The following is a 60,948-nucleotide window of genomic DNA, read 5'->3' on the forward strand; positions in this document are numbered from 1 at the left end:
TCCGATAGCTCCTCCGGAGAGACTATCCAGAAAGGGGAGGGAGTTCTAAGCAATGTGGAGGAGGCAGCTCCCACCAGTTCAAGGACGCTCTGGAACGGTAACAACTCTCTGGCTGGAGCTGCACACCCTTAGCACCTGCTGAGAGGGCACTGCTGTGTGGCGAGCTATGGGGACACTGGCAGCAGCTACGCATTCGAAGAACTGACCCAGCACCAAATGCTGATTGGTCTTATTGGCAACAATGCGGAACCTATTCATAGGAGGTCTCACTACAGACCCAGCCCCGATTCTAAGCTAAAATCTGTTATCCTGGACAGTTCAGTTTGCCCTCGTTAGCATAGAAGACATATCTGTATGACAACCATAACGAGAAAAGCTCCTCAAGTCACCAGGAAAGGGGTATTGAATCCTTGAAACAGGGCAGGGGGCACAGAGCTAACAATTGAGGCAAAGCCAGGCCCATGTAGGGCTGGAACGGGGCCAGTAAACAATACAGGAGGGACGTGCAGTGAGCTGCAGAAGACCGTCAGGCTCCCACTGACTGGCTTTTCTGTCAGTATATTTCTCTTAGTGCAATATTTTAGACCAAGCAAGCCAAGTAACTTTTATATTGCTTCTTTAAATTATTATCTGCTTATTTGGTTTGCAACCCTGGCCTTATCAAAGGGGAGAGAGAAAGAATTCCAGTTATTGTGGTTTATGTCCATAATCCCAGCACTTTGGAGGCTGAGGATTGGTGTGATTTTTAAAATCAGCTGTGCTGAGATTTTTGTTTGTACTTAAACAAATAAAGTTAGCCTGAAGATCAGAGCGTCGAGCTAAATAAACCACTAGTTAGCCATAGAGGCCAAGTGGTGGTAGCACACACCTTTGATCCCAGTACTCGGGAGATAAAGGCAGGCAGATCTCTGTGGGTTCAAGGCCAACCTGGGCTACTTGAGATTCAAATCTGTCTAAAAGAGAAACAGAGCCAAGTGGTAGCTCACACTTTAATCCCAACTCTAGGGAGGTGGAGACAGGAAGGGATTTGCCTGGGCAGAGAGAAGAATATTAGGCTGTTGGAGACAGGAGCTCAGGATTCAGTCTGAGGATTCATAGAGACAGGTTCTTGTCCACTTTGGTTTGAGCCTTCAGAGAGGTAAGAACTGTCTGACTGGCTGCTCTGCTTCTCTGATCATTCAGCTTTCACCCCAAATATCTGACTCTATGTTTTCATTTCATAAGACTAATTAGGATTGTGGTATAGTCAGCCTAGACTATGTAGTGAGTTCTAGGCCAACTAAACTGTCTCAAAATGCTCCCCACTACCCCGCTCCACCCCGTCAACCTCTCTGTGTCCTAGCCACGTCCGTCAACTCTCAAGTCATCCTTTACTAGGAGAAAATCAGTCACTGTTACTAAACTGAGTCATCTCCGCATCTCACCAAGTTTGGAAACAGTGTTTCTGTCCAAACAAGCACAGACTTCCTAACATAGAATACGGCTACAAAGCCAGACCACAGAGAAAATTTCTCGGACTCAGGGACACTCAAGGCTGTCAGGGTTGCCTACAGAGAGCCCTTGTTGGCGCTATTTGCTAGAGTTACTCACCCTAGGCCCACGTCCAAGTGGTTAGGAGCTCATATCAGTCTTCCTTATTGTAATTTGAAGAAAAAAAAAAAGTCTAAACTGCTCATCCTCTTTCAGGCTTCTACTTGCTGCGTACTTCCTTTGCCATCCCTCCCCAGCCCCAGGGCCTTCCCCAGGCCTTCCCTTCTCTTCTGTATTCTTGATATTATAATCCTCTGCCTTGCCCTAGAAGAACCACACTAAAATTCCTTTGGGGCACATCATTGAAAATAACATCACAGTGCTGGGTGGTGGTGGCACACGCCTTTAAGCCCAGCACTCTGGAGTCAGGGGAGGTTGGATCTCCATGAGTTGGAGGCTAGGCTGGTCTACGAGAGCAAGTTTCAAAACAGGCTCCAAAGCTACACAGAGAAAACCTGTCTTGAAAAACTCCCAAAAAAGGAAGGAAGGAAAAGAAAGAGAGAGAGAGAGAGAAAGAAAGAAAGAAAGAAAGAAAGAAAGAAAGAAAGAAAGAAAGAAAATAGCACCACAGTAAGGCTCATGGAGGCACAGACAGGAGGGTCATGATGAATTAAAAGCCTTCCAGAATACACAGCAACACTGTATCTTGAAAAATTAATCTTAAAAACAAACTAAAACAGGCCAGGTGTAGTGGTGCACACCTTTAATCTCTTTAAGTGCTCAGGAGGCAAAGGGAGGAGGATCTCTTGTGATTTTGAGGTTAACCTGATCTACAAAGCAAGTTCCAGGACAGCTATAACAGAGAGAAACAAAAATTAAAAAAGAAAGAAAGAAAGAAAGAAAGAAAGAAAGAAAGAAAGAAAGAAAGAAAGAAAGAAAGAAAATATAGAAAAAGGCAATAGTGAACGCTGGAAAGTAACCCTGTGCCTGGAAAATAATTCAGACCAACAGGATAAGAGCTTGTCTCGGGGAGGTCACTGTCGAATTGGTAAACACAAGGTCATATTGACGTGCATAGCTCGAAAGTCAGCTGGAAAAGATGAGGAGGTCAGGCCAAATGTAAAGAGCTTAGTCTAAATCATTCCTTCAACATGTGCATGATATTTCAGAGAGCTGGCACTGTGCCAAGCATGAATCCACTAGTAATTCCCTCACTCCTGCACCACACCACAGGTCAAGTCCACAGAAGACGGAGTCAATGCCCAGGTCGTGTTAATGACTTGGGCAAAGTCCCATGCTGTGGCCATTAGCTGAGAAGGTAGAGAAATTGTCAGGTTCTCTCTCTCTCTCTCTCTCTCTCTCTCTCTCTCTCTCTCTCTCTCTCTGTTTACACAGAAGTGGACAAGTTTAGGAGCAGTGTTAGGAGCCTAACTTTAGACTTTTTAAAGTCTGGAGACTAGAAATTACCCACCATGGCAGGCTCACCCCTGCTCTTAGTATTAGTTCATAGAGACACCAACCACACAGGGATGATACCGGGCTGGCATTTAGGACATTATAACTTAGTCCTCCACCAGAACTAGTGAAAGACCCCCGGTGTGGGGAGACTCTCACTCAAGTCTCGGGATAACATGACACCCCCCCCCCCAGTAACTCACGAGAGACCATCCTTGCTGCAATCACATGGGGTTTATTGTCAGGAGCCAGTGCACTGGGGTCGAGACTCATAACCCATGCAGGGGAGGAGTTCGATCCCAAGTCACTGGGAGAGGGGGTTTTTAAGGGAAGAAACCACAACCCAGTAATCCGAAGGGGGTAGGGAAGGTGTCATAGATAATTCCGAAAATACCAGTGATGATCACAAGGGGCAACTCCCTGTTTCAAGATTATTCTCAAGATTATAATCAGCTAGTTCCTGAAACAGAGTATTCCAAAAATACCAATGATAATCACAAGGGGGCAACTCCCTGTTTCTCAAGATTATTCTCAAGATTACAATCTGACTTTATCTTCAGCTAGTTCCTGAAACAGAGTCACTGAGCCAGCTAATCCTAGATTTCTGATTCTTCCCTCCCTGCTTAGATTTTTGGCTCTATTTTTTCCTGCTAGGGGGATCTGGATTTATCCAGGTCTTTCACTAGGATTACATGAAAAGAAAAAAATGTGCCACTTGCTAAGTCTTTTCCGATTTCTGTGGTGTAAATACCATTACCAATTTCAAAGCACCAATGTGCATTTGTTCGGTGTGGGGATTGCTACACTCCCCGCCCTGTACAGTACTGCTGACTCGGGCATTTAGAATGACTGCAAAGTGCCAGGAAATACCCAGCAATGGAAACTCAAGGCTGCCAAGTGGGAAGGAGAATTTATGGCTGTCGATGTGGCCAAAGTAGTTATGAAAATAATTTAGGCTTGGGTTGGAGATTGCATTACAGATGATAAACAGATTAAATCGAAGGATGTGAGCTAACAGGAGCTGTCTAGCTGCAGATTCTAGGCGCTGGCAGAGGTGGAGCTGGACAGAACTGTGTCATACTCCTCAAGAATTCAAAGACAGGCCCCAGAAGTAGGTGGAGGAAGATGTCCAGCCCATGATGAGAAGAAGCACCGGATGTCTCCAGCGTGAGGCAGCGGCAGGCTCCACACACTGCCTTTGTTAGATGAATTCTCTGAAAGCTACCAGCTGCAGAGTCTCTGAGAGGCGATTAAAATAACTGTCTCAGACAAAAGCTGCCCAGTGCCAGGTGTGGGACCCTCCCCTTCCTAGTGTTGGCCAGGAAGGCTCCAGGCTTACTAAAAACAACACAGACTCTTGCCATTGTTCTTGGTTGGTCCCCAGAACTCGATGTACAATCCTATTACTGAAGACACCACATTGGTGAAACACAATGGTACTAACCTACATGCTTCCTCCCTGTTGACTGGCTTTCCCAATACAGACAGATGCCATGGGGGTTTCTGGGGAAGAAAAATCATCAACAGTCTTATACTGCTGTGAACCCTGAGAAGTCCAATAACAACCAACCTGGCAGGATATGCCTACTGGAGTAACAGTGTCATGGATGTCACTGGGGTAACCAGATACTTTCTGATTGTATCAAGGCCTGCTCCATAGGAGGGAATGAAAATTTCTCCTGCAAAGCTTGCCAAGAACCCTTTGCTGGGGAGGTTATAAAGATTATATAAGTTGTGGAGATTATATGCAAAGAGAGAACCTACTACTATTATTTTCTAAAAGGACATGGTATCAGACTACCTTTAAATTCTTAGTCTTATACCCTAGTATGGGGGCCCACGCCTATGTCGCCTATGTCTGACTTACGGAGTGGCTACAAACAAGATATCCTGACCTAAACCTGGTTGGTGTTCCCGACCCACAAAGATAGGCTCACAAACAGAAGACTCTAAGAAAGCTCCCAAAGATAGAGCCGCTTCCATCTTGACCAAAGGTCAGAGAATTCAAGCCTATTCCTGCTCCTCAAGGACATGACAGAGGTGTGAGCCAGGAAGTGGCTACCTACAGGATGTTTAGTCTAAGGTGTGGTCATAACTTGTCTTGCTAAAAAACAGAATACTTAACCAAAGGTTATTTCAGATATTGAACTGAATAATTGAACTGAATAAAACTTGATATTTCTAAAATTGAAGCAAGTAATTATTCTGTTTGTACCTTTTGTCCTGTTAAAGCAGTCTTTGCCTTCTCCCTCCCCCTGAGGTATATAAGCATATGGAGACTAAATACAAGCATATTCAGTATTCACTGGCTTGCCCTCCTGGTTCTATCCTGTGTCTCTGTATTTCTTTCACATCTCTATTCCTCCAACCTAATTTCCCTAATCCACCTTGGAATTTTGCAAACAACATTGAGGATTGACCTTGACAGATCACACCAATGTGTGACTATGACACCCTAGGATTGGTGTAGCTCTCAGCCTCAACAGAGAGTTTGTTTGTTTGCAGTAGACAACAGTTAACACAAAGACTCATAACTGGTCAAAGAACAATGAATAAGTGATTACAGAGTATCCAACCTTCAAGGAAACATCTGTATCATATCCTGCCTCTGACCCAAGGCTTAGGAGCATTGTAAAGGGGGCAGGGATATTTTAAGAGCCAGAGGTAGGAGAGGCCTGCCATGACATAATGTCTTCTGGACATGACAGAAGAGTTGCACTCATGAATTTGCAGGAGCTATGACTACCTGCACTAATCTACTGACATGATCAAGCTGTCAGTGTTCCCTCATAGATGAGAGGGGTATTTAGAAGGACCCACCCCTAACTATAGATATATTGGCAGTCTTGGGTTACCCATGTTCCAGTGGATGGTCCTATATCCATGCGCATTTAGGCAGCACTAACTGGACTCAGTATTCAAGAAGAGGAGAAGAAAGAGAACATGAAGTTAGAAGGGGATGAGGGGATGTGAGAGGTGTTCCGGGAAGAATTAGAGATGGGAAGTAAGAGGGGGACTTAATCAAAATACATTGTATATGTATGAGAAATTCTCAAGGAATAGCTTTTCAAACCTGTTTCTAGTATGTATGTATGGGTATCTATAGAAAACAGATTCTCCTTGAATCTCCATCCATAGTGTGTGCATCATGCCTAAAGATCAAAGGAAGACAAAGTATCAATGTGTCTTAAGAATAAGTCGAGGGTGCATGAGTGAAAGAAGGAGTCTAATGTCAAGATGGCCGTGGATGGCATGGCACTAGACAACGGGTGCACAGGTGACAACTGATCCTGAGACCTGAGCACCCAGAGACAAGTTGGATGTCCTCAACAAACACTCAGAAAAGGGAGATGGATTGAAAGGCTAGTTCTGAATAAGGGTTGAGCACAGACAGGGCTGAAGAAGGCAGCCCTTTCTGCTCTTGTACTTACTTTGATTTTCTTCAGCATCACATGGGGAAGCAAGCTAACTTCCCTCATAGATCAGTCATCAACGGGTCCCCAAAACACAAGGCACAAAATTCTGAGCTAATGCTTGCTGGATGGCAGCCCATGAACAAACTAGACAAAGAGACTGGGCTGTCATTCACTGGCTGGTCCTCTGTTTCATTTATAACTCCGGCTCCAGCTCCACTCTCTCAGGGGCTTTCCCTTGCACCGTTGGAAATGCAGCTGCTGCTCGCTCCTTGCTTTCACTTCCCATCTTTTATCCAAAAGGAACTATCCTTATCCAGCTCGGTCTAACAAAGGGCTGGAATTGACCCACTTTGTACAACAGAATAATCAATTACTTTAAACATGCTTTTTGAAGTAATTGGCTGAGCTTGGGCCAAGTCGATATCCTCAAACCAATCAAAATGGCTCCTGTAAGAAGTGACAATGCTGGGAAAAGATCTTCACCAACCCCACATCAGACCTCTGTCTGATCTCCAAATTATACAAAGAACTCAAGAAATTGGACACCAAAAGAACACATAATCCAATAAAAAAAAATGGAGTACAGACCTAAATAGAGAACTCTCGACAGAGGAATCTAAAATGGCTGAAAGACACTTCAGGAAATGTTCAACATCCTTAGTCATCAGAGAAATGCAAATCAAAGCAACTCTGGGATTCCATCTTACACCTGTAAGAATGGCCAAGATCAAAAACACTGATGACAACTTATGCTGGAGAGGTTGTGGGGTAAAGGGAACACTCCTGAATTGCTGGTGGGATTGCAAACTGGTATAGCCCCTTTGGATGTCAATGTGGCAATTTCTCAGAAAATTAGGAAACAACCTTCCTCAAGACCCAATAATACCACTTTTGGGTATATATCCAAAGGATGCTTAATTGTGCCACAAGGACATGTGTTCAACTATGTTCATAGCAGCTTTGTTTATCATAGCCAGAACCTGGAAACAACCTAAATGCCCCATGACCAAAGAATGGATAAAGAAAATGTGGTACATTTACACAATGGAGTACTATATAACAGAAAAAAAAACGACATCTTGAATTTCGCAGGAAAATGATGGAGCTAGAAAACATTATTTTGAGTAATGTAACCCAGACCCAGAGAGACAATTATCACATGTACTCACTCATAGGTGGTTTTTAAACATAAAGCAAAGAAAACTAGCCTACAAACCACAATCCCAGAGAATTTAGACAACAATGAGGACACTAAGAGAGACATGCATAGATCTAATCTACATGGGAAGTAGAAAGTAGAAAAAGACAAGATCTCCTGAGTAAATTGGGAACATGGGGATCTTGGGGGAGGATTGAAGAGGAAGGGGAGAGACAGGGAGGGGAGCAGAGAAAAATGTAGAGCTCAATAAAAATCAATAAAAAAAATAAAGGAAGTGACACTACTCAGTCACAACTAAAGAATAGAAAGCAGAGTGCTGTGCTGAGAATTATCCACGCCCTGTTTCGGGGTGGGCGATCCCAACAAGACATGTCACTGAGGAAAAGATGGTGTATTTAAAGATGCTGAATTTGAGATCCTGTGGAGGCTCAAAAGACATTAAGGAAAATGTGGTCCATTGAAATTATTGCTCCAACCCATAAAAGACATGTATGCATTTGATTTTGATGAAACCGGTTGTCTTGACAACTGTCCTAGTTACAGTCACTATTGCTGTGATAAAACAATATAATCAAATGCAACCTGGGGAGGAATGGAGTTGGGGAGGGGTTATTTAGCTTACCCAGCCACATCACTGTTTATCATCAAAGGAAGTCAGAACAGGAACTGAAACAGGGCAGGAACTTGGTGGCAGGAACTGATGCACAGGCCGTGGAGGAGTGGTGCTTACTGGCTTCCTCCTTGTAGTTTGCTAAACCCACCTTCCCACAAAACCAAGGCCCCCCCAACAATAGTCTGGGCCCTCCCCCATTCCATACTAATTAAGAAAATGCCATACAGGCTTGCCTACAGCCCAATCCTAAAAAGGCATTTTAATTGATGTTCCCTCAGAGCTGACTTTAGCTTATGTCAAGTTGACATAAAACTCTCCAGCACAATGATAAACTTTCAATTCCTCTATAATGTACTCCAAAATTACCTAGCTCTATAATTTGCTGAACAACTGCAAACCTTTACATTGTTGCATGCTATGGCAGAATAGACAGTGTGAATTAAGAAAAATTGTTGGGTGTGGAAATGAAAATTCAGTTTCCTTCAAGGGAATCTCACTGGGAAACAAGCTAGCCAAGAGTAGGCTATGTGCCCAGTCATAGATGGCCAACAGAAAATGGAAGCTCCTTGACTCATAATGTCCTGGCAGGGCTCTTCCTTTTTAAAATGTATCTAATTTTTAGTTTTTATTTTATTTGCAAATTTCCTTCTTCTCTTTTTACCCTAGAAGTCCTTTGTGTATATATTATAGCTTCCAGTTTAGTGGTTTTATGGAATTCCTGGGTGTCAAAATGAGTGGATCTGATTTTTGTAGCTTCTCTTCAGCTCTTTCCCTTCTGTTTGCTTGTCCAATTCCGATGTGTTCGTTTTTGCTTTATCTTTTATTCATTTTATTTTATTTTATTATCTCATAGAGGCCTGTTTGAGAGACAGAAATGGGATGGATCTAGATGTCTGGGGAGTTAGGGAGGAGCTGAGGGGAATAGAGAGTGGGGAAACCATAATCCGGATGTTCTATGAGAAAACAGTCTATTCTCAATAAATGAAAAACAGTCGAGAACATGTGAGTTGGCGATGCCTTTAATGTCCAGCACTTGGGAGGTAGAAGTCGGTGGATTTCTATGAGTTTGAGGCTAGCCTTGTTTACATATGGGGTTCTAGGCCAGCCAAGGCTACACAGAGAGACCCTGTCTCAAAAAGGAAAGCTAGGATGGGAGGTCAAGAAGAGGGAGCAGGGAGGGAGGGAGGGAGGAAAGGAGGGGGAGGGGGAAATGGCTGAGAATCATGGAGACAAGACCTTATAAGCAAGCATTCCTGATAAATGTTCTCTGTTCTGCCCAAGAGACAAGGCTATGGACAGTTTGGAAATTATATCAGATTGTATGTAGGATGGGTACAGGTAAATTTGAGGAACCTATTAGAACTATGGGCTGGATTTCAGAAAAGCAATCTGGACACCCTATGATTAAGAGGTCAGGAATAAGAGGCAAAAGCTCCAGGAAGATCATGGCAGGAGCTTTCAGAGCCTTTGAGGAAAATGCAGGCCGCGGTGCTCTCTGGGCCTGTGAATGAAAAACTGTGCAGAGGGAGAGAAATCAATGGTGGCCCGCACTGCTTGAGGGCCACGGGGAAACACAGCTGCCACAGGTGGTTTGACAGGGTCCATGTTGTGACCGTGCAGAAGGCAAGTCCTAAGACTTGGTTATTGAGCCTTGAATGCCAAGAGTCAGAAAAAGCTTTCGATCCAAGTGGACAATTTTCCTTGTGGCCAGCAGGTGTAGAGAAAGAACTCCTGACAAAGGAACTGCATTTTATTTTCACAGTGGATTTCCCTCTGGGTAAATTTTTGGTCTTCACCAATGAGCACAGCCAGTGTATATCTCAAGCATATCTGCGCTCTCTCGTTCTCTCTCTCTCTCTCTCTCTCTCTCTCTCTCTCTCCCTTTACAGATATGTGGCAGCTCTAAAACCGTTTCTTCCTGGTGTCACCAGTTTGAGAAACAGAACTCCCAGGTGAGAGCCTAGAGAGAGAAATCAATGCGTTCAGCAGGAAACGGGACATTTACTGGAGAAATAAAAGGATTGTGGGGACAGAGTCAACATGAGAAGACTTAGACTTCAGAAATTAAAATCCACCAGGCACAGTTGACCAGCGTGGGTTTGCAGGAGAACTTCTGAATGTTCACTTAAAGACACGGGTACTACTCCAAATCTGTGCTCCACTGTGCGCTTGGTGTCCAGTTAAGGGACCAAATGAGACACACAACCTCACAAAACACTTTGGAAAATGAGTTAAGAATCGATAACACAGTCACCAGAATCAGAAAGACTTTGGCTTAAGAACTAACATTTTATACAGACTGAATATTTTATACTTAGAAATATTTGTGTATATATTGTGTACGCACACACACACACATATACACACATGCATGCAATAACTCTGGAAAAGGTCATGAATTTGGAGGAGAGTGAGCAGGGGTATTGGTAGGATTTGGAGGAAGGAAAAAGAAAAAGGAAATGTAATTATACTATAATCTCAGAAACTTTATAAAGATAAACCAAAAACTGATAATATTAAGGAAATAAGACATTATTCATATAAGTATTTTTAGCTTCAATATAATTAAGGCCTAATAAATGTTTATTATTGTGGAATTCGAGATCAAGTGATATCATTATATATGTCTATATTTTTTAAAAAGGAACTTGCAGTGTAATTAGAGTAAGTTTATTCCTAGAGTCAAGGACCCTCATCCGTAAGATCAGTAATGATACAGAAAAGGCAAAGAAGTTCTAGGACCTGGACAAGACAACGGCAGAGAAACATCTTCCGGCCTTACTCGCAAGGAAGATACTCTGTCATTATTGATCCCTGATTAGTATGGGTAGTGACGGCTTGTTCCTAGACTTTGCCATTGAATCCTTTCCTTTTCCTCTCTGTGTTGACCCCTCTCCGATCCCCTGCTGTATCATGTCAAGGATGCACCCGCTCAGACGGACTAAGCGTCCTCCTTTCCCCATCAGAGACAACTCCTCCCTGTGTCTAGGGGACACAGCTGATGTTGCACGGGGGCAGGCCAGCTAGGGAGGTCCCTGGGGGAGTCTAAAGTTGTTTCCGCAATGTTATGCTCCATTTCCGATTGAAATCAAGAGTTCTAGATTTTTGAACATGCGCAGTTGACCGTTTCTGGTCTCGAGGTCAGTGCTGAACGACACAGACTGTTCTCACCTTAGAAAACCATTGAGTTCTTTGTTCACATAGAAGGCAGGTTTTATTCCGACCGAAGAGCTGCGGGCTGAAGTTAGGTCTCATTTGACCTTCATACGAAGCAGAAACGAGCTAGACCTCTGAGAATCTTTACCTGTTCTGTTTTTTCATGTTTTTTCCCCCACTCGGTTGTTTTTTTGTTGTCTTATTTTTTTTTTCTAGTGTAACACTTGGTTTTGTTGTGTTACAAAGTAAGTTTTGAGTAGTGTTTGCCAGAGAGAAGACACAGAAGATGGGGGCAATATTTCTCCGAGTGTGGACAAACTGCCTCAGGGAAACACTGACCTGGTTCTAACAGAATCCCCAAGGCCGATTCCTGTCCGGAGTTGCAGCCATGAACACGTGGGAATAGCACCCTCTCGTGGGAGATCCTGAGTATAGCAGCAGTAGGTGTCTCCAGACAACTGCAGGATGGGCAGATTAAGAACTAGAAAATGCAGCCTTTAATCCCAGCACTTGCCGCTGAGGAACCCCCTTAGGGACCAGCAAGCCCCACTGCAAGCCTTGGGTGTGAGAATGTCTCAACACGCTTCGAGAGACATTCTAATTGGGATGCTAATATCAAAATGCTCTAATTTGGTATACAAAGAACTTGTTCCCACCTCTGAACCGCATACAGGAAAAAATAGGACACAGTGTTTCTCTCGGACTAGGGTGACCCAGGAGAGGACAGTGATTTGTGCTTGATGTGTTGAACTCTAGTCTTGGACCAAGCAATTAATGCTGCAGGCAAGCTGCTCAAGTTCTTGGAATAATAGTTTCTTACTGAGCAGTTCTGTTCTCTAAAATCATGGACCATCAGGAACAGTGCTGATGAAAGTGTCCCAGTAATCATGAAATGTCCAAGTCTTGTGCAAAAGAGTAAAATCCCTAACGGCAAAGCAGTGTTGATGCGTGTTCCAGCTGGGAGCTTCAGACGAGGGTATGGTGTGTGAGCACATTTGACACCATAGTTTCCAAGGAAACCGGTCTGCTTCATTGTCCAGGAGTGATGCTGGCTCCTTCCACCCACTAAAACACTACATTTGATTGCTCCTAAAACCTGCCCTTTCAGGATGGTCTCACCTTTCCTCTTTTCCAGAGAGACACTCTACAGTTCTTCTGACAGAGCTCTCCTTTCCTCCCCTCCTGCACACTGCAGTGAGTCGGTTAATCTAACTCAGTCACTTGGAAGTCTTGAATTGACTGGGCAAGGACAAGACTTGGTTTGGGTGTGTGAGTGTGTGTGTGTGTGTGTGTATGTGTGTGTGTATGTGTGTGTATGTGTGTGTATGTGTGTGTGTATGTGTGTGTATGTGTGTGTGTGTATGTGTGTGTATGTGTGTGTATGTGTGTATGTGTGTGTGTATGTGTGTGTATGTGTGTGTATGTGTGTGTATGTGTGTGTGTATGTGTGTGTGTGTGTATGTGTGTGTGTGTGTGTGTATGTGTGTGTGTGTGTGCTCCTGCACAGCGAGCGTTTATTCTACGGAGCCATAGCCACAGCCTGGTGGTTGCAACCCGTGTAATTATCTTCATACTGTTCCTTTCCATATGCAGAAATAATAAAGTCATCTAAACCAAAGAACAATCTAGTAATTTTCATACCATCATATAAGAAGCCCCTGAAGCCAGAAAATAACTGCTTATAATAATAATATATATCACATATATGTGCGTGTATACTATGATAAAGTATATATATGTGTGTGTATACTATGATAAAGTATATATATATTTTATAAATAAAAGTGTGTGTGTATATACTATGATAAAGTATATATACATATATATTTATATAAATAAAAGTATGTGTAGACTATGATAAAGTATATATATACATATATATTTATATAAATAAATAACACACACACACTTTTCTTTGACGTAACAAAAACTCAGGTTGTGCCTCTGAGAACAGTGGTCCAAAGGATGAAGGTTGAAATTTTCTCTCCTTTCAGATGTAGCTAAGCAAGATTAGTGACAATAAGCCCTGAATCACCTGTAAGTACTGCGACGTGTAAAACACTTGCCAAGCGCCATCATCTCCTTAGTCCTCCTTAGTGGTCCGTCCTGACAACAGATGGACACCCATATTTCCCACTGCACTGAGCAGAAGGAAAAGCCTTCCACCGCATCTTCCCTCCCTGGCCTCACTACACAGGGCATAGTGACCAGCGCCTCTGGGGTCCCCGACCGCGCTATTTCCTAGACCTCTGCACTGCGTTACTTCCACGTGTATCCGTGAGGAACACTGGTCCCAGAAGTCTCTTGCTTTTCTCCCCTGGGTGTCACCCTCCACACTGCCCTGAGTGATGCTGCCCTCTAGGTGTCCAGGCCATCCCAAGGTCTCTCCTCCCCCGCACGGAATCAGAGACTGGACGACCAAGGAAGCGCAGGAGACTGACAGCATATGACGTCAGAGGCTATGCCACAAAGCACAATGGGCACGCTCAAATTCGTGCAAAGCCAGCGCCACGTCAGAATACTCCAGCAGCCCGCGTGAAGAGAACTGAGGTCTCTCCAGCCAGCGACGAGAGCATTCCCGAGTAATGCGAGTGAGCCACCGTCGCCAAACCCAACCACACCTCAGGTACTGAGAGCCCAGCCTTCTGCCCGAAGCCCAGGGTCCGCCAAAGACTGTGGGAGATAACAAAGCATATATAATATATATATATAAATAATAATAAATTTATATTTATTTAATATATAATTTAATATATTATTTAATATATACTATAAATAAATAATATATATACTAATGTTATACACCTGGGTGTCTGTGAAAGATGACTCTCATATATCCTGTGTTTGGAATACTCTTGGCGGCACTCCGTTTGTCTCAGAATAGCCAGTGGTTCAGCAGGCCTCTCACCCTGCCCAGAACCTCGACCTTTCTGGCCTGTTCTCTTCTGCCTTCCTGGCTACCCCAGCTTCAGCTGTAGCCACACCCTGTCATTCCTCAGGCGGCCTCTGGAACTCTTTACAGGCCACTCCTCCCCTATCTCTCTTTCCCCTTACTGCTGGTTAACATACCACAGATACCATTCCTTATCTGGTGCCTCTTATCTGGTTGTCAACTAAATCGGTACAGAGATTTTTTTTTTTTATCTGTTCCCAATGTCCTGAAGCATGCCTGGTTTATAACAGGTACTTCATAGAAATTTCATTAAATTCAAATAAATTCATGAAGATTTAGAACATAAGAGCCCCCAGTTACGTAAAGTGGCACAGCCTATATGTAACTTACTACTTATAAAGCTGAGGCAGGAGGATCCTGAGTCTGGAACCAGCCTTAGCAGCAGAAAAACAAACAAGCAAATAAATACATTAAGGGTTTGGGATAGGGAGAAGATTGCTGTCATAATGTTTGCCTAGCACGCCCTAGGCTCTGGACTCTATCCCTAGAGCAATACAGACTCAGCACACAGCTGCCTGGAACCTCACTTCCAAAGGCTACTCAGCAGCAGGCCTCAGTAGACACCTGTGCCAATATACAAAGAATCCCAGCCCCCTCCCCCCCGACACACACAGATAATTTAAATTCTAAAGAAAATAAAAGGTTTGGAAACACATCTAAGTAAGTAGTGTTAATGTTAATGCTTTCTTTAAGTTTTTTTTTTTTTGTATGTTTGTGTGAAGGTATAAAATCCCTGTATGTAGCTGGGAGATGTCTGTCCTGTGGGTGCTAGGAATTGAACCCAGGTCCTCTGGAAGAGCAGTCAGTGTTCTTAACCACTGATTCATCTCTCCAGTCCCCGAGTTAATGCTTTCTTAAACTCAAAGTAGGGGATTAAAAGTATACTTGGTTTATTTCTAGAACTGTTAACATTATAGGGGGTATAGCTTTAATTCCTGGTGAACCCTGTCTTGAAACTTTAGTAGAGATAACAATTTAATTCCTTATTGAGGTAACTTTTATTGTAAAACACTTTGTGTGGAAAACATGCCCCAGGAAGGGCAGAAATACTTATTACAAACTAGCACCATCAATCTTCAATAACTTATTCCTTCTGATTTTACATTGTTCTTGAAAATGTTTCGATTTTGTGATAAACTCCTCTTGAGAAGAGTATCTTCAAGATGATAGAGTTAGTTGATTTTTGATTAGTGGCTTTAAATGATCAATTCCCGACATCAATAAGGTGACAAGGCCGTATTAGCAAACAATCAATTCAGTGAGGAATGAAAGACCTCAGTGGTGGTGACAGGGAGCATCTCATTACCCCATCTAGAAGGTAGATATTGAGAAAGTCAGGCCCTGGATAGGTGGGTGGTGGCAGAGCCACATGAAGAGACCTGGTATATCTCCCTGTTCAGTTTTCCTCTTCAAGTTACTGACATGGAACAATTCAGGGGACACTCAGAAAACCCACGCACGCCCGGTGCTCGGACCATCCAGGAAGGCAGATGTGTCTCTGCCCACTCCCTTCACCTGGGTACGTTTGGACACCTGACCTAAGGCAGGTTTCTCAGTCCTTCCTCATGTCCAGGTGTCCAGGTGTCCCCTGTCCCATGGCCTCCAGAACAACAAGAATCCAAATGCAGCTCAAAGAAAGCATGGGGTGGCGCTGTATATTCTTCAAGAAAAATGCTGTCCTTGAGAGCAAGATCCAACTCCTGGGTGCCTTCAGCGGTCATGCCACAAGAGGAAGGGTGACATGCTGAGCCCTGTGTAAAGAAAAGGAAAAGATGAAGCCTCCCAGAGATCTACCGACGCCACAGACAGCCAGGAAAAGCAAGTAGTCACTGTTGTGAGGAGATTTATGCTCGCAACGTCAGCCTAGAAATCATTCAGTGGTGGTGCATGCCTTTAATACCAGCGCTCCAGAGGTAGAGGCCGACAGAGCGAGTTCCAGGACAGCCAGAGCCACACAGAGAAACTGTGTCTCGGGAGAAGGGGGGACCCACAAAGAAATACAAACAAAGAAAGAAAAGGAAGGAAATGGGCCTGAGTGCTGGGGTGAGATCAACGTGGATCATGGTTTTAGTTACTTTAACAGTCAGGGGCTTTCTCTATCTTCTAAGTCTTCTAGGAAAAAATTGACAGGATACTGTTGAGGCAGGGAGGGGGAGGGAAGGGAAGAAGAGGGAGGGGAGAAAGAAAGCAAGCTAAGGGTTTCACTTCTTCTAAAGCAGGAAAAAGCGGGATTGCATAATGCAATGAGATCAGCAGATCTGGCTGTGCCTCCACACCGTTCTTAATGTCTCATTATATGTGGAAATCATCCAAGCGGGAAGAAAGTGGAATGCCCAGTTTGAAATCGTTTAGAAAAGAGAGGACATAAGTAAACAGTTGACTGAAAGAAAGAAAGAAAGGAAGGAAGGAAGGAAGGAAGGAAGGAAGGAAGGAAGGAAGAAAGAAAGAAAGAAAGAAAGAAAGAAAGAAGAAAGAAGAAAGAAAAAGAACCTCACACACACTCCCACACTGCAAGAGGTCCTGACAGTGCAGAAATTTTTGGAGATTCAACTTGGAAAACTGAACAGATAACACAAAGTTCCCATTTAACCCTCTCCTCTCCTCTTAGCTGCCTTAGCATTGTGCCTTCGTGGGTTAAATTTGTTGAAGTTATGCAGCATTATTGAAGCATCAACACTACTATGAAAAACTAAATAAAAGCATAAACCTTAGAGTTAATCTTTGGCATGTGTTGTACAAGATGGAGTCTATTTAACTTGCTGGTCCAAGTTAGTTTAGGAAGAAAATAGATTCTCTGGTTCCTGAATGAAATATCATGCGACTATTCCACTGGGTCCAGTTTAGCTATGTCCTTCCTGGATGGTTCCCAATATCTGCTATTAAAGGAGAGCAGTGACGACCTAGTTAATTTCCCTCGTTACAATTTACTCGTTAGCCCCATGTATGTGGACACTACTGTAAGGCACATAGGCAAGGTCCTCATGTTTTATTAGGAAACTGACTTCTCTATCATTATTCAATGCTCCTCTTTATCTCTGGTTAATCCTCTGGTCTGCTCTACTAGGAAGATAAAATTGGTATCCCAGCTTCCTCTGGATCTTTGTCCATCTTTCTAAATCTATACAATTACACTGAAGTGAGTTTCTCACCAAAAACACATGCGTAGGGCCTGAATTCTAGTCTTTGTTACTCTTTCTCTTTTCATTGATCCCTCTTTTTTCTGTCTCCCCTAGTTTTAATTCCCTATTTGTAAGATTCTATTTTCTTCCTTTTCTTCCTATATCAATATACATCTTTCAGGAAACTTCTTAGGGGTGACTCTAATTGTTTTTCTTTTTTGATCTCACAGTAGACATTTTCAACTACGCTTAGTGTATCAAATAACACTGTGACTACAGAATCTAATGGAACCAGCGGAGTGTTTTCTGCTGGAGTGCAGAGCCCTAGGTGGTGACCCACACCCGCAAGGCCAGCACTCAGTAGACTGGCGCGGGATGATTAGGATTTTGACATCAGCCTGAGCTGTATGGGGGAGAACTTAAGGCTGGGATACAGTTCAGTGGTCGAGCATTTGCTTAATACACATAAGGCCATGGGTTCAATCTAGAATTATTTAAAAGAATTAAAAGTAACCTATTTTGCTTCCCAGGCAGGTCAGGTGCTGACTTGTGGACAGCTCCCAGGGCTTCCTCCTGCCCCTTAGACACTGCCATTCACAAATAACAATCATTTTTGAAAGCAAAAGATTTGGTTTCACCTTTATACCCTTTCTAAAGTTTTCCCTTCATGGAAGTCTGAGTTTCTGATCTATATTTCTTCTCTCTGAAGAATTTTAATATTTCTTCCAATGCTAGTCTACTGAAAGGTTAAGGGCTTTGTTTGTCTTAGGAAAGTCTTCATTTCTTCACTGAAGAAAGAAATCTCCAATCTTCACCTTCAAAACCCAGTGGGGCTTATAAAAGGAAGACTCACTGACCTATGGGTGCTGCCCAGTTCTCCTCCACTCCCAGCATCCCCAGCTATAGCCGCTGCACCCTGGTCCAGATTTGCTGATGACTCATGAAGCACCCACAGCCTGTCCCTAGCTCTGGGGACTCTTGTTCCTCTGGAGAGATGTGACTCTGGGTCCTCAACTGAGCTCCTCGGTTGTCAGGCAAGTACTTCAGCTGCGATCTAAACTCTCTAAAGAAGAGTGTTGGCTTTTGGTTTGCTCCATATTTTTCTTGTCATAAAGAGAAGACTTCCAAGTCATTGAGTGGCACGGCAAACCCAGAAACTGCAAGTCCTGGTGTTTTATACAGTTTGTAACTTGGACCACAGTAAAGGATGAAGAAAAATGGAGGCTTCAAATTAAATGACTTTCCTAATTTTATTTGAAAGGAAATGGATGAACCAGACAGAGGTCATAATGTAAAATGGTACATACTCTATTTTCTCTGATATGCAGAATCTAGATTTAAACATGAATGTACATGTGCATGATTGTCAAAGGGGGAAGAGGAAGAGGCTTAAGAGGATGGGAGAAGAGAGAATGAGAGAAGGTGATAAGGGGAAAACAAAGACTGCATTGTGTCTTCTCTATAAGTAGAGTCTACATTTACATGTGTGTACCTGTAAGAGAGAGGCAGACATAGAGGAGAGAGCAAGAGATAGGGTGTAAATGAGAGGAGAGAGACAGAGAGAGAGAGAGAGAGAGAGAGAGAGAGAGAGAGAGAGAGAGAGAGCAGGACTAATTGGGGGGAAGAAGACCAGTGGGGAGATTTGGAGCTGTGAATGGAAACCCTAAGGGGTCTCACCAGTGTGCCACATGTTAACAATGAGTTTGTGGGTCGCCCTTTTGGGTTCTCTGGCTTATTAATAAAATAATTCACCAACTGGCCCAGAAGAACACTCTTGAGGAAAGAGTTAGAAAAAAAAAAAAAAAAAGCTTAGAACGAGCAAGCTGAGAAGCGGGCAGCTCCCCAGAGGAGGAAGATGGAGAAGGGGGAACCCAGCCGTGTGAAGGCAGTCACACTGTGGATGACGGAGGGTGGCTTCTCAGAAACAGAGTGAAAATCTCAAGGTACCAGGGAAAGCGTATGTATTTCCTGTCCAAGACCTTAAAGAAAGAGGAAAGAATACAAAGGAAAAGTTATAGCTTTCTGAGATCAGATTCAAAAACACAGTTGAGCCCCCAGGGAGGCCCATGCTATAAAAACCACACTGGAGGTGTGAGGAAGACATATTATCTCAACAAAGCAATAATTGTTCTTCCCACCTCTTTAACATCCCTCAAGGTAAATCAGCCTTTCTCAGGTGTTTTCTCTGAGTCTGGTGACTGACCAGCCCAACTGGATTAGCTCTCATGGTTTGGGTGTCTTGGACTTCTCAGTCTCCACCCAAGCCATTAAAATCTGTTCCGCTTGAGACTCAGCAGAGCACCAAACCACACTACTGCAGCCTCCCCTGTAGTCAGACTCTCTCTGGACTGCCAGCTCCCTAATAATGACATGGAGACTTCCTATTGAGTATGAAAGCTTGGCCTTAGCTTAGGCTTATTCTCAACTAGCTCTTAAAACTTAAATTAACTGGTTTCTATTAATCTACATTCTGCTACCTCTGGTTACCTCTCCTCATTATTGTACATCTGACTTCTTCCAAATCTTGTTGTCGAATTCTCCCATGAAAGATTCTTTCCCCCAAATTTTTCTCACTCCTGTCTATCCTCTCCTGTCTAGCTATTGACTGTTCAGCTCTTTATTAAACCACTCAGAAGGAGCCTTAGGTAGGCAAGGAAGGACAGAGACATATCTTCCCACAGTGTGATCAAATATCCCTGTGAAGAGATAATTATAAAATCGTTTAGGAGATGCACTGGGGTTGAGGAATAAATAAATATATAAACCATTTTTACCACTAAAATCAAGATTCACAATTCTAAAGCTTCATCAGAAGGGACTAATGCCTGGTTTGGAGCTTCAGTCCAGCTCTCAGGTATAGCTTCCAGGTTGGGTGCTGGTTCACAAGGAGATAACTCCCTTTCAGAGGTTTTCAACCTGTGGGTCGCAAATCCGTTCGGAGGTCAAATGACCCTTTCACAGGGTTGCCTAAAACCATCAGAAAACACAGATGTTTACATTGCGATTCATAACAGTAGCAATCTTACAGTGAGGAATAGCAACAAAAATAGTTTAGTGGTTGGGGGGGGGGGCGGTCACCGCAACATGAGGAACTGTATTAAAGGGTCACAGCCTTAGGAAGTTGGAGAACCACTGCCTTAGACATTCCCGGAGAGAGAATCAAGGACTTTGCTGGAACTACTCATAAACTGCCTAGCCAGTCCCTATCTCCCGTTCTTAGCAGATGGACACTAAAGAGGAGTGGGGAGGGTGAATATAATTAGTATACAATGACATAAATGAATGAAAATGTCGTCACAAAAATCCATTGTTTTGTATGCTAACTAAAAAGTAAAAGGGACTGGAGGTGAACTCTGCTAAAGAAACACTGCTAACAGATGAAGCTAAAGCCAGAACGCAGATCTTTGTAAACTCTTGCCTTATAGACCTTTATATCTGGTCATTAGGGCAAAAGGCATAATTTGTTAAAAAAAAAAATCCATAGCGGAGTCCTGCAGGTTTCGGTTTTCCCTTGGGTGGGATGCACAAAGCGCTAGCTGGTGACGTCCGTAGAAAGAACTCTCAGGCCCAAAACAGACCTGAACACACTTCAGGGAATTATCAACAGAGGAGCCCCACATCAATATAAAACAACAGTGAAGGACATAAATGCAGAGTCTCTTGGTCATAAAATCAAAAAGACGGATAACTGAACTTCATGGAGGTCCACTCTAAACTAAACACACACAGACACACACACACACACACACACACACACACACACACACACACACCAGAGGTATGAGAAAGGCATAATATCACAATAAAGGAATGGTTGGTTACTCTTCCCATATCTTTAACATCCTAGATTCTATTTATGCTTTGTATTTTTGGAAGAGAGTTTGAGTCTGTGTACTGTAGGCTTAACTTGGAAACACTGTAGGCTCAGCTCCAGACCAACCACTGTAAAAAAAAAAAAAAAAAAAAGCAAAAGTAGTGGCCAAGAATCATGAATCATGGGATGATTTGCTTTCCCAGTGCACATAAAGTTCTTCCTATGGGGTAGTCTATTGAGTGTTCAATAGATTACATCTAAAAGTGTACATAGCCACCTCAAAGTATTCAATTGTTTAAGAAAAAAATGTGTGGATCAGTCAGGCATGGTGGTGCATGCCTTTAATTCCAGCACTCTGAGGCAGAAGCAGAAAGATCTCTGTGATTTCCAGGCCAACCTGGTCTACACAGAGGGTTCTAGGACAGTCAGTGTTACAGTGAGACCCCATTCTCAAACAAGTATGGATCATACTTAAGCTTTGAGGGAGTGGTGGTCTTGTGCGTGCTACTAACCCACCGGAGTGGTGACTGCACCAGCTGACTGTTCCTACAATGAAGAGTTTTCTGTTTAACATGCAATATTTGATAGCATGACGGCCGCAGAAGAACCTCATTCGAAACCGGAATCAGTCCTCTCAATGCTACCACTACTGGGTCAACTATCGTTTTTGCTGTCATCTCAAGAATGTTACAGCATCTTCACCAGGTGCTGAAGCCATCTCAAGACACCACTATCCTCACAAGTAAATCCTTATCCATTTAAGTTTTGTCATGAGATTTATATAATATTCTGGTAGCATCTTCAGGCCATATCACTATTGTAATTCTCTTACCTCTTTGGTCCTATGTGTTTTCCTCTTCCACTAAAGTCTCAAGACCATAACTGTTCTCCCTCAAAGGCTAGAATCAATTTCTTTCAAATTTCTTGTTGATATTTTGACATTTTCACACACATCGCAATTGGCCTTACCACCAACCGGAATGTTAAAGCCTTTCTAGACAGTTTTCAACTTACACTGCTTAAGAAAAAATACACCTGTGGCAACTATAGAACTATGAAATCTTTTCCTTAAATAATGAGACCTGAAACTCAAATTATTCCTTGACCTGTGGGCCACATTATGGATGCTGTGTTGCAGGCATCTTGTTCATTTCCAAGAGAGTGCCTGAGAGTTTAAGTGTAAAGTTTTTTTTCCCCCTATAACTAAGAGTTTAAAATATTTGGTAAATTACATAGCAAACGGATTGTCAACATCCAGACTTTGGTTGCTCCATTCTTAGGGCGCAGGCCAGGTAGGTTTAGTTCCCTTCCTAATAGGCGTCACTAAAATCACCTGCAGTCATTAGCCCTTAGGAGGTAGCCAGTCTCTTCCTCAAACCTTTGAAACCAGGTGTTGACGGCATCATCTTCCAAGAGAAGATGGCTTGCTCTCCACTGAAAACCTGTTGGGTGGGATATTGACCCTCATTTTTCTCCGCAAGGCCTTCTGGGTAACTTACTGCCGTGTTGGCATCAGCCCCTGCTGCTTTGTGTTGTATGTTGTTATGGAAACCATATCTTAATTGTATGCACCGACCTGGCTACCATAAAATGTGTCTTTTCATCATCTTCTCAAGATCTTCCTTCAGATGAAGAGAGCTAGAGCTTCTCTCCGAAGCGAACTCCTCCCTAGAGGAATGCTGTGGCCACCTAGATTGTATGTCTAAATAGCTAAAGTTTCTCCATGTTAGCAGTAAGGCTCCTTCATCGAATCATTGGTTCATCAACTGGAAAAGTGGTTCCTATATTTATATTTTGCTAATGTGTAATCGATTGTACCTGCTAACGAGGTTCCACCTACCTATATACACCCACGTGATGAGCACAGATCAAATCCACCTTCCCCGCACCCTTCCAGGTCCTAGAACTCACTGTTGCACTAGAGAGACAACGCTTTGCAGTCTCCGTGGGAGCGAGAACGTCCGGTGCCTGTCTAGCTTATTTCACTTGATGGAATATCCTCCAGCTCCGTACACTGCGCTGCAAACAGAAGGGCTTCGTTCTTCTTTATGAGTGAATCTGGTGGTAGACACGCCTGTTTTCGTTCCCGGTGTGAAGGGCCGCAGTGAACTCAAGCACGCAGGCCTGTCTTCGCCGTGCTCATTTCCGCTTTCTGCACCCGGAAGACGATTCGGTTTATTACAATTATTTCCTCGTTCCTGGTGCTCATGATGTTTCCTTGGGACTTGAGCATGCTAGGAAAGTACTCAACCTATGAGTAAAACCAGAGTCCTATTTTTTATGGTTTTGTTTTGTTTTGTTGCTGAACCCCCTTACTGCTGTACGCGGAGAACTAGTTTACATTCCCAACAGCTTAGAAGAGTTTCTTTTGCCACATCAACTTGCCAATAACTGTTTATAAGTCATATGTACATATGCACACATAGATGATTGCTAGATAAATAGATATTTAAGCTAAAAACAACCAAAGACCTAAATGTAAAACCCCATACTCCGAAATCACTAGAAAAACATTATGGGGACAGCATTTTCAAACACTGGCTGCAGGCAATGATTTTCTGACTAGGAACCCCCCAAACTCGGGAAAGAATAGCAAGAACTGACAGATAAGATTTTTATCAAACTGATAAATTCTGCACAGCGGAGAACAGCGGGGTGCAGACATCCCACAGAATGGGACATGACATTTACCAACTTTTTGTCTGAAAGCTCATATCCAGAACATATAAAGATGTCAAGGACTGGAGACGTTGCTCAGTAGTAAGCAATTGCTTAGTGTGTATAAAGATTCTGGGTTCCATCTCTAACACTAGGAAGAGAAAGCTTTGTCTTCCTTGGTGGGAGTTCATGGTACCCAAAATCAATTTTGAAAGTAAAATAAAAGATCGCTGGTCAACATAGCGGGTACGATAATTATAATGAAGATCACCGAACTAGTATGTGAGCGACTAGAACTAGCCACCGAAATGTGGCATATATGTAGTGAGCATATATTCTTGGGACTCAATGACACTGATAGTCTTGATCAACGTAAGTTTGCTTAAACTCTTTAATTTAATGTGAAAACTTAAAGAAATTAATTAATAGTAAAGTGCAGAAAAAAAAACGGAGCACAATAAGCAAGTCTCTGCCTAACGTGTGCCAGGAGTTGCTTCTCAATTGCTAAATTAATCATTCCGCTTAAGATGAGGCTTCACTTCTCTCATTCGTTAAGTGATGTCCTGCCTCCCAGTGTAGTGATCTGATAAATGCCGCGTTAGAAACAAGGCTTCCTTTTCGGGAACATCCTTTAACGTTTCTTCTCTTTCCTGTGAACCTCACATGACCAGTTAACAGATGATATCAGCTCAATGCTACCCTAAGAGGCCAGGGTTAAACTCAGACTAGGGCGGAACCTGGCACTTCCTCATCTCCAAGTCCGTGTCTGTGTCCTCTGCTGCATCAGTACCTGGTCTAGAGGGACAGCATTGCAGTCCAGGAGAGGTCACACACACACACACACACACACACACACACACACACACACATACATACACACACACACGCATATACACACACACACACCCCTCAACTGCTAGAGAGGGTCCAATGCAAACAAATCTACACTGCCCCCTAGTGGCTGCTTTTTTCTCAGCCTCTCTATCGGGTGTCAGGAACCTGCATTCTTACTCATGGCCCTGCTGATTCCTATCGCTGATGTGGAAGAACCAGTATGGACCTGGAACTCGATTCACAGCTGCTCTGGCACCCAAGTTTCCTGGAGAACATATTCATAGAAATTGACTCCTGGATCAAGCTTTATTTTAGCAACTCCAGTGTGGTTTTGTATACAGCCACTTTCCTTGATTATTGCAATGTGCCAGTGAGCCATGAAGATGACAATCCTACAGGACACTTAGTACACATGAGAGAGAGAGAGAGAGAGAGAGAGAGAGAGAGAGAGAGAGAGAGAGAGAGAGAGAGAGAGAGAGAGAGCGGAGAGAGGTTTAGATGCCTTTCTCCAGCCCAGGATCCAGCTAAGAGAGAGGTTGAGTCAGGAGGATCCCAAGATCCCAAGTTCAAAGCCCACTTGGGCTATGGAGTTGAGCGAAAGCCAATCTAGGCTTTTCTCGTGAGAAGCAGTCCCAAAATTTAAAAAGGAAAAAGAAGGGGAGTACAGGTGAGTAGAACATTTGCCTAGCAAGGAAGAACAAAATGGGGTGACCCGGTGGTTTTATAACAAAATGCCTCTGTTTTTGTCTTATGCACAAACAGCACAAATAAAGGCTACTCCCAGAGGAATCTTGTTTAAGGGCAAAAGAACCTGTCTGGTTAACTTGCTGACTGACAGAAGGCCTGGCGACTCCTTAGTCACCTGACTGAGCTCCAGCCCTCCCCTGGGAGGGTGTAAGGAGCCTCTGCCTGGGAGGGGACTCTGATCCTCCCTCCCAGACACCGGCAGGAAATCGGCACTCATCCTAGGACGAGCCTGGGCTCCGCAGCCGGCGCAGTGAGTACCAGGTCACCCGGGTCTGAGGACTGCCCTGTAGCTCGCTCTTTAGGAAAACTCTTAGGACAAGTGCGTGCCAGCCCTGGTGACGTCAGCCCCGAGGCAGCCGAAACTGCCCTCAGATTGGAGGAAATGAAAGGAAACCAGAAATGAAATATTTGAACTAGAGCAGGCAGTATTGATCTGAGCACGCCAGTTTATCTTAAAGGGAAGGGAAGGGGCTGCACAAAACTTTAAATCAGTAGGAAAGACAGACGTACCAGTAATGAATGAAAGAATTAACGTGGCTTAATAATATATCGGTGGTCACTTAACAAGTAAACCGTAAGATACTTGAACTTGAGACTTTTTTTTTTAATCGAAGCGTGGTGAAAGCTTTTACCCCGCCCCCTCCTCCACTCCCCCCCCACCCCCGCGCGCCGGAGAAACGGGAAACTACCGCCTGGTTGCCACCCTGCCCAAGGTAAACAGGTAAAGGCAGTTCACGGACTATCTGCCCCATGTGATGTTGACAGTTCCATTGTCCAGCTAAACACTGGAACATTTTTAAATGAATGTGGGGGATAAATCACAAGTTGAAGGCCTCGCTGGGTTGTGGAGGGAGTTTAAAGTCCGCCGAGAAAAGCCTGTGCAATTGTCTCAAATCAAGAAAAGATAAGGACGGGGTGGGGGGTAGTAGGGTACAGCTGAGCAGAGAGCTTGCCTAGCACGCGGCGTCATGAACTTAAGACACGAATAAATAGTGATAATGAAAATCAGGGTCTCACTAGTGTCGTCCTGGAACTAGCTATGTAAACCAGGCGAGCGCTGATCTCAGAGATCTGCCTGCTTCTGCCTCCTGAGGGCTTTGCTTCTCACTTGAGCTGAAAAGGTTTTTAAAGGAGCAGTTTGAGAAACGCTTGTGCCTAAAGGGAATCGGGGATAAAGCTTGGTAAAGAACTGATGCTTCTCTTTCCCACAGGAACGCCACTGGTTTAGCACGAGGTGGATGGGATTGTCGGTACACACAGAAATAGATCGCAAGCTTTTTGAAATGCGCGGTAGCTGTGTACGGTGACAGAACATCGTTTATATAAACTAATAACTGAGACTCATTCAACAGTCAAATGGGGTCATGGCTCTGATACGCACGACCAGTTATTCTTTCAGTCCAGGCTTGCTACCTGCTGCTACCCATCAACACTCCTTAGCGGAGCTTCTTTCAGTAAAATAATCCTCAGCGGTAGCCCTTGTAAGCCACTTCCCAGCATGAGCTTTCTCCGCACCTACAGGCAGTATAGTCTTCATAGTGAGGAGCAGAGCGGTCACCGCGCTGCTTTTTAAATAGGTCTCAGTCTTCTCGTCCCTAGCTGCATCTCAATACAGAAAACATTTTTCGGCCCACCACGTTTTTACACATGTATTTCAAATAGGCATTTTCTGTGTTATAGCATATTATGTATTGAAGTAGTTTCTGTTCTCTGTTAAATCTCCCATAACAATGTCAAGACATTTTATACTCTCTACCAGACCACATAAACAGCAATGTATGAACTTGAATATTTTTTCCTTGAAGTTGCAAAGGAGGGTGGCTTCAGGGGTGCCTTCCTCAACATATACCCACAGGTTGTCATCACTTTATTGAGTTTGGAGAGAGAAAAAAAAACTGTTTTATACTGAACTACAATTCAGAGAGGTCAATATATAAAATATAAATCTGAAGTAGCATCGTGCACACGGCAATGAAGGGCCTGGTGAGATTTCTCGATCAGCTTCTGCCGCTAACAAAGTAACTCATTCTGCGGGCTTTTCCTATTGCCACTAAGAAATGTCTGACTTTTGGTCACTGGTGGGTGAGATCCTTTTCTTCCTGTGTATGTGTATGGGATGAATCATGAGTGTTACTGTTTAACTGAGAAAATTAGAAAACGTTGTAAAACATGAAATGTTCCACAGACTTGTCTGTCATGTTTGTGCAAGGGCCAGACTAATTTCCCCTGCATCTTTTTTAAAGTTTACTTACTTTTGTTTTAGGTGCCCTGGTGTGTTTTGCCTGCATATATGCTTGTGTGAGGGTGCCAGGTCCCCTGAAACTGGCATTACAGGCATTTGTGAGCTGCCATGTGGGGGCTGGAAATTGAACCTGGGTCCTCGGAAAGAACAGCCTGTGCTCTTTTATTTATTTTATTTTAGTATTTATTATTTATTTATTTTTGTTTTTTCAAGACGGGGTTTCTCTGTAGCTTTGGAGCCTGTCCTGGAACTAGCTCTTGTAGACCAGGCTGGCCTCGAACTCACAGAGACCCGCCTGCCTCTGCCTCCGAGTGCTGGGATTAAAGGCATGTATCAACACCACCTGGCCTTTTTCCTTTTCTTAACCTGGTTAATTTTACTGGAAACCTAATTATCTCTAAGTGACTTGGTACTCCTAGACTGTACAGCCAGGACGGCTAACAAGCTGTACTCCTAGACTATACAGCCATGATGACTGACTAACCTGGCTGTACTCCCAGACTGCACAGCTGGGATAACTAGCTAGCCATCTCATACTGTTGTGCAGGCTTCTGCTGTGCAGCACGTCACTGCTGGTCTCAGACGTCACAAGACTCGGGAAGCAATTTCTTCTATCTTGACTTTAAAATATTAATTAATAATACAGATTCTTGGTTTATCTATACATGCTAATGGCATGCATGTGCACGTGTGAGCTATGCTAAGGACTGAACCCAGGGCCCAGGGTATATTAAGCGCAAGCTATACCTCAGACAAAGCTCTTCGGCTACAAACTTAGCACCCACTATAAGTATACCAACAAAAAGATCCTGAACCTGTACACTTATGCTTATAAAATGCTTGATTGTTCTGAAAGTCTTCTCGGGTGCTTTTGAGTTTGATTGACACAGTAACTAGTTGAAATAAGAGTCCAAGCCCAGAAATTTGTTCAACATGTCAGTCAACTTAACAGGGAAATAATCTTTGTAATGTAAGAGAAAACAGGATCCGGGTCTTGTAAAAAGTTAGGTTTTCAAACTCTGAAGGAAAATAACTTGGTTTATCTTAGCATACATCGGTGATAGAGCATTATTGGTTGGACAAATGAAAAACATGAATTGTGAGTGTTGTGTGTAAAGGATAGATTTTTGCATATTGACCTGAATATCTGCAAAAATAAGCCTTAGCCTGCTTCTCATCAATAGACTTCATGTCCTGATCACAGCTGCTCCACAGGCTCACAGCTTCTCGCCTTCATTCTTCTTCTTCTGTTCCAGGAACTCTAGAAAAACACAGGCCACAGTTCGCTGTCTGCACCCCTACCAGCATGAGCGGCAACGGCACGGACTTCACCACCGGCTACCTCTCCTCTGCGGTAGCGATTCTCTTGTTTGGCTCCAACTTCGTACCACTTAAAAAATACGACACGGGTGATGGTAATTGTTTTTTAATCTCAACTTTCTTTTAAGGGTCTTGGCCACTTGTTTTGTTTTTGTTTTGCCTTTTAAAAATAACAGCTAAAAAATATTTAAGTTGTATTGATCATAGCATCTAGGGACTAGAACTCTGATAAGCCATCTCACAGGGCCCATTGTGGTACTCTGAGGGAGACCGGACTGTGCTTCATGAAGAAGCAGGGTGGGTACCGCTGGAATGGCTCCTTGGCCGCGTCTGCTGTGTTTATAGACTGGGTAAGTTACGGCCGGTTTCACTCACAGCATTCATTCGAAAACCAACTTTCAACACAGCTGATGCGTGAGAGACCAAGCTGAACACAACACACACCTGCTCACTGCGAGCAAGTTCTCCTCTTGCATCCCACCTCCCACGGCTGATGTCAGACCCCCTTCAGCAGCCCTGCTGGGATCCACAGACTTTGTTCTTTGCTCCCTCCCCAGAAACCTCCGATCGATTTCCAATTAAAGGGCTGTGTTCAGAGTATTATTACTGTACTTAACCATTTGATTCGTTAAAACTGATAGCTGCGTTTATTAGTTACTGTTTTTGGGGTTTTGGTCTTTTGTTTGTTTTGGTTTGGTTTTTTTGAGACAGGGTTTCACTGTAGCTTTGGAGCCTGTCCTGGAACTTGCTCTGTAAACCAGCCTCGGACTCACAGAGCTCTACCTGCCTCTGTCTTCTGAGCACAGGAATTAAAGGCGTGCATCACCACTGCCCGGCTGTTAGTTACTGGTGTTGTTGTTGTTGTTGTTGTTGTTGTTGTTGTTGTTGTTGTTGTTTTAATACATTGCTAGTGCAGGTTTTCAGTGTCATTCCCCAAACAGGACTTGGTTCTGTTTTGAGGGTTTTGATGCCTGGTTTTGCACACAGCTATAAAACCCATGTCACAGTGTAGCAACACAGTACAGCTGTTCAGTGAAGGAAACCAAGAGGTGCTTTTGCCTCCCTGACCTCCCTTCGGAAGCCAGGAGAAGGGGCTGGAGGTTCTCAGTGAACACCTGCTGGGAGGTAACTTCCCAGTTATTCTTACTTGTTGTTTGTTTACTTTGGGTTTTGGGTTTCTTGGAACTCTCTTTGTAGACAAGGCTGTCCTTGAACTCAAAAATCTGCCTGGCTCTGCCTCCCAAGTGCTGGGAATAAAGGTATGTACCACCACACACAACACAGTTATTTTTAAATCTCCCTAATTCCTTAGTCTTCATACTACTTAGATAACAGGATTACAAATCTTTCCTCCTTGCTTGGAGTTTGATAGGCATAGAAACTAGTAGAAAAATTACCAGAAGGGGCAACTGGCCTAGCTTTGATATTTATAATCCAGGAGAATAGTCCCATGTATGTTTGTTTCTGAAACCTAAACCCACGGCCTCCTTTTCTCTGCACATATTAGAATATTCTGGTCTGAGGGAACCCAACCCAGCGAGTCTCACCAGCTTTTTGTTTCTAATTTCTTACTTGTAACATAAAGTTTCTTTTCTTCTCCATTACTGTTTTGTTGTCTTGGAGGTTAATAGGCCTGTTGTTTTGTTTTTTTTTTCCTCTGTTCTATTGTGAGAATGCAGAGACAAAAATCTTACAAGTTAGAACCAAAAGTGGCAGGTCAGCTTGCAGCTTCCCTCACCCTTCATTTGGGGTAAGAAACCTACGTTTTCCATCCCTATACCTTGATGGTACGGGAGTCCTGGATGTCCACTGCTGTGTTCTTCTTCAGGTCAATGGCCAGAAGTGCCTTATATCATAGGAAGCAGAGAAGCCCTGGCCTGGAAAATTAAATCTCAGGCTTGTAAAAATCAGTCTCATCACAGAAGTTAAACTCCATCTGCATGAGCCACAAATGGCCACCTGCATCCCAAGATTTAAGTTACACGCTGCACTGTTTGGAAGGTCTCGGTGCACGTTTTACAATGGTATTGAGACTGGCATCAGAATGAAAACACAGCTTCCATCTTCTCTAAACCCTTTGGTAGAAATGTCTTGATCTGTCTACAGGTGAAAGAATAGGATGTTAAGCAAGAGCCCTCTGTGGACTTTGGTGTCAAGCATCTAGGGTTTACGGTCCAGTTAGAAATGAACCTGCCAGCTTTTGGACCAAGTTATTGAAGTTCAAATTTGCTCTCTTGGTGTCTGAGATTGGGTCATTTACAACAATGAGTAGTTGTCAGAGGAAATGTGCCACATGCCCATTGTGCGGGCATTTCATGATTTGTGGCTGCTCTTCTAAGAATATCTCACTGATATTCTTAATTGTGGAGGGCCGCAACCACATTCTCCATTGCTTCAAGGAACAAAGGTAGAGATTGACCTCTGTGACCTCAAGGCGTGGTAGTACACGCCTTTGGTCCCAATGCCTGGGAGGCAGAGACAGGCAGATCTCTGTGAGTTCAAGGTGATAGCACAGGCCTTTAATCCCAGCGCACGTGCTTGGTAACTCTCTACTGCTGCGTCCCTGCCTACTTCCGAGGCATCATCTGGGATAATGGGCAGTGGACCAATCCAAGAGTGACACGTCAGAAGCGAGGACTGTTTCCTTTATAAGGGCTGGGTTCCCCTCACTCTGGGTCTCCGCTTTGGAAGCTGATGCTCTCCCTCTCAAGACGCATTAAAGCTTTACTGCAGAAGAATCCTAAGTGTCCCGCGTCGTTCTTGCTGGCGAGATGGTAGCGCGGGACACTTAATCATATGTATCCTCAAATCTTCCTACCAAATAATGCCAGGTTGTCTTGTTTCTAGGGATGTTTCTTCAGTGGGTGCTCTGTGCTGCCATTTGGTTGGTCGCCTTGGTGGTCAACTTGATACTCCGCTGTCCCAAATTCTGGCCTTTTGCGATGCTCGGCGGCTGCATTTGGGCAACAGGTAATGTGTGTGTTCCCCTAACCCAGTGGTCTCACGGTCACATTCACAACAAGGAGAAGAAAAAGCGTAGTGGTCTTCTGGTCCTTAGATGCAGATCACAGATATGGGCTGTGCATTGTCTTCCTTTCAGATATTCCTGGAAGTTTCCTGATTTTTTTCCCCTTTAAATATTGTAAGTTCCTGGTAGAAAACTCTTCTAGTAAAGATATTTGATCCATTTAAAGTATAACTAGGATGCCATTTCATACATTTGTCCTTTCTCCAACTTGTTTATCAGAACATGTGTATTAAAGAGTAATCCTTTGCTAATCCATTTGCTTTGAGTAATCCATTTTCAGAGCTTATCCTTAAAAGCTGTCGAATAGAGGCGTGTACTCATTTTGAGTAACATTTAACAAAGAAAACAGACAATCAAAAATCTCCTTGTTGCTTTCTCAATTCCTTAAAGTCTAGAGTGGAATTTATACTGCCAGTTAACCAATCAGAAACAGTGTATGATTCATATATGATTCTTTCAGACATGAACTCACCCTGGAACATTCATCAAGAAAATTACTAAAAATCTTGTCAGGACAAAATAGACTTTAAAATGTTGGACTCCTACTGGTTGCGTCCTTGAGCCTTTGAGGGACTTAGTTAGGGTTGTTATTGCTGTGAAGAGACACCATGACCACTGCAGCTCTTAGAAAGAAAACATGTAATTAGGATGGTTCACGTACAGTTTCAGAGGGTCAGTCCATTATCATCATGGTAGGGAGCATGACAGCATGCAGGTAGACATGGTGCTGTAGGGGTAGCTACATGACATGTAGAGAGTCCTACATCTTGTAGGCAACAGGAGGTCAATTAAGACACTGGAGGTATCCTGAATATAGGAAACCAAAGCCCACCCCCACAGTGACACACTTCCTCCAGCAAGGCCATACCTACTCCTACAAAGTTACACCTCCTCATAGTGACGCTCCCTATGAGATTATGGGGGCCAATTACATTCAAACTGCCACAGGGACTAAATGGTTTAATACAATTTATTAGTCTGAGATCAAAATAAGCATAACCTTACATTTCCACTAGAGTTTACATTACCATACCTGTTCCATAAAGAGCAGCAGTGAGCTGGGTGTGGCAGGGCACCCACTGTCTCGGCTCCTGGGGAGAGCAGCCTAAGAGGATCTCTTGAGCCAAGAGTGGGGAACTAGCCTGTGCAACTTGACAAGACCTTGTCTCGGTAACAACCACGCTAATGACAACTTTCAGCACCATAACAGATTTGGCCCTGGGTGACCCTCAAGAGCAGAAAGCAATGGTTGTGGGGCTCTGGAAAACAGCCAGTGGGTACAGAGCACACTCAGAAGTTGAGTTGGGGCAGAAGTTGAAGTTAGAAAAACAAAAAACACTAATTTAACATGGAAATATATCTGGTGTACTGGAAGTAAGCTCTTTTTCCTGCGTTTTGTATCCACAGGGAACATTGCTGTCGTCCCAATTATCAAAACCATCGGTTTAGGTCTTGGCCTCCTCATCTGGGGATCGTTTAATACCTTAACTGGCTGGGCAAGTTCAAGGTAACACAATTCAAATGATCTCAACTAAGATTCCGGCACCCTGCATTCAGTGTAACCTGGGGTTTCACCATAAGGGGAGAAATAACATGGTTCCTAGTCTCCGGTTATGGCTGGTACACACAGCCGTGTCTAACGATTGTGTCTGCAGCTCTTTGCAAGTGACCCAGATATTCGATGCAGATCTAGCAAAGGAAATCAAAACAAAAAGAGCTGTATCTATCTGGGACACAAGCCGAGAGAGACAGTCAGCTGATGTCTCCCTCCCCGTTGTCCTGCACAGTGGTTTGATGGACATGTGAGCGTGTATCGTTCTCACCTCATTTTCACAGTTCTGTGAGGTCAGCACTGTCAGAGAGCTGACACCCAAAGAGGCTGAAATGCTCAAGGTCAGGTTCTAGCCAAGGTACCAGTTCTAAAGCAGATGTTCTTCCTTAGAATAGAGCAGCCATCTGTGGCTCCATCTCCCTGGCATTTTGTAAAGATTTGAGATGTAGCCATATCCAAGCATTTAGGCATCATCCTCTGTGACTGTTTTTACAGTACAATGGTTGAGAGAAGAGAGACAGTCACACCTAAACCACACTGGATCCATAAGGAGAACTCTTTCCACCCTAGCTAGAAGGTTGTGCTGTCTAGAAGGCTAGTCACAAGCCTCCAGCGGCCTTTGTATAGAAACTTAAGCTAATTAAAATGACAGATTTGAACCTTCTGTGCCCCAGTCCCATTTCACACAGGGCATGGATGGGAACACAATACTATCATGGAAGTTCTGTGAACATTGTGTGCTACCCATGGTTAGTACCACATGTGCTTCTCACACGTGGGGAAATGAGAACAAAGAACGTCATTCTTGCCTCACTTTAAGGCTCTCCCTGTACTCAAAACCATTCTAACTGCCCCAAAACAACAAGGTAAATCAAGCTAGTAACTTACACTATATTGATCCTTTCCCATCCTTTTGCTCCTACCACCGTAGAGTTGCATTTATTTTTGTGCAATACTTTTTCTGCTTGCCTCACTCTCTTACCCTTGGATGGCTGTTCACAATGAATACTAATGACTGCAATAAAGTCAAGCCCTGATGAAAAGAAAAGAATGTAAATTGATGCCAAAGAATATGAATTTTTAAACCAAGAAGTCATTTTAAATACCTCAAATATTATAGAGGGGCTTGAGATGTAGCTTAGTGGGAGAGCATTGTCTATCTAGCATGAGCAGGGACTGGGGTTTGATCCCAAGCATTAAGATACATAAGTGCACACATGCAATCATGCATTCATGCACACATGCAAGCACATGCATTTTTCAATGGTAGTTTTTGATTTGGTCTGATTTGATTTGACTTAGTTTGATTTTGGTTTGTTTGGTTTGGTTTTTTGAATAGGGTCTCACTATGTAGCCCTGGCTGGTCTGGAAATCAATATATAGACCAGGCTGGCCTCGAACTCACAGAGATCCACCTGCTTCTACCTCCTGAGTGCTGTAGCACTATCACTACAGGGTGGGAAAGGATGAATATATTGTAAGTTAGTCGCCTTGAGTTCTTCTTATCTTACCTCTGGGGATTGCAGGAATGGACCACCATGCCTCAGGTACTACTTCTCCCACTTTACTGTGGTAATTGGAGGCACGGTGTGGAAAAGTAACTTACCCAAAACTAACCAGTACATAACAGAGCCAACACCTCAACTCAATATCTCGCCGATTCCTTTAAGCGTTACTCTAAACATTTTGGCAGAATCTAACTTGATATTCTTTTGGCTTTCCAGGTTCGGCTGGTTTGGGATGGATGTGGAAGAAGTGTCGAACCCCATGTTGAACTACATTGGAGCTGGGCTGTCCGTAGTAAGGTCTGCAGTCATTACTAGTCACTAGTTCTTTTGGCATTCAGAGTACTTTCTAAAGACTTGTTTTATAATTCAGGTGTATGAATGTTCCATCTGCATGTATGTGTATTGTGTGTGTGCTTGGTACCTAAAGAAATCAGGAGAAAATGTCAGAGCCCCTGAAGCTACAGTCACAGATGGTTGTGAGCTGGTATACGGATGTTGGGAGAAGAACCCACAGCCTCTGGAAGATCAGCCAGTGCTCTTACCCTTTAGCCATCCATCTGGAGAGTCCTGCTGCCTAAAACTTAAGATGCCCTTGCATTTTTCAACCTACATTTCATAAAAATTCGTGTAGGTTTCCTGATTCGTAATTCTCAACAACAGGCCTTGTTTCCAGAACAAGGAATATCAAATGAGGGGCCTCAGGGACTCTAGTTTCAGTTCTCAAGAGCTCCGAGCAGGTGGGAAATGTCAACTGACTGCCCTGAAGTTCAATGTCAATGTCTGTGCTAGGCAGAGTCATAATGCGTTGCTCATGAGGGAGAAGCAGGATGTAGAAGTTCTTTTGAGGACCACAGCCTGCTGTCCCGGTCAGTGCTCTGCTGGTCCCCTCCATGCCCCTGGAGTGCTCACTGATGCTACGTAGCACAGTGCTCCTCATCCTAGGGGGGATGCTGTGCCCCCAGAGGATGCCTGAAACACAGCGAGCACCAGACATTATGACTTAATGCTTGTTCTGTTTTAACTAAGCCCCGAGGCTACACTTTCATAGTTTCAGCATAGCAAGAGAGCTAGCAGAAATACCTTTTCCTTGCAAATTTGTGAGTCAGCTCTGTTATTATCAATCTTAGCACCTTGAGCGCAGTTATTTTTCTTTCCTTTTTTTCCTTTTGACCCTGGGAGCGTTCACCTTTTCACGGAAAGGCAACACCTGATGGGTCCTCTTTGGAGTATTGGATCTGTTGGGTTGCTTCATCACTCTTGTGATTTGTGTTCGGGGTTAGCTGAATCCAGCGCTGCAATCACTAGTGGATCTGACCAAGTGGCCAGCAGTGGCCAAGCGCTGGGCAGTGCTTCGGGGTGGCTAGCTCGGGGCAAAGGGATACTAGTGCATGACCCTGGCCTCACACAAGGAGACAGCATCCTGCTATGCAGGGCAGTGCACACGCTAAAGTGTAGGTATATGTATACCCTGAGTTAACATGCCAGGTCACGGCTGACCACGGGTAAGCTGAGCTTGGCAGGGCGCTGATTCCAGTTTCCTTTGCCCTGCCTTCCTGCTCATTCTCTCTAACTCAGTCTCACTCTCTCGCCTCTCACATCTCTTCTGAATTCTAGTTTTCCACGTCTGTCCCTCTCCTTGTATGTACTGTATCAATGGGGATGAAAATGACTTTGAGTCGCTACACGGTGGCCTGTCTCCAATAAAACTCAAGTGAGAATTAGGTCACCTTAAATTCAATCACCTATTCTCTCTGGGTTTCATTTATATCCACTGTCAACACTGCACATAACAAATAGCATTGCCTACAAAGATTTTTAGTACTTCTTAGTCTTCGGGGAAAGAGGAGTATATTTCCCTTCCTCCAATAATGGTGTTTTTTCCCAGCCATGTTCTGGAACAATCTCTTTGTCATTGAAATGTTGCCTAGAGAGTCGTCCCTAGGCAATTGGGGAGGAATAGCAAAGCTTATTCTAAAACTGTAAATTCTTGACACATTTCGTTAGAGGCAGTTTTATGTGCCTTACACAGGTCACTTGGAATTCTAGCTTTTAGGAGTGTGCTAAGACAATTTCTTCACGTTGTAAAATTCTAATTTAGCATGTCTAGGTTTAACTCAATGGTAATAATTTAGACTATCCGGTACATTAGGTACTCTCCAATTTTTTTCTTTAGAAAAATAAAATTTTCTCTAAAATCACAAATCAGTTAGTTATTCATATTCTGCCATTTCTACTCATATGACCTTGGGCAGATCTTCTCTCCAAGTCCTTGGCTTCTTCATCTGGAAAGAGGGGATGACACTAGTAGCAATCTTGCAAGACAATTTGGAAAATAAATGCTTTAAGAGCTGTGATTGTCTCGATACGTGGATTGGGCTCCACGTGTAAGGTAGTTGTCGATCACTGTTCCATAGTAAACACTCGAGAAGGAACAAAACCATCTACCACAGGGAACAGAAGAGGAAGACAGAGAGCCCCAACAAGCCCCATTAAAGGCACGGCCCTAAACACCCAATTTCCCATTAAGTCCCCCTTTTTAAAGGCTGGCTGCTTCTCTGTAGCAAGTACACCAGTCACCAAAAACCTTTAGCACGGCCTTTTCAGGACACTTAGAACCCAATGCTTGTACTAATTTATTCATACATAGTTAGTTGCCCCTTGGGACATTTGATGGGGGCTCAGTTAGTCTTAAATTAGGTGGTGCGCTGACAGAATTTCACAGCTTTGTTAAGAGCTGGATCTGCAGAGCCAGGGATTGCTGGGCTCTCTTCCTGTGAAGCAGTCAGTCAGGCCCGTCTGTATTGCTCTCCTGAATGGAACTGCAAGAATCTTTTAATTTAATTAGTTTAACGTAATAGCTTTAATTGGTTCATTTCGAAGGGCATTGATTGAGTGAATTTAGAGCCCTCAGTAGTGTGAAAAAATATATTAAATATAGTTCCATGGTTACAATCTGTCTTTGTGTGTGTGTGTGTGTGTGTGTGTGTGTGTGTGTGTGTGCCTGTGTGTATCTGTGTGCATGCTTGTACATGTATATGTGGGGAGGTTGTCCCTGTATGTGGGGAGGCGGCGGTACCCACACACATACCCATGTATTAATTCGGGCACACAGGTGTCATGGCACATGACTAGGGCTCCGCGGAGAGCCTCAGATGCTGGTCCTTGTCATCCATCCTTTTCCAGTTAGGCCTTCTCACTGCCGCATGCACCAGGCTCACCGGCCTGCAAGGTTCCCAGGACTCTCCTCTCCCAGTCGCGCGTCCTTCTGAAGGAGCATGAGGGATGCATCCTCTCGATCATGTGTTTGTTTTCACTTAAGGTCTGAGGACTCGAACTCAGGCCCTCGTTCCTGCACAGCGCACACTTCACTCACTGAGCCGTCCCTCTAGCCCAGAGTCTGCTCTTCTATTTAGACTTAAAATGGTCTTTTCAGTCCGTTGTAGAGTCTGGTCTTTAAAGAATTGGTGAGACGATGGTTAGCTTTATACTTTCTTGTATACCAGTCAGTTTCCTTATACAGCTGAAACCACTCTAGGACTTTTAAACAGCAGAGGATTTGCCTGCCTGCTTGCTTGCCTGCCTGCCTGCCTGCCTGCCTGCCTGCCTGCCTGCCTGCCTGCTTGCTTGCTTGCTGAGGCCTCACCAGGCAGTCCAGGATGGCTTTCAACTGGCTATCCTCTTTCCTCAGCTTCCTGGCAGATTTAACTTTCTATTAAAAAATAAAACGATGTGTTGTGGATTATCCAAGAATGTGTTTTCTCTGTGTGTGTCTCCTTTCAGCTTCTCTCTCTGGAGTACCGTCCCCTACCCCTCCTCAGTCAATGTTCTGCACTGTAAGAAAGTCCACACCTTTGTTTCTGGCTTTGCCTTTTCACGGGGCTGCGATCCTTTTGTCTAACTATGGACCAGGCTTTGGACAGCCCTACAAAAGCACCACAGGTACCTCCTGTCGCATTTATGTGAGAAGACAAGCTGAAGGCAGGGATTCTAATTAAAAACTGCAGCCGCCTTTAATTTCCTCCTTTACAATACAAAACGTGCTGCATTTACTCTCATAAGGTCCATTCTTTCTATGGTTTTGTTTTTGAGACAAGAGCTCACTCACTATATAGCTCACATTGTCCTAGAACTCATAGCTCAGGCTGACCTTGAATTTGTGGTCCTCTTCTGTTGGCCTCCCAAGTTCTAGGATCACAGGCAGGCCTCACCTGACTTTGGGAAGAGCCCTGAGTGAGTGTTTTCTTCACCACTCATACGTCAGTATGGAATTCTAACAGTCTCCTTCCCAGTATTCCTGTCCTTCCTTTCCTTTGCCTACAGTGCTTACGGCACAGTACAGGATGCTGTTCACAGATGAAACAGTCAGGTCTTGAGGAGGTCAGGTCATGTGTTGCCATGTTCTATATTCAAGGGGAAATAAAAGCACACACCTGCAGCTTTCAAGTGTCTAACATCATTTTGTGTTACTGGAAAAGCATGTGAGTTTATACAAGAGCTGAGAATTTTCATGTCCACAGGAAAATGTCATTGCAACATCTAATATTAGCCTTATAGATTAAAAACAGGCAAGCACATATACACATACATTCAACTTACTAATGCGTATGCATGTGATCAGGTTCAATACATTCATTCTTATGTTGTTGCATATTTTAAGAATTCTTAAGGTGACACAGAATGTGACTCCTGTCTTCTGTTGAAGTAGAAAGTCTTTAGGAAAAGAAATAGTCTGGAATTGGGTATGTGGTCTGGCCTATATGTGTGTATACACACACACACACACACACACACACACACACATTTTGATACCTAAATCAGCATACATTATTCACTGTTCTGAACCTGGATACCCTGTACAGGCCTAAAATACACTCTGAGAACTTCCTATTTTAATTTTCTAACAGGAAAATGCATTAAAAAGTATTTTTAAATGAATACAAAAGTATTTTAAAGTTGTTCATTTTCTTAATATCTTTTTTTAAAGGTTTATTTATTTATGGTATACACGGTGTTCTGCCTGCACGTATCCCTGCAGGCCAGAAGAGGGCAACACATTCCATTCCAGATGGTTGTGAGCACCACGTGGGTGCTGGGAATTGAACTCGGGACCTCTAGAAGAACAGCCAGTGCGTTTACTCCCTGAGCCCTCTCTCCAGCCCCATTTTCTTAATATCTTAATGTATTGGCATAGTTCAATGTAAGTGAGTGAGGTATTTGCTATAGAGATGCTGGTCATGGGTATACAGTGCCTTAGGAGTGGGAAGGTATCACCAGACTTAGGTGGATGTGTTTCTATTTCCTGACATAACACCCAGAGTTCTTTCCATGTCAGAACTTTGACACCATCCTGACTACGTAGTATTCCATCCTTTTGGTGAGGGGGAAAGAAGATACTTACGGTTTAGATGACATCACCCTTCCAATGTGATGTCAGAATCACATTCTCCTCCAGAAAGAGCCCACTTCACCACCAACGTCATTGTCGCGTAGAAGTGGCTGCCCCTTCCAGCAGTCCAACTGAGGACCTCGTTCACATTTTTGAAGTTTATCATTCTAATAGATGATGAATACACCAGGGTTGTGTTCATTTTTATTTTCAGGTAGTGTGATATCAAAGTTAAGCCAGCATCATAAAAAAGATGAGACCATTGGCTAAAGGAGAAATTAGGACAAAGATCCGAATTAGGAGAAGTGTCATGTGTTTACTCTTTACCCTGCCAAATAAAGGACATCAAAGAAAATGGGGCTCCGAAGGGACAGTGAGACCTTCAACAGGGTGTATGTGGAAGTAACTCTGTTATCAGGACTCAATTTAAGTTTTGTTTTCTCTTAAAAATAAGGCAGCTTCAGAAAGTGTGTGTGTGTTGTGTGTGTGCATGTGTTTGTGTATCTATCTGTGTGTTTGTGTGTGCGTGTGTGTGTGTGTGTGTGTGTGCGTGCGCGCGCAACCTGGCATATCTCACTGGAATGTATTTTCCTTCAGCGCCCTCACGTTTTTGTTCATCAGAAGTGAAGTTGAGACTTGTCCAAGCAGTGTGGACAACACGCCACTGATAACAGAACCTGTGAGTATTGTGTGGGATAATTGGATTTGAAACATAAGATGGGGATATATCTTGGATAGGGTTGCTATGAAGTCACAGTGTGACCATGGCAACTTTCATAAGGGAAAACATTTAGCTGGGGTTGGCTTTCAGTTCAGAGTCTCAGTCTGTTATCATCATGGTGAGAAGCATGACGCACACAGGCAGTCATGGTGCTAGAAAGATAGCCAGAAGTTCTACATTGAGATCAGCATACAGGAGAGAGAGAGAGAGAGAGAGAGAGAGAGAGAGAGAGACACAGAGAGAGAGACACAGAGAGAGAGACAGAGACACAGAGAGACAGAGACAGAGATAGAGAGAGCCCAAGCCCATACAAGCTTTACATCTACATTTATAGTACAAGACTCTATGCCTTAGGTAGGCTGGTATCTAAAAGGCTACTAGCTGAAGGTGTTCCTGCAGCACCTCCCCCTTTGTCTAAATAAGAGAGTTCTAAGCCTAATACAAAACTATATACAATAAGAACAAATATCAAGTATAGAAATTAGAATTACAATCAGCATAAACAATATCAAGCAAGAAACATATACTAAATGTTTTAATAATTATCCTATCCTAAGAAGTCTAAGTCTTGGATTAGAAATGGCTTGGCTAGGTCATGGGAGGAGAGTAACTATGACTATCTAGTCTTCAACCCCATCGAAGACCTGAGAAGGGAAATAATATTACTTGAGTAAACAGGAAGTGCAATTAAGCAATTTTCAAAATGTGCAATAAATGACAGAGACAATTGGCTACTTGGGCAATCACTCAAAATCTAGAATAAGTGAACAGACCGTTTTCAGAGGCAGAAAAAATTTCAAAATCGTCTTACCCTGTCTTTGCAAAATTTGACAGTCTTTTTTCTTGTATCCTGCTTGTCCTGTCCAGACACCATGCATTTTGCCAGTGGTCGTGGTATGGGCATTTCTTTGCCCAAAGGCCAGTTTTTTCAAGAAGGAAGCAAGCTCCAAGTCTTTGTTACCCAACATTTTCTCAGGAATAGATTGGTGCTGCCAGGAATAATCATGTCTCAGATCAACAGAACCCTAAATTATTTAAATGTCATATTCTACAGTTCTTTGAAGTAGTTGAAGATTATCTATCTTTGTGGAATACAATCTCTGTATCTAAAGAACCTGATTAGTCTAACTATAAGTGTGACAAACATAGATGACTATTGACCTATAATTTTTAATACCTATATAGCTTCAAGAGTAAGACCTCATATTAGAATATTAAACAATCTTTAAACAACTGTACAGCAAATGAGTACGATGACCTACAAATGTAAACAATGTATAAGTATCTTGATCAGAGGTAGAAATGTATAGTGCGATATGACAAATATATCCCAAAATTGTATAAATATACAAAATGTCATAAGCAGAGGTTAGAAGCATTCATGCATGTAATATGACAAAATAACTTTGCATAGGTATTCACATATTATAAACAGAAATAGGAGCATATTCAAAATAACAAATATAATTTGAATTTGAATCAATAAACAAGAATCTATACCAATGTAAATTGTCTATAAATAATAGCTCACAATTATTCACTCTATTTCTCACTATTATTATTAGTGTAAGCTCACACTAATCTACCTATTATCCCATCTAATTTCCCCCTTTTCTCCAAAGAGATCCCTGAGCCTACATAATTTCCACCCCAACGCCCAACCCTACATCAGTTATAATCAACCCCTAATTGATGTCCCTAACCCTGAGGACAAACTTTGTTGGGAGAGGGGGACATTGTCCATTGACTTGTTGAGTTACTTCTGGCTGTCATAGGGGCAAGGATGATGTTCTTTCTATGGGATCCTGTAAAAGTAAAATGATGGTTAAATTTGAAGATTACTGTCTGGTATAATTGCAAATAGTCTCTGAGTAGCCGATAGAGATTTTTGAAGTTTTTATTTGAGGTTCTGGCCATAACATTGTAAGAAGGTGCACCATTTTAGCCAACTGAGTTGGAATCATTTTGAGCAGCTGGTACCCAAAACCAATCTTAAAGTAGTGCTCTCAGCATTGTGACATCATATCAACCAGGTGGAATCGTTGTTGGACCCAGTGACACACTTCCCACAACAAGGTCACACATCCCACACATAGTGCCACTTCCCGTGTATCTGTGGGGGGTCATTTTTATTCAAACCACATGGAATGTAAGGACAAAACTCGGGCATTCATGTGAGTAGGTGGAATTTTCCATCCTTCGTGGCTATGAAAATACTTCAGCATATTTATCAGAAGTAAAACCAAAAGTATTAAAATAGTGTTAGTGAGTGAAAAGGAGATATAAAAAATATTATTGATCTTATTCATTCTACTGTAGAAAGTCTGAGTTCTACTTGGTTCTAATTTCTTTACAGTTTATAAAAATACACTGATGAACCATGAGAGCTATGTTTATCAAAGAACTACACAATCTGTAAAATATTTAGGTGAAAAACTGGAGGGGCGGAGTCTTAAGAGCAGCTCTGACCTCCCAGGGCTCATAGGTGATTTGTGCATGTGTTGAGGTGTGTTTGAGAGGAGAGACAAGCCCGGACGCCCTTGTGTGGCCCTGAAGTTGTCTGTTGACAGTCCTTGTATTCAGGTCTTTCCTGTGACTTCCACAGGTGATCAACACAGCCGAAGACCCCTGTGTCGATTCCTCCTGGGTGGATAGACTTTCTGCCAAGTACCACCGCATTGTGTAAGGCAAGACAGCTTCTCTCACTATTACTGTGTTTCACGTTTGGCTAACGCAGAGGGTCCAGAGAGAGATGGTGAAACTCATCTGATCCCAGGAAGAAAATGATGATTAAAAATGCCTTCCCACCTCCTGGGAGGCAGGGGTTGCTCTACACTCCACCGAGTTTTAGGCATTGAGCTCAGATGCCTCAAGGAATACCAGACCACTGTAGTGCATCTGACCTGTTAGCCGGTGGCAAAAATAACCTTATTTTGTAGGACTTGGGCATAATGACTGCGTTGTATCACAAGCTAAACAAGCAGTACACTCCAATTCCTCTGATCAGCCCAGGGCTGTCACCCTCCTTCCATGTGTGAGTTTTATGATCCCAGATGTTCAGTACCAAATCTAAGAGAATATTCTGTGCCTCTGTAAGGGCTACCCCGATGTCTCCATCAGAAGCACTTAACAGCAGCCTGTCTCATTTAGGGGATGGGGTTTTAGTGGCTTGAGTTTTCATTTGATTTTTGCTGGGAGGGCCGAATTATCTAAAATGCTTTACATCCTGCTTTACATCTCCTTTTACAGATCAGGGCTGTTTGAACTTTGTGGACCCAGGACCTTACCGTGTTTTGTGCATGCTAGGCAAACACTCTCATCACTAAGCTCTGCCACCCCAACCTAAAGTCAGCAGACGCATTATCTTCACAGTGAGAAAGGCTAAATTAAAAGAATGAAAGATTGAAGAGAAATTAATCTAGCTGTGAAAGAAAAAACATACCGCTATTTCTGCATTCAGAATGAAATTGTTTCCTAAAATTATTTTTATAGATTTTCCTCCCAAAGGGTGTCCTCTAGTAGGGGAGCGTTTGTGAAGGGAAAGATTCTTAGGGCAGACTATGTATTTCAAAGGACGCAGCATAAAGCACTCGCCTAGTAAGAGACCCAGGGACCCATCCCAAGCGCCACCTAGAAAGAAATTCTAATTATCTTTTTACCTAGTTAAGTGTCTGGGCCACTCTGGAACCATGGAGTCTCGTCCTCACTCAAGTCAGGGATCTTAGGGTGCATGGAATGTATTGCCAATGTGTACAGAGAGATCTGGACCCTCATGTCCTTTAAATGTCCTTAAATGAAATTACTAAAATTGGCACGGAATTTGTGCTTAGGCTTGGGAGGTGGGAGTATTTATTTATTTACTTATTTTATTTTTGAAACATCTTGTTACATAGTCCATACTTGCTCCAAGCTTGCAATCTCTCTTTCTCTCTCAACCTGTTCCCCTCTTTTAAGCCATTATTTGTTTGAAGATAGAGGGACTGTCCTAAAATATCTTTTCTCTCCCTTACCTCCAAATTCCTGGAAATGCCCAGGCCCATTCCACGTGTGCGGTGCTCAAGGCCAAGGAGTTAGCCTTGTTTGAAACGAAACAGGTTTTCTTCCCATAGCAGATTTTTTTTTTTACCTAAAATATTCAGATTCTTAGGCTCAATTACCACTCTTGACAAAACCATCATCAAGTTTTTCTCTGTGATCAATCTAAACAAAAATGCATTTGTCCTTGGTCTATAGGTCTCAGTTCCTTGCTGTAACCTGGCGCATGTTTCTGAGGGGACCTTGAGAAACATCATGCCCATCCACAAATATTTCATGCATTCGTTTATTTGAATGGCATATGCCCCACTGGTAGCAATACTCTCAGCTTGGGTAGAACGACCGTTTGTCGTGATGATTTCTTACTCCCTCCAACCTGTCGTGACCTCCACCATGACACGGTAGACAGCTGAGGCCACACTTCTGTCTCCGTAATTTTGCCAGTCAGAGGACTCAGGGAGGGAGGGCCAGCGCCTACTTAACTGCTTAACATCTGCATATCGAAGAAAACCTGACTTTTGGGTTCCATTTGTGTGTTGAACACATTGCCTCTGGCCAAGATTCACGGTGGTTTCTTCTTGTGTCTTCAGAGGCTGCAGCCTTGCAGTGATATCCGGGATACTCTATGGATCGACGTTTGTGCCGATCATTTACATCAAGGACCACAGCAAAAGAAATGAGAGTGTATATGCGGGCGCTAGCCAGTTTGGTGAGTGGAGAGGGGTTCTACCTCAGAAGCACATTCACGGGTACTCCATTAATAACGGAAAAAGAGCTATGATCTGTAGTGGCTTTTCAGTTTTTATTTTAATAAACAAAGCATGCCTGAAGATCAGAGAGTAAAGCAATCCCATTGGTCAGCCTTACAGACCAGGCAATGGTAACTCATACTTTTAATCCTGGTAGCCACACTAGTTTGCCACAGAAATCATGCGTGCCTTTAACCTCAGTGGGGCACGCCTTTAATCCCAGAACTAGAGAGGATTATAAAACAGGAGGAGACAACTCTCAGTTTGTGTCTCATTCTGAAATTCCTGGAGGCAAGATGGCCATTTTCCGACTGAGGTCGAGGTAAGAGCCAACGACTCCCTGCTTTGCTTTTCAGATCTTCAGATAGAACCCCAATTTCTCTTTTTGAGTTTTTATTAACATACTAATCATTAACTCAATGATCACATCAGTACAGCCGTGTGCACTTGTCTTTTCCTTTGGAAGCGGTGGATTAGGCACCAGGAATAAAGGTGGCAATGGACATTGGAGTGTTCTCATGGGATTTGTAATGTACAGAGGAAATGTCGGAATTCATCTCCACTGCAGGGATCTCAGTGTGGGATTCCCAGCTTCCCACTAAGGTTCTGAGATTACCAAGAGTCATTTACGTCCAACATCATGACCTCTGGGAAGATATGTTACTCTCTGCTCTTTCAATGCTGAAGTATAGTACACAATATTCTTAACCAAGTAAATGTCAAAGTAGAAGCCTATTTCGTCTAAGGGTATTATTTTTCAAGCACAAAGTGGTCCACTGGAAGGGTTAACATAATGCCTCCAGTTCTAAAAATATCTCAGGAACCGCGTTCTCTGCAACGGCCCTGGGAAGGCGGGAAGGGAAATAAACAAGGATCTACTGCAGGACTCCTGTAATGGCGCGGATGCACAGCAGACATAAGGAAGCTGGGCGAATAACATAGAGTTCAGCATCATGTGATGTGGACGATCCATGGACGATCCATGTGATTTGTAACCAGAACGGGAGAACTTTGAAACGCAAAACTTCTAAGAAGCAGACAGGCAGGAAAATCGTAAGCTCAAGGCCAGTTCAGTCCCCACAGGAAAAAGCTTGAGTTGTTGCTAAGGGTTGAACTTGACCCGTAATCCTGGGCTTGTCATGGCCTATTTCCCTCGTTCTGTACTTAGCTCCGTGTGCGGTTCCCTCTACTGACCTACCTTATTTCAGAGTTTTACCTAAATTCTCTTTTTAGATTCCTGGGGTGTTTTTTTTTTCTTTTCAAAGAATGATATCTAAAGTAAAACTTAATCACCACAGAAAGGTGAAAAAAAAAAAAAAACAAGAAAGAAGAAATAGACAGAGCCAAAATGAGTTTGACGTCCTTGTCGGACACTTGTATGCTTGCTTGTAATAGGCATGGATTTGACTCTCAGAATTCTCTTAGCCACAGGGGAAATCAGCTCAGCCCCAGAAGCCAGTGAACACAAAAACAATTGACTATTGAGGAATAAAAGTCCTGGTCCTGGGACATAATGAACAATGTCCTCAACTGTCTCTTTATATAAATAGACAATGAATATTTAGGTATTCTTACAACTCCAGCTGTACAGATGCAATCTCACGGAAGCATACTTTATCGCTGCTTATTAAAAAATAATCCTCAGTGGCCGTTACTGTACTTTGTTTAACCACATATATGTATCATGTGCTCTGTTGTGAGGGCTTTTGCAGATGCTAACTGGCTAGCCCTCACCTCTTCTTGTGCATAGATGGGTGGGTTTTATTGCTATGATCTCCAGTGTGATTTCAGGTTGAGAGGAGAGGGACTTGTAGTTCAGGTTTTCATCCAAAAACACAGCAGTCATCCTTGCCCAAACTCTGGATGATAGAAGCGTCGACCACAGTGGACACTTCCCAGTCAAGCTCCCGCAGGGCACCCATCTGCTCAGGCTGTCAGTGATACCAGGGTTTCCCAAGATGTGCCAGCATCGTGTGTTGTTACCCATGGCCACCTTGGAGCTAGTTTGTTGCAAACGGTTAGACAAAGCTGCCTTTGGAAAACCTTCTGAAGTCTCACGACCGTGCAGTTCGGTCACACCCGAGGGCCCGTCTTTATTCACAGTCTCCCTCCAGTCCGCAGCAAGATTTGCTGCAGTCACTACAGCCCATAGCAGAGCTAGGGCTGACTGCCTATTCCTTCTTAAAAGGCAACTTCACCCTACAGTCAGACAATATTCACCATTTCCTACTGAGATTTCCAGGGCCGCTAAGAAAACGAGCCTGGCAGATTTCACTGCAGTAACTTATTTAATATTTCTAGATTTGAATTCTGCTTTTTAAGATTCTATACAGACAACACATGGAGAATGATTAAATGTAATTAATGATCCTGTACACTTAAGGTTAGCTTCTGCGAGGATGTTTTAGGTTAAAGAAATTAAGGTCTCTTGAGGCGGCTGGAATGATGTTTGCATCTCGTCATCTGTGTTTTCAGACTTGGACTACGTTTTTGCACACTCCAGCGGCATCTTTCTTACAAGTACAGTCTACTTTGTGGCCTATTGTGTAGCCATGAGAAATAGGCCAAAGCTGTATCCAGAGGCCATCTTACCAGGTAAGGAAGGATAATAGCCTCACAAAACCTTACTTCTCTGTGAAAGGGCCAGCCTCCACTGATGAACTTGAATAATCATTACAGGGGGAGGGGAAGAGAGAACGAGAGGGGGCGGGGGGGGGGGAGAAGAGGGAGAGAGAGAGAGAGAGAGAGTGAGAGAGAGAGAGAGGGAGGAGAGGGAGAGAGAGAGAGGGAGAGAGAGGGGGAGAGAGAGAGAGAGAAGAAAGAAGAGAAGAGAAGGGAAGAGAAGGGAAGGGAGGGGAGGGGAGGGGAGGGGAGAGAGAGGGAGAGGGAGAGAGGGAGGGGAGGGGAGGGGAGGGGAGAGAGAGGGAGAGAGAGAGGAGAGGAGAGGAGAGGAGAGGAGAGGAGAGGAGAGGAGAGAAGAGAAGAGAAGAGAAGAGAAGAGAAGAGAAGAGAAGAGAAGAAGGGGAGGAGAGGGAGAGAGAGAGAGAGAGGGAGAGAGAGGAAAGGAGGGAAGGGAGAAGAGAGAGAGGGTATTCTCTTAACGGCTTTGATCCAGTCCACGACATGAAGTATTGAACACCAAGAAACTGTTCACAGAATGTCGATCACCAACACAGAGTCTAAAACTGTCATGCGATGTTTTGATGTTTTCTGTGTTAAAAGCTCTTCTATTTGGGTCATCAGTCTTTACGATTTTTCTCTACCATTTCAAGATTTACATAATAACTCCGTTTACAAAATAAAAGAAGCATCAACAGATAAGAGTCCGCGAAGTCACTTAGAAAAAAATAGTTTATCCAAAAAGTTAAAGTGGGTGGCAGGGGCGCACTTTGTATTAGCCTAGAGGACTTGGGAAGATGCCTGGGGAGCTAACAGAGTGTGTCTGGGGCCATCATCCTTGAGCCACTGACAGGTAAAATAATAGTAGCTTCTCACTGAAGAGTTCAACATAATTCACCTTGGGTACATTCACAAGTAAATGTTTTTACATAAAAGAAAGCAGAAGTGACTTGATTAGTTTGAACGTCCGATTGACAGGCAACAGTATAGAGGATTGATTAGACGTCTGGCCAAAGCGCTGTGAGCTACAGAGCTGGGGTTTTCACTTAAAGGCCGGGATTATGTCTTCCCCAGCTCTAGTACCATCCCCAACGTCGCTTCACAGATGTGGTCAGACCGAGTGCTTGCTAGGCCCCTGCCCCATCCCCTGTCCTTACTCCGTTCCTCCGTTCAATAAAGAGAAGGAGTGGTCGTCATCCTCATAACAGCTCGCGCAGAGGAATCGCTGGGTTTCCAAGGTGACCAGAAACCATACCTCAAATCCCATAGGGGCCGACATCCGTTTGGAAGGAACGCTTTTAACTGTGTGCTTTCGCATTCCACGGTGTGGGAGGCAAGTTGCTCGGCAGAGGACCGCACCCTCCCACGGACACTTCCTTGTGTTCCAGGCTTCCTGTCAGGGGTGCTGTGGGCCATCGCCACCTGCTGCTGGTTCATAGCCAACCACTCGCTGAGCGCCGTGATCAGCTTCCCAATCATCACTGCTGTAAGTGGCCAATCCCCTGGGTTGTTCTTAGCGTCAAACCAGACACGCTGCCTTCTCTGCTCTCTGCGTTCTTGATTGCTATGGAGTGGTGGATGTTCGTAGCCTCTTTTTTTTTTTTTAGCAGGTTTGCAAATGCCTCATCTTTGTAAGTCCCTGCAGTTTTTCCTCTGGTCATCTTACCTAATGTCATCTGGGATGCGTTATGATTTTCTGTTCATGACTCGCCCCATCTCACTTGTATAACAGCATATAAATACAGTGTGAAATCAAAAGTACTTCAGACTCCTTGACCCGGCGTGTCCCTGGGTTAAGGAAGTTTCCAGAAATGACGCTGCACCTAATCATGGGAACTGCTGTCTGCTCCAGTGATTTTTTTTTTTTAGGGCTTAATTATCTGAAACCTAGATAACAGCAAAAGCCAAAATGCTTATTTTGACATAGCATAAGTCATGCTACAGCCACCCCCATTTTGAAGATGAGGAAACTGAAGTGCTAGTAGGAATTCTAGCTGAGTTACAGAACCCAAGGAAACCAGAAACTTCAGAGACCGGTCCCCCACTCCTGTGGGTTGCCAGCTCTCCATCATCTTGAGCAGTCTCCTGTTCATTGGGGTAGATAAACACAGGTGTTTTCCTTAAAGATTTTTATCGCTGTTATTTTTAATTATGGGTATTCGTGTGTGCTATGTGGGGGCGTGTGTCCCTGAGTGCAGAGCTCTTGGAGCTAGATCACAGAGCAGAATCGGGTCCTCAGCAAGAGCAATGGGGCTCTTAATGGTTGAGCGGCCCTATTTCTGTGCTCTCCTGACCAGAGTCAGTTGTTCATAATCAGGATCAGTTGTTCTGGTTCCTAAATAATCATCACAAACATTTTTTTTATAAATCATTTTAGTACCGTGTATGTACAAAGTTAAAGTCCTTAAAAATTGAATAGTCTAAAACAGAACTCATAAAGGCTTGCTGTGAGCTGTGGGTTTGAAATTGTAAATTGGTGTTTGTTTGGAAGACAGTGTCTTTGTGGCCCAGGCTGGCCTCAAGTGTGAAATCCTCCTGGGTCAGCCTGCAAATGCTATCACAACCACATGTCACAAAGCCGGGCTCACACAGTGTGCTTTAGATGGTTCTGTGTCCATCAGACAAAGCTTTCAAACACAACTCAATTCAAGTAATCTGAGTTATTTTTTTTTTCATTTAAAACAAAACAAAAGGAAGTACCTAACTGTGCAGGACTCAATAAATTGTTTTTATTAGATCCAAAGTCCTTGTAAAAGGAAGACGGAAAGGGAACAGGAAGACCCCATTTCCCTGCTTAGGACTCCTCACTCTCTGATCTCTTTCTCCCCTGGCAAACCAAGCCTATTCATTCAGAAGGCTTGGTCTCTTTATCATTATTATTATTGTCTGTATTTTATTGGGTGCCTATGCGCCAGGCATCATGCTCATCCCTTTAGGTTTGTCTTCTCAAAACAGAAGCAAACCCACCGTCTCTTTCAAGGGCTGACTTAGATGAAACGTGATTTATTTCACAAAAGGAAAACCCACAGTTCAAATGTGCTAAGTGGTCGCACCTGCCGCAAAATACTCTCTTTCTTTGACCCAACTTTGCCTGGGGTGTATATTACGTTAGCACAGTATCACCCCTAAAACCATGTACATCCATCCTCACAGAAAGGCTCAGAACATGGCTAAAGGAATCGTTAGAAAAATCATCAGGCGGGAAGCTAGAGAGGCCAGTGGCTCCTAGTGGTCCTATCTTCTCGCTGTTCTGTAGAAAGAAAAGGATGAAGATTCTTGTGTAACTAGCGTAACGTTGTTATTGGTATGCCATCCCCTCTTCTGTCTCCTCCCGCCCTTTCAAGGCACGTGTCCTCATTTGATTTGGATTCTGAGGATCAGCACTTTACACCACTGACCTACTTCTCTGACCCCTTTGATGCTGACTTCGCAGAGGCCGACGAATGCAGAGCAGAGCAAAGCATTTTTATTGCTTTCCGCACACGCAAACTGGAAGCAAACTTGGTTGGGTCAGCCCTGTAGACAGTGGGTTTGGTCCTGGGAGAGAGAACACTATGGAATTGCTCCTTGAAGCTCTTCCAGAGTCCCTGCAGGGCTCGGAGAGGAGTCATTAAAATTCTGGTCTTGTATGTCTTCTTCCCCAAGATCACAGCTAAGCCAACGCCATAGTTTTCTTCGCTGGTGAAAAACATTCACACCAGATCTCCACAGCTTCACATTTAGATCGGTGTCCTTTCTCTTGTTTCTTCTCATTTCCTGTTTATTTTTTCGTTCTTGTCCTTGCCTCCGGTAACTCCCATTGCTTGCTGGTGTGGTTTTATTTTTCTATATAGCTACCTTTAGTGTTCGTGTATGCTTAGTGTTAGACAAAGTCGGTTGGTCTGCATGGGGACCCAGAGATGCCATCTTTACATTGTCTATCGGGCACAAACGCCCTGACTTCGGTTGGGAGAGCAGATCATGCACTTAATGCGGAGAAAGTTGATGGTGTATTCATATGCTTTATCTTAGCAGTCCCTTGATATGTGGCTTATAAGGAAGCCAGGAGAAAAACAAGCTTTTTGCTTATTTCTAAAGGCAGAAGGTTATTTGTTTATTTTCTGTGTTTTTTGTTTGCTAGTTGGTTGCTTTTTGGTATCAGGTTTAAACCCAGATTTTCCCACTCTATTTTTTAAGACAGTTTTGCTAAGTTAGCCAAGCTGGCTTTGAACTCAGTCTTTAGCCCTGACAAGACGTCAATTTTCAATCCTCCTGCCACAGTTTCCCAAGTATCCAAGACTACAGACTCACACCAGTAGGGCTGGATAAAATAGTTTATCATAAATATATCACACGAAGGAAAAGCATCTAGTGCCATAAAATATTATACTATCATCGAAACAATAGCAGTCATGACCATAAAGGAAAAAAACAACAAAGAATAAATCTGTCTTATTTAATAATGTTACCTTGATTTTTGGATCAGTGTGGAGGTATGGTTTAGAATATAGTTTTTTTCCCCTGAACATATTTTACATTGCCTATAGCTCACTGCATTTTTCCAGGGTATAATTATATCAAAATATCTAATAAAATTAAAGTTCTTTTATTTTAAGGGTCCTGGACTTATCGCTGCGTTATGGGGTATCTTCATTTTCAAGGAAATACAGGTAAGGATAAGGAATTGATCTCTATCCCCAGATGTCGGTCTCCTCTAGGAAGCTGAGAACTTTGGGTGAATTCTTAAATGCAAAGGGAAAATGGACCCCCTGAGAACATCGTTCTTCTGCTGAGAGATAGCATGGGGTTTAACAAAGTGCAGAGAGAGTTGGGCCTGCAGCACTAATAACTGAAACCTCCATCTTCTAACTTAATTGGGTCAACTTACAGCTTCTAATTCACCAAGAACATCTGGGGAGGCGTTGACTATAGCCATTCTTTAGACACAGTTAATGAGCGCCTGTTCTGAACTGGTACTGGTAGCTAGGTTAGGGTTGAAGACTTCCAAAGATTAAGACAAAGATTTTTTGAGGACCCAAAGTGTTAATGTCAGATTCACATCCATGGGAGTGTGTGTGTGTATTACAGAAGCTCACCCCCATCTGGCAGCTCTCGGGCGTTGCACTTCATTTGTAGAGAATTAGATGCAGTCTCTAAGGAGGCTCCCAGCAAGGCAGACAACTTTCCTAGCCCAGACCAAGTTTACAAAGCTCTGATCCAAGGCAAATTCATGAGCTCTCACCTGATTCTTTATTAAATTTCAAAAAGAGTGTGTATAATTTTGGTCTTGGAATTACATGTTAAGGGTCTTTACTCTTTTTAGGAACAGTTTTTAATTACTTTTTATTTCTGTGTGTATATGTGTGTGTCAGTGTGTGGGTATGTGTGTGTGAGCGCAGGTATTTGCAGAGGCCAGAGAGGGTTCTGGATCCCCTGGAGCTAGAGTTCAGGCAGTTGCAGGCTGCCTCAGGTGGGTGCTGGGAATCAAACTCCAGTTCTCTGGAGGAGCAGCAAGACCTCTTAGCCACTGGGCTGTGTCTCCATCCCAAGTGTGATTAATGTTGATGAGAGCTGTGAGTTTGGAAGCACGCCTATCTTAGCTGTGTCCAAACGTCTCCATTCTGGGTACTGTTTCCGTTGTGCCTGGGTCTGCTGCACGAATTTACCTCTGACCTCTGAATCCGTCAGAACTGACGCCCAGTAACCCTAAGGAAATGTCAGGGAAAGATGGCAGATGAGACCAGGAAAACTTGGTTTACAGAGGGTCCTGCTGTGTGGCCAGGAGAGACAGTCTCATGGACAACTGTTACCTTGCCCTCTTCTGCTGGACTCTGACTCACAGGGCAGCCACACTAAGGCACTCTCTCCCAGTCCACCCTCAAAGTAGACCTAGCCAAACGGCAGTGAAGGTGGAACTCAGCATCTTTCCAGGCTCAAACAGGTCTCCCCATGTGGCCCACTGCTGTGGTCCCCAACTTTTCCAGGCTCAAACAGGTCTCCCCGTGTGACCCACTGCTACAGTCCCCAATTCGTTCATGCTCCACTGATTTCTTGACCAGGTACTCCTGACAGAGACATTCAGAAATGGAGCTCTCTGCTCTGAGGAGCACCCATGAGCCCCACCTAACCTTTGTAAACTCGCTCCCCACAATAAGTCAGTCGACTCTCTTCAGAGGCACAGCATCCCATTTTCAGTCTTCCTCTAAGTTTCCACCCTCACTGAAGTAATTGTAGGCTATATGCAGCCAAGCCCAGTAATCAGCCTTATGGTTAGAGGAAGGTCACCCGTGCTTTCCCTGCAGATGTGAAGCAGGCTGCGTCCCTCCGTCCCTGTCTCCTGCATCCCCATGGTCCTCTCAGTCCCGTGTCCACTACATGACTATAACTGAAACATTGTCACTTCTTTTTTTTTCTCTTTCTTTGTATCTATTCTGTGTCTTTTACATTATGTATCTTGATCCCATTCATTTCCCCATCCATCCCCTGCCCCTGCACACCCCCCAAATAAAACAAAATTAGAGAGAAGAAAGAGAAAAGAAAAATGGGGAATATTCAAACTCTTATCGTGGGAGCTGCAGTGTGTCACAGTGAGTCCCGCAGCAAACCCCTTTGTCCATGAATCTTTACTTGCAAGTGTTCATTGCAAAGGCTCATTGGTCTGGTTTCTGGTTTCTATGACACTGTCCATAGTGAGTCCAAAACCATCCTCACTTCTAAGGGCCCATTGTAGCATCCTATGCTTTCCCTACTAGATGGTCTAAAACTCGGAAAGGGAGACTAGTTCTGTGGGTAACGTGCTTAACTTAAAGCATGGAAGACCCGAGTTCGATCCCAGAATCTAGACAGAAATAAACGTAATGGTGTGCTGGTGTACACTTCTCATCCCTGCACTGGAGAGGCAATGAGAGGAGCTTCTGGGACTCTGGCTACCCAGCCCTGTCTAGGCGACCAAGGCCACTAAGGTGTCCTGTGTATCTAAAGTTCATGAGGCCTTATTCTTGTTTTCCTTTAGAGTGTTCAGATCTTGCCTTACCGTGTACTGAGTCTGTCTGTACAGAGAGGTGGCCATCATTCAGAAGGAAGAGCCAAGACAAAGAGGGCGCTGGGAACCATTCTATGTGAAAAATGGCTGAAGGGGGCTCAGATATTGACCAGGAGAAGATGCTGGCAGATAAAAGATGGTTGTTTCTTGGTGTTTGAGGGTTTAATCTCAGGAGCAATTTATTGAAATCGATCTCTCTGTACCCCTAAAGACAGATCTTATGGAAATGAAATATTTCTGCCTACCGCAGCAAGATATTTCTTTGTGGCTCAACAGATGACTGAGCTGCTCTGGGATGAGCCTGTCCGTGCCTCCCATCTTGATCATTAGTGCCCCATACACAGGAGGACAAGTTCATCTTCTTCATCCTCACGCCTCTCTTCCTGTGTCTTTGGATTCATTCCCACCCCCACCCCATCTGTGTTTCACCCTCTTTCTCAAGGACTGGAATTGTCTTCTTGGTCTGCTTACATTCATCCCGGCCCCTCCGATCTGTTTCCTGTCCTCCAAATGAGTAGGCTCTGCATGCCGATCTAATATGTTCAGCACCTATAGCTCCCTGTTCCTCTACTACCTTCTTTTTGCTGCGGAAAAGTAGGGCCCCAAAGCATAGTAAGGCCCATAGGCTCCCGAACTCTCCGCAGGCCAATTACCCCCATCCTCGCCTTCGTGTTCTCGCCTGCGCCGGCATTGCTGCATGCGCCCTGAAAGGGCCCTGGAAACGGCTGGGCTGCGCCACCTAACGACAGCCTTTGCACAAGAAGTCTTCCCTCTGGGAAGCTCCGCTTGCTGCTCCCCACACCTCAGAGTTAGAGGCCCAACTGTGCTCGCCAAACCAGCTCAACACAGAGTCCAGGAACACACGCACAGACAGACAACATGGTGGTCTTGTTAAAAGCCCTCACCTGTGATGTTCCTTGCCTTTCTCTCAGGGCAGGCACTGTGGATGAATCAGTAGCGGAGGAGGGGGAGGGAGGTAAAGAGAGTGAGCCAGCCGAGCAGGGAGGGGAGGAGAGAGCCTGTGTCAGGATGGCCTACCGGTAACCAGAGCAAACGATTCAGTAAAGGTCCATGACAGTCTCTTTAAAATATACACGTTGTAAATATAAACTTGATTTACATTTCATTCAATGCATCCATTCTTTTCTTACTTCTCAGGGTCTCCGAAACTACTTACTATTGTTGCTGGCCTTCTGCATCATCTTGTCTGGGGCCCTGTGCACGGCTTTTTCCAAAATCTAACCTCTTCACGACAGGACCAGCAGGTGGCAGCAGTGGCTAGAAGAGCCGCTCTCCCGCACGAGGGACTACTGCAGACTGCTAAACCGGCTGTAGAGCAATGGATCTCTGCCACTCTGGGAATAAATGGATAGATGACTGTTTATTCCACAAACATGAGAATGAAGAGAGGCCGTGAAAAGTCCTTCCAGTGAGCTGTTAACGAAGGCAGGACTTCTCTGGGGAGCTCAAAGACAAGCTGCCTTCTTGGATCGCCCTGTCTGAGGGTGCGGATTCCAACAGTGTCTACTTCGCGTTATAATCCAGAAAATAGGATGGATTTTGTACAAAGGAAATTGCCCCCCACATTTATAACATTAATGAAGAGGAGCAGAAGCAAATACTTCGCCGGCTGAGGGAAGAAACGGACTCACCTTATGGAATTCAGGTTCAAAGATACCAGGGCCCTTTGCTAGAGAAAGTAAATGTCACAGTTGCTAACTGAATGTTTAAAAGGCCAGCTCGTTATTTTTAGCCAAAAATTGCTTTGACTTTAACATTGTTCAGCTCTTCACATTGCCTGTCTTTCTTAGATCAAAATATTTTGATAGTTATTCCAGATAAAAACCCATCCCCAGAGAGCAAGTCACCAGCCCTCACAATAAGTAAGTGTGGTATAATTCATGAGCACACATATGGTGCGCATGGTTGCAGATTTGGAGAACATTCTAGACAGGAATAAAGGTTTTACTTCATCAGATTCAAGTTAAAGGGAACATGCTCAGTGGACTACTATATTTTTGTTCCTAAAATGCCATTACTTAAAATCCTTTTCATTGGAAGTGTTTTGTTATGATCCTATCTTAAATGACTTCCAGGAGACAAAAAAGCACAGCAAATGTATTGTTTTGATTCTTTAGGAAAACAACCAGCCCTGCAAACACACCGCTCCTTACCATGGCGTCTGCACCCTAAACATAGCAACCACATTTGGCTGTGCCTCTTCTCCATTCTCTCCTGATACTGCAGTACTTGGCTGTGCTAGAGAAACAGAATAAGAGCATCCTTCACCTGATGATGCTCCCTCTGAGTTGTGTGGCTCTGGACCTTAGCATGTCATGCCTCCTGTGATGGGCAATTAAGGATATTATGTGTCTTAAATTCTGTTGTCCGGGGTAGTTCAATCTGTAAGTATGTCCACAAATGTCTTGTTGTCTGACAAACATTCTAAACTTGTTTGCTATTGTTATTACATGTTAATCAAGGGGAAACAAAGCTTATAGATAGAAAAAAATCTTGGAATTTATCAAAACTACTGTCCTTATTACTATCATCCATCCCTATTTGCCTCTCAAATCAGAAATGTCACTGAATCACTAACCCAGACAATATTTGATAATAATATCTTTTACCCACTTTAGTTTTTACTTGAAATGCCATTATATTATGCTGATATGACTTCTGAATAAATGTCTATGACAGAAAAGCTATTTTTCTCCTTTAGATATATTTTGGAATTGTATTGTGGACAGTGTTTAATTCTTCATGAGATTGCCAATGCATATGCAGGATTTTCAACAGGAATTAAGGACATTGCAAATAAAAAAAGCTGGTAAAAGAAAGAAGAGGGAGGGCCCTTATCCCTTCACCGAGTAACGCCTGCGGTGTTAATAAAAGTATTATGGGGGAAAGAAGCTTTTCAGAAACGCTTACCAAACGGTTACTGTTCGTGGTTATGTTATAGATCTGAGTCCTAGGGCATTCGCTGGCCTTTGCCAGGTTCTGTGTCTTTCCAAACATGAACATGTGGTTACTAGGAAGGGAAGCACTCCCTTAGGAGTGGGCTGGTGAGCCGAGGGGAACGCTCAAAAGCGCTGGCTAGAGCCACAGGACCCTTTCTAATTGTGAACAGAGCTCTGGTTTCTTGCAGGGTTTGCGAAGTGTCCGCAGCCTAGTGGAGAAGGGCTTCCAATCCTCTCCGCCCGGCTTCTGTATGTTCATCCTGGTGTAAGTTTGGTGGTGTTGATTGGTTTGTTTTTGTCTCCACTCTCTGCCAGTTCCCCGACAGGAGGAATCCTGTTATCTCTGCTTTGTTCAGCTCGCCCTGGAGGCGAGGTTTTGATTTCCCTGTCGTGTGCAGCAGGATTCTGCGCCTTGGAGCTTTCCTAGTTCTGCTTTCGGTGGCACCTTGATGAAAAGGACAAGCGTGTTTGTACCAAGAGCTCCTGCCATCTTGTGTCCAGAGAGGGAACTACATAAAGTAAAAGCCACCCAAAAAGACTGATCTCCAGATTATGGGACCTGCAGAACAGAGAATAGGAATCCTGGCGTAGCAATACAGCATTTCCTTTGAGGCTCCGATCTTTATTCCTCTTTAACCTCACTTAGTATGGATTTATGATCTTGTCACATCTTTTCATGCGAAGTCATTGAACTGAAGAAAGGAAGTTGTACAACTGTGTCTAGCATAACACTCTCAAAGAACATTTGCTGCTGATCAAAGTGACCCATGTGTATATTTATATAAAACATTAAAAACTAACATGCCAGTCTCAAAGAGATTGTTTAGGGCAGAGGAAGATATCACATGTTGTACTGGGGAGTGAAAAGCTGTTTAAATTACGCAATCATGTGAACATACTTAGTGTTTGGTGTTATTTATGACCCTTTTTGTTTTAGGACACATTTTGTATGATTTTGTCTTTTATAAATTTTACTATGATATGTAAATGATTTAAAAGAATCGGAGCTAGGGGACACAGGGCTTCTCTTGGGTCTAGGCAATGGAGTTGAGTCTTTGGGTTAGAAATAAGCAAATGTAGACAAAGAAAAAAAAGCAGTCCTGGGTGTTTGGGTGGCATGAGTCAGCTGTGTGCACAGCTACTTTGTACACTCACTGCCGCCTAAGATGACAGAAGGCAAGTGTAAGCAGTCAGCCTGTTCCCACTCTCACTGCGTGCTCCAGACACCTAAGCTGACGGAAGGCAAGTGTGAGCAGTCAACCTGTTCACTCTCTTACTGTGTGCCCTAGACACCTAAGATGACGGAAGGCAAGTATGAGCAGTCAGCCCATTCACACTCTCACTGCATGCTCCAGCACATCTCTTTGTAAGCTAATGCATGGGCACGTCTCTGTCAGAAGCACTAGAAACACCTCCTTTTTAACCACAGGGCACACTGAGAATGCACATTTTCCCTGTGTCTGTGTCTGTGTGCCTGCCAGCCTTCCTACTCCACCAGAGCTCACACTCCACTCAGACCCCATATACCATGCTTTCGAGTATCGCAAATGTCTGAATGCACTTGGGATCCACTGTTGCATCATCAGCACTGTGTTGCTGATGAGAGATCAGCCCCATCTCCAGCATCACTAGCTTAGTGAAGGGTCTTCAGACCCATTCCAGCCCTCCCTAAAGACATGAGCATCATGGTTTCCCTAGACATTCCTTGTCATTTCCCCTCACTGATGTAAATCGTCGATAAGTCATTGAGAGATCAAGAGAGTTTACAATCTCTTGGTGAAATAGTCCATTCACAATAGCTTACACCCTATTAATACAGTGTCTGAGATCTATGAGCATGGCAAACTTTTAACCTTCTGTAATCATCCCAGAGCAAAAGTGGGCCAGCAAGATGACTGAAGAGGGCAAAGAAAGGGGCTTGCTGCCAAGCCTGAGTGCAATGCTTCAGACTCACGTGGCAGGAAAGAGCAAGCTCCCACGAGAGAGAGCATACAACCATAAGAAGTGTGCAGCTGAGAACTGGACATAAATAGAATTCATGTCTATAGATAAAAGATAGCAAGCAGGTTCTGATATGCTAATGAGCCATGATGGGAAACTTACTAACAACAAGGAATAAGACACCAACACATGCAATGAAGTATTTGATCTTAAAATCCATTAGGCAGAGAGAAGGGGGGAAAAGCCCCAGTTCTTCCCAGACTGAACATCCAAAGGGGAAAAAAAGCCCTAATGCTTATCAGGCTGAGCACTGTCACCTTGTGTGAACTACAAGGGGTTACTATGAGCACTAGAAAGCTGCAGAGCTACCTCAACACTGGCTGCTCTTCCAGAGGTCCTGAGTTCAATTCCCAGCCCCCACACGGCAGCTCACAACTGCCCACAACTGCAGTCTCATGAGATCCGGTGCTCT

At 43.7% G+C, this 60,948-nt stretch overlaps 1 protein-coding gene across 6 annotated transcripts; it reads left to right on the plus strand.

The window, feature by feature from the left end:
- Positions 1–13,782: 13,782 nt before the first annotated feature.
- Positions 13,783–58,279, plus strand: Tmem144 (transmembrane protein 144). 6 transcript variants are annotated; one of them, XM_085682508.2, is made up of 12 exons: positions 13,783–13,895; positions 28,893–29,051; positions 31,804–31,926; positions 33,392–33,491; positions 35,261–35,341; positions 41,028–41,109; positions 43,757–43,833; positions 45,777–45,895; positions 48,411–48,530; positions 49,943–50,040; positions 53,135–53,203; positions 56,734–58,279. In XM_085682508.2, the coding sequence occupies exons 2-12, from the start codon at positions 28,943–28,945 to the stop codon at positions 56,815–56,817; spliced, it is 1,062 nt and encodes a 353-aa protein (XP_085538634.1). In that variant the 5' UTR covers positions 13,783–13,895; positions 28,893–28,942; the 3' UTR covers positions 56,818–58,279. The 6 variants fall into 6 exon arrangements, 4 of the variants coding, with proteins under 4 accessions (XP_085538634.1, XP_085538633.1, XP_085538637.1 ...); XR_014999379.1 differs by lacking the exon at positions 13,783–13,895 and adding an exon at positions 25,501–25,644 and having other exon boundaries at positions 49,824–50,040; positions 53,150–53,203; positions 56,734–56,820; XR_014999380.2 differs by lacking the exon at positions 13,783–13,895 and adding an exon at positions 25,501–25,644 and having other exon boundaries at positions 49,824–50,040; positions 56,734–56,791.
- The last annotated feature ends 2,669 nt before the right edge of the window (positions 58,280–60,948 follow it).

This window comes from Myodes glareolus, chromosome 20 (genome assembly GCF_982192425.1).
Source record: "Myodes glareolus chromosome 20, mMyoGla1.1, whole genome shotgun sequence".
Taxonomy (NCBI): domain Eukaryota; kingdom Metazoa; phylum Chordata; class Mammalia; order Rodentia; family Cricetidae; genus Myodes; species Myodes glareolus.

Excerpts from the sequence above, each read along its gene's own strand:
- Tmem144 (XM_085682508.2), top strand. The coding sequence starts at position 28,943 with ATGAGCGGCAACGGCACGGACTTCACCACCGGCTACCTCTCCTCTGCG. Across the intron at positions 45,896-48,410 it reads TGCGGGCGCTAGCCAGTTTG|ACTTGGACTACGTTTTTGCA; the intron begins GTGAGTGGAGAG and ends CTGTGTTTTCAG. Across the intron at positions 50,041-53,134 it reads GCTTCCCAATCATCACTGCT|TTCTTTTATTTTAAGGGTCC; the intron begins GTAAGTGGCCAA and ends ATAAAATTAAAG.